Below are 72,089 nucleotides of genomic sequence, written 5' to 3'. Positions count from 1 at the left end.
TTTGGCCGACAACGGACTCAATTCTGCCGAGTAGGATCCTACTAAAGACTTTGGATGGTGTGATCCACCTCCAGTTGTCACAATTTTAGAGGTTTTGGAGGTTGCCTTTCTTGCAGTTTGACAATGAGGACCTTGTCCTAGTCCTCAGGTATTGTTTCCTTTTCCCAGATGTTTCTGAAAAGTTCTGTGAGCACCTTAGTAGAAGTGGTAAGGTCTGCTTTCAATATTTTGGATGGATGGCGTCTATGCCGGCAGCTTTCCCACCCTTCATGGCTTGTATGGCACACTACCTCTTCATTTGGGGACTGGTGTTGATGTTATGGGTGTTCTCTGCTGGTGGAGGGTTAGCAGGATCGTCTGGCTCAGGACAGTTGAGTACCTCATGAAAGTGTTGTACCCGTCTCGCGATTTGTTCTTGCTCTGTCCTGAGGATGTTACCGTCCTTGTCATTGACAGAGGTTTCCTGGCTGGTGTACTTGCCACTGAGTTTCTTGGTGATGTTGTAGACCGTACTCATCTCGCCCTTCTTAGCAGCTTGCTCTCCTTTTTCTGCCAAGTCCTCTATGAAAGCCCTTCTGTCACTTCGGGCACTCTTCTTTACCTGTCTGTCTTTATCCTTGTAGGATTTTTGAGCCCGCTCTAGGAGTCTGGGTGATTTGGCACTCAACATCTTTGCCTTAAGTTGTTTTCATTCCTCTATTTTCTGCCAGGTGCCAGTAGTTAGTCATTCCTTGTTGGTTTTCTTTCTGTAGCCAAGGACCTTGGTGGCTGCCTCTACATAGGCCGTTTTGATGTCCTCCCATTATTATACTGTATATTGTTAAAGCGGACCTAGTCCGGAAGTTCCAATAACCGCTGTTTTTAGTGTATCTGCGTCATTACCTTGTTTACGAAGCCTTGAAGGTTCAAAACAAACAGTTCATCCATTGCTGAGAACACTGTGTTTTATTGTTATCTCGGGCTCAGCGAGATCTCTGAAAAAACCTGGTCCGGTTACATGAACAGCGGTTCTCCTGAACAGCAGATCCTCCTGCTCCGGGTACTAGTCCGGGTACATCCGGTCTGTACAAATTAAACCGCAGAAGAAGAATAACGTCCGTTGTGGAGGTGTTTCACGAGCGACAGTGTCTTCTGACTCTGGGTCCGACTCTGGGTCAAAGTCATAAAAGGGACTGTGGCGGGGAGTGGTGACGAAACTATTTTTAAACACTGTTAAAACAATGTTTTGATAATGAGTAGCAGTGGATCCACCGTTCCAGAGGGGGGAATATTGCGGCTCAGCACAGTGTCAGAAAATACAGATTTCTATCCACTTGTTTACAGCAACTAGGAGGGTTTTGACCATAAACACAAGTTAATGTATGTGGGTCAATGACAAATAAAGCTTCTAAAAAGGTATTTTTAAAAAGTATTTTCAAAATAGATGTAATGCATATTTTTGAGTCCAGAACAATGTGTTTGAACATTTCTCATATATTGAATAACTATTCTACCTGTTTAAACTCATTTTTTAACAGTATTTTTAACTTCACAACAAAAAAATGTCAGGTGGTACAACCAACTATTTATAAAAATATATATACATTCCTAATATTTATTTTAAAATTAATTATTTGGCAACTATACCTTAAGGTGTCTACACTAGATGAACATTATTATTTTTATCATTGTCTTTTTTCTTACAATAATTTAAGATTTTTGCTATCTGAAGGTCAGGTTTTAAGCATCCTTAACATCCAATTTTACATTTAAAGACAGGAAAATAATCACACAAATACACACATTCATATTTTCAGTATAATAACTACACACATTACATTTATAAACCATTTGGTCACTTTGACATATCATTTATTGGTTTAAATTGGTTGCACCACCTGACCACATTAGTTATGACATGAAATATGCTGAAAAAAATTTTCATTTCAAATAGTAACGTGTTTTAGACATCAGTTAAACCTAACCCTAACCCATCAAAAACAATTCACATAACATTACATCTTTATGATGAGGTTTGAGTACGGTCGCGATGAAGTGCAAGGGATCTGGGTAGATGTTTATAAAACTGGTGGTGACAGACTCTTAAAGAGCAGAGCTCACTTTTCATTGTTTTCACTCCATGTTCTCAATCTTCGTGTAGAAGACACTTTAGCGCTGCAATTAAGGGAATAAAGGATGCATCAGATGAGCTGATCGCTTTAGTTAACTGCTCAAAGAGAGAGAATGTTCTCTGGTGTGAAGTCAATGTCGCAGGGAGTTCATAATCTGCTCTGTATGCAGCCAAGTTTCGCTTTAGTGCAAAGAGACGTTCCTGCATTTAATAGGTGCTGTTGCACAGTGTACTCGCTGTGTTTCGGCCGCCGAATTATCAGTGCATCCCTAAATATAACATCTTAATTGACAAGAACAATGTAACCATAGGAGGAGCCAACACACTGGATAAAGTCTTCACGAACATTAAGCAGGGCTACAGGGCTAAGCCACTACCACACCTGGGCCAGTCTGACCATGTATCACTCTTCCTGATCCCTGTATACACCCCACTCAGAAAAACTGCTCCCACCAGCACAAAGACAGTAAAAACCTGGCCAGAGGGAGCCTCCCAGCAGCTACAGGACTGTTTCAGAAGGACCGACTGGGGTATTTTTGAACACCCAGACCTGGAAGTGTTCAGTGACAGTGTGCTGAGCTACATTAAACACTGCACAGACACTGTTACAGTGGAGAAACACATCCGTGTCTACCCCAACCGGAAACCCTGGATGACCAGTCAAGTCCAAAAGCTGCTGAAGGAAAGAAACACTGCCTTCAGGTCCGGTGACACGACCCTCTACAGCACAACCTGTTTGCTGTTCAAGTTTGCTGACGACACCACAGTAGTGGGGCTCATCTCAGGGCAGGATGAGTCTGCCTACAGGGAGGAGGTGGAGCGACTGACAGTGTGGTGCTGCAACAACAACCTGCTCCTGAACACAACAAAGACAAAGGAGCTGGTTGTTGACTTCAGGAAAAAGAGACACAACATCCAACCACTCCACATCAATGGGGTCTGCGTGGAGAGGGTCTCAGACTTCCGCTTCCTGGGGGTCAACATCAGTGATGACCTGACCCGGGGACTGCACATTGCAGAGCTGGTGGGGAAGGCCCAGAAGAGACTCTACTTCCTGAGGGTTCTCAGGAAAAACAACATCGCTGAGGAACTTCTGATGTCCTTCTACCGCAGCACTGTAGAGAGCATCCTGAGCTACTGCCTCTGTGCATGGTTCTCCAGCTGCACAGCAGCACAGAGGAAAGAGCTCCAGAGGGTCACACGCACTGCCCAGCGGATAGTCGGTGGCAGTCTCCTCTCACTGGAAGACCTGCACAACTCCCGCTGCCTCAAGAGTGCTGACAGGATCCTCCAAGACTGATTCTGATAATAACGACATTTGATGGTGTGACTTGAGTTTCAATCAGCACATGGACAAGGGAGCACTCGCCGATTACATGGGGGCGCAGCGGCCTTGATCCCTGGTTTAGAAAAATCTGTGGTGTACAAAAAAAATAGATATAAATAAAAAATAAATAAACAACAACTCTTAGCCTGGTGGGGGGCAAGTAAACCCTGGCGGCCCACCAGGCTTATAATGCACTGGGGGAAACCCTGTAATAATAATAATAACTGTTGTAGAACTTTCCAGCAGGTGAAACTATATGTGCTAGATGTTATGACTAAGTCCATGGAGCATGCATAGTTTGTAATCAAAGCACAGTTGTCAGCTGGATCATTGTTAATACTTGCCCTGTGTCATGCTAATTTTGATAGTGATAGTGGCATCTAAAATGTACAAATTATCATGCAAAACGATTTAAATTGTGTAATATCTTTCCATTCAAAACTAATAAATGTTCTAGAAGTGTCATGGATAACCTTAGAGCCTTGAATAGCATTATATAGTGACATTCCTTGCAGTTGTGCCACCATTGCAACTAAACTCAAATTAAACAGCTTCTGTTTGGATGCAAGCATTATTTTCTACTCTTGTCATGAAGGTCACACAGAACACTTTTTTTTTAGAAATAAAGAGTTTTATGATAAAATAATTTTTTTCTAGTTTTACATTGGTTTACATTGGTTGTACCACACTGACATGGAAAGTGTACCAACCTACATATAGTTGAAAGTAGTTATTTTTTATCAGTATTTGACAGAGATCGACATACCTTTTAGCTTATTCCCAAGGGTCTCTGGGGTTCCTCTGGCTGAAGCAACATTTAGTTTACAGCTATTGTCTCTTGACTTCAAAATAAAGTCCAATATTATAATCCTGATATTTAGGAAATGTAAATTGCTGGAATTTTAGCAGCTTTAAAACTATTGATAATAGGAAAAAAACATTATTCAAAAGACTTCAAACATAAAATAATGCCCAAGTATTTTATTTTGAGTTTATCATTATTAAAATAAAAATTTTAATAGTTTTCTTAGTCTGCTCACTTGCTCGGACAGCTGCATCACCTGATAGCTTAGGGGTTTGATAAGCCAAAACATAAAATTATATAATTATTTGAATTTACTGGAAAATGCATGAACATTTTTATAGATTTTATAGAATAAAGTGATAGATGTCATGAAAAGATTAAATGTTTTTTTTAGATTAGATGGGTTTTTTTTATAATGGACTTGGACACAAAAATATGCACGTCATGTCATGACCCATGTAAGTAGACCTCCATAACTAACATATGTGCAACAGGACCACTCTATGTGAGCTTTAATATCTGGGTCTGGGTCTTCTGTATGGTCGGTAAAGGCACTGAATTGTATTCTCAGCTCTATTACAAAATCTCTGTTGGTGTTAGGGCATTTCAGCTGCTACGTCAAGGTGTTGTCTGTGTTGGCTCTTGTTTGCCACCTTCCTTAGCTTTAGCCTAACTACGGCAGTTAATAGGTAGTGGTCACTGTTGACATCGGCTCCACGACAGACTCGAACATCTTGGAGAGACCTGCGCCACTTTCCATTGATCAGGATGTGGTCTGCTTGACTGTAGAACCGTCAGGCGACTTCCATGTGAGCCTGTGGATGGATTTGTATGGGAAGATGGTACCGCCGATTACACAAGTTAGGCAGAAGTCGACAAGACACTGGCCGTTCATCACACCACACCTGTGTCTTCCCATAGCTCTCAAACAGTTAGAGTCGTCATCACCAACTTTAGCATAAATATCCCCCATGATCAGTAACATATCATGCTGAGGAACTCTGCAGACTGCCTGCTGTAACTGCTCGTACCAGTCATCTTTGTCCTTCTCCTCTGCATTGTTAGTCGGTGCATAGCACTGAATGATGGTAAGTTTGCAGTGCTTGGAGTTGAAGCGAGCTTTCATCAGCCTGTCACTGAGGGGCTCCCACTCTAGCAAGGTTTTAACCTTCTCCTTTGAGATAATGAGGGCCACGCCACGAGTGTGTTGATCGGTATGCCCAGAGTATAGGATAACTGAGCCATCGCTCTAAGGAATACTTCACTGATTAGCATGTGGCTTTGTATTGCTAGAATAGCAGTATTATTTTTAAAAAAAGTGTGCTTCCGTCCTTCAGTTTTCCACTGATTTCTAAAAAATAGTATTTGTGTTCACCTCCAAGTTGACGCAAACTTGGAGGTGACCCATTCATTTGAGATTTAAACTACAACCCTAGTTCTGCACTTTTTTGACTCACCCATAGGGGCACAAGACTTCCCAGAATGGCCGAGACTTAATTCCTAGAATGTAAACACAGTGTCCGCCATCTTTGCTAAAAGTTACCACCGGCTCTGGCTCTCTTTAATTTGGACTTGTTAACTGAGAAGACAATTACAGAATGTAGTTTTCAAACTGATATGGCTGCGAGGGAAAAGACCTGCTTTTTGGCGATGCCCGCGGCCGGAACCGGGTACCTGGAGAACTTTTTGTGGGCACTTGAATGTGCCGCCACGGGCTCTGGCTAGCGGCTCTGGCCGAGTGTAGCCAGAGCCAGGCCACAGCGGAGTGGAGCTGCACGCACTTTGGCCTGGCACTGGTTGGAACTTAGTCCGGCCGGAGTGAGCAGCAGTGTCTGGAGCCGCTGGCCCGGTGGATGAAGGAAACGGGATAAACGGCCGCCTCACTATAAAGTGAGTATTTTGTTTTTTATATTATAGTTTTATATTTATTTTTTCCACCAGCACTTTGAGCAGCTGACACTCGCCCCGAGGGATACTGGATACTTCCCACACGTCACCTAACAACCGAAGCTAAGTGCTCTTTCTAGCTTATCCATAGTAGTCTGTAGACCATTTACAGTACTCTCTCTGTGAGCCTGTTCTACAAGCTTAGCTTAGCACACTTACTAGTGATGTCTTCTCTCTCTCTCTCTCTCTCCCACTCTCCTGCTCCCCTGCTCTGTCGTGTACTCAGTGCTCGATGTTTAGTTACTCCTCAGCCTCATTTAGCAACAATGGTATGTGTATTAAATGTAGTGTGTTTTTGGACATGGAGGCGAGGATTAGCCAGCTAGAAGCGCGGCTCCACACTGTAGAATTTTGTCCTCTAGTCTCTAGCATTAGCTATCCCCCGCTAAGGAGTGCGAGCCCGGTAGCAACCGCAGCAGCAACTGCAGCAGCCACCGCTGCCTCAGAGTTAGCTACAGCCCCCTCAGTAGCTCCCGAAAAGCCAGAAAATTGGGGAGAGTGGGTGACTATCCGCGGTAGGAAGCGTAGCTTGAAGCCGAAGCCCCCGACTAGCCGACCCACGTTTCACACATTTTCCCCACTCCCCACGACTTTAGTTATCGGTGACTCTACTTCACGGAACGTGAAATTTTCGACTCCAGCGACCACAGTCCTTTGCATTCCTGGGCCCACAGCGGGTGACATCACATCTCATTTGAAGCTGCTGGCTAAGGCTAATCGTAGGTTTGATAATATCGTTATTCACGTCTGCAGCAATGACATCTGTCTTCGCCAGTCGGAGGTCACTTAAATTAATGTTGAGTCGGTGTGTAAATATGTGACCCGCCACAGACCAAGCGGGAACAAGTCGGCAAATCGCAAAACGAGAAAAAACAGGAAAAAGTTTTTTTCAAAATGAGGGATTTCCGTTTTTTTCAAAATTAAGTTTTGAAGAAGCCACTACATGCTTCAAATCATAGTATTGTGGGTCTTAAAACCATAAACTTTGTGTTTGAATTAAGGTTGTTTTATCGCTGTGAATCACTCATAGTTTGGGTGTGGCGATCTCACATTCCAGAGGCTTTGTTGCTTTTTCAGCCAATCAGCTGAGGATCACGGAGAATACACATGGCTAATTAATATGCACGTGCAGAGAGAGCGAGGGAGGGGAGGGGGAGAGATAGAGTGCCTGGGCTGCTGTATGTGTGCAGTGTGTGTGTGAGTGTGTGTGGGTGTGTGTGTGTGTGTGTGTGTGGGGGTGTGTGTGTGTGTGTGTGTGTGAGTGTGTGTGTGTGTGTGTGTGCAGTGTGAAATTAAAGCGTGATTATCATCAAAGCAGTCATCATCAAAGCTTTGTTGAACAAAGGAAGGCAAGGAGAATAGGACAATATCTGAACTGTGGCTGAACGTCTTCACAAGGACAGAGAAAGCACAGAGACTGCTGGTGTGTGGACTGTTAGCGATCATTATACTAACGTGTTAGCAGACTTCATCGTCACAAAAACAACAAACATGATTATTCAGCGGCTGAAAGAGAGCAGGACAGACAGGGTAGTTGTCTGAGATGATGACGTGACGCCAGCACCGCGCTATAGTTTTATGGGTGAGTTTTTATATACGTAATGTTAGTGTTCAGTCACATACAGGGACGTATTTTCTTGTTATTGTTTCACTTGCTCTAGCACAAACGTGCTGATGTGCATGAATCATGTGTGAATGACACAGCTTTGTGTGTGAAGTATTGACTGTGATGCTAATGATTTGAGTTGTGAGTTAGGACATTATCAGCTCATTCAGTAACAGACCACACTACACCACAGAGGCACTTCAATGTATTTCATTAGTGTCTGATTAGATATTAGAAATATGTGTCTGTCTTTGATCCTTCTCTCTTAAGTATATATAGTATATTTTGTTTTCATGTAACAACAAAAACAGATGATGGAAATACAGTGGTATGTGTGGTATGGTAGTGGCACCCCTGTAAATGTTCATGATTTTCCTTTATAAATCATACATTTTGTTTGAATAATTCTTGCACACTTTCTGTAAATCATATAAACTTTATTTTCAGTAGACCTCACTGTCAAACTTTAAAAAACTACTTAGCTTTATATCTTAAAGGGGAAGTAAGTAGTTTATAGTGACATCTAGAGGAGAGGCTGAAATTTACAACAAAGACCTCCTGCTCTGCTCACCCCCTCCCTTCCCTGAGCGCTACGGTATCCGCAGCCGGTCAAATGTCGTCCTCGTCGTCTTTCTCCGTGTCAGCAGATGAGGTGAGGGAGAGGGCGAGCTACAGCGGCCGTAGCAGACGAAGCGGAGAGAGTGGAGGCGGGACTTCCGCTACAAGTAAAGAGACGCTTGATTTGTTCTCTCGCGTTTGTCCTTACAGGCTCCGGCAGAAACATGGGGTCTCGCTGCTAACAGTGGCTATGTGACCGCGGCCCGCGACCATGTTATTTTAAAGGGACACTATGTAGTATTTATGGGTTTATATAACCCAAAATCCACTTTTTTATACATATTATGTGCTCCTGCATTGTCTAGTCGCTGTAAAATATTTTTTGTTTCATTTTCGTAGTGTTTCAAAAAGTCATGTAAAATAACATGGTCGCGGGCCGCGGTTGCATTGTAAGGACAAACGCGAGAGAACAAATCAAGCGTCACTTTACTTGTAGCGGAAGTCCCGCCTCCACTCTCTCCGCTTTGTCTGCTACGGCCGTGGTAGCTCGCCCTCTCCCTCGCCTCACGAACCTCATCTGCTGACACGGAGAAAGACGACGAGGACATTTGACCGGCTGTGGACACCGTATCGCTCAGGGAAGGGAGGGGGTGAGCAGAGGAGCAGTTCTTTGTTGTAAATTTCAGCCTCTCCTCTAGATGTCACTATAAACTACTTACTTCACCTTTAAGTGATTAAGAACTTTAAGCCGTTTAAGCTTAGAGCCAATTCCGTGCACATTCCAAGTGACAAGCCTGAGTGTATTCATGCTATTTACCTTATCTATTTATGTGGCGTTTCATTGTCGTGAATCCAGAGGTCTTTTATTTTGAAAGGGAGTTTCCGCCCGTTCGATGCGCGGCAGTTATGACATCACGCTTTACTACGGACAGTTGAGCGCATACCGCTTCCACGCTGGAGAGTTACGTGCCATTAAACGCTGTTTACTACTATACGTCATGCCTTCGGAAAGCATCGTCTGTAAGTTCCATGCCTGTGTAATGTTTGTAATGAAGACATACGTGGGTGTGTGATTATGATAATAGTGTTGTACAATGTTAGCTTGCGCTCTCTGTTAGCTAACCGGAAGTTAGCTAACCGGAAGTTAGCCCGTATCGCCGGTGCTCATTAGTCGGCTCGTTTAAGGAGGAATGTGTTTATTTTTATATACTGCTTTCCTTCTGATCTGATATACTGACCTGTGTTGTGTTTGCACTGTGTACAGTTGGATTTTGAGTTTATGGTAATATGTAATTCTCAGTATTTACATATGCTTATCTGTTTGTTTACATGCTGTCATGTGGGTCAGCTTGTGTGTGTGTGAAGTGATGACATGCAGCATTATGTGACTTAATTTATTCACAAGTTTTATATGTGAATGTTTATTTGAACAATTCTATTTTGTGTTATTTCATACAGTTTTACAAAAAAAAAGGAAAAGAAAGGAAGAGAAAAGACAAGAAAGTGTAAAGTGGGTCTTTGAACAACACTAAAGATCCTGAAACACTGAACACTGGACTCTGTCGTTCTTTGGATTGTTAGCTATCTGTCAGCTTGTCTACGTCACAACACGGACACGTGAGACAGAATAGTAAAAAGACGACTTCTCGGCGGGCACTTCAACAATAGAAACATCAAACAATGACGGACAACAACAATGAAGGCGCAGAAATTGGGAGTGATGAGACGGTCGTCAGGCAGCGAGATCATAGACTTGACGCTGCCTCCCTGTATTCCACCACATCTGGAGGATCCAGTCTCTCCTCGACCTCCAAGGCTGCAATCAAGGCCCATGCTAAGCTACACACATCGAGAAGCTCAATTAAAGGTTAAAGAGGCTCAAATAGCAGCAGAGCTCTCAACACTGGAGCACGAGAAGGATATAGCAGCAGCTTTGGCTGAAACCCAGATCCTCGAAGAAGCAGCTGAGCATGAGAGTCGGGAAGGAAGTAGGAAGAGCAGCCACAGGCTGGCTGACATCAGCATTCAACGCACACACGACTACGTTGAACGGCACTTTCCGATACAGCCTAGCTACCGGGAGCCTCCTACACTCGAACCATATACACTGCAAGCCCTTCACCTCTCAGCTAGTCATGGCGTCCACGCTATACAGCAACCTACAGATACGACGCCAGCAGCTCCAGCACATCAACCTGTGAGGTTATCGCCTGCTGCAACTCCGCTACCTACGAGGTCGACGTTCGCAGCCCCGGCTCAACAACCTGTGAGGTTAATGCCAGCCGCAGCTCAGCTACCTACGAGGTCGACGTTCGCAGCCCCGGCTCAACAACCTGTGAGGTTAACGCCAGCTGCAGCTCAGCTACCTACGAGATGGACGCTTGCACCTCCGGCACTACAGCCTGTTACCAACATCCACATGGGCTTCCCCCTCAACAGCTTCCTCATGTTCAGCCTCAACCTCCTCTCAGAGCCCCACCACAGCTCCATTCTGACGACTCAACTGGTATGAGTGACATTGCAAGGTATTTCGTGCGCAGGGAGCTCGTGACCTCCGGTCTCACCCAGTTCAACGACCGGCCAGAAAACTACTGGTCATGGAAGTCCTCGTACTGCAATGCCACCAGAGAACTTAACTTAAATGCCTGTGAGGAGCTCGACCTGTTGACAAAGTGGTTGGGAAGAGAGTCCTCAGAGCACGTCAGAAGGATCCGCTCCGTGCATGTCGCCAACCCCGCTGTGGGCCTACAACTCGTCTGGGAACGTCTGGAGGAGAGCTATGGCTCCCCGGAAGTGATTGAGAGAGCTCTCTTTGAAAGGTTGGCGAATTTTCCAAAGATCCCCAACAAAGTCCATCAAAACTAAGGGAACTGGGAGATCTGCTGATGGAGTTGAACTCTGCTAAGTGTGAGGGTTACCTGACAGGCCTCTCGTACCTTGATACTGCCAGAGGTGTGAACCCGATTGTCGAAAAGCTGCCGTACAGGCTTCAGGAAAAATGGATGGCCAAGGGTTCGCAGTACAAAGAACAATACTACGTCTCCTTCCCCCCTTTTGCCTACTTCACAGACTTCATCTGCGGCGAAGCACGTAGAAGAAACGACCCCAGCTTCTCTCTCACTCCAACCCCCTTAAAAACGTCCATTCAGTACCCTAAGTATGAGCAACCTGAAAGGGGAACGAGAAATGCTAAAAGACAAATCTCTACCCACAAAACAGATGTTGAAGCAAACAGATGGACTTCTCAAACAAACAGTCCAGGTAACAAACCTGGCGACATTGGGAAACAGTGTCCCATCCATCAAAAACCCCATCCTCTGAACAAGTGCCGGGGTTTTCGAAGAAAGCAACTTGAAGAACGCATAGCCTTTCTTAAGGAGAATGGGGTATGTTACAAGTGTTGCTCCTCTACAATCCACATGGCGAGGAATTGTAAGGCAGCTCTAAAATGCAGCAAATGTGAGAGCGAAGATCACGTAACTGCACTTCACCCTGGACCTCCGCCGTGGGGTACAGAGCACAAGGATCCCCCCTCACAGTATGGCGGGTAGGGAGAAGAGAAAGCGCCTGGGCCAGCAGTCACCTTTAAGTGTACAGAAGTCTGTGGCCAAGGGCAAAGCCTCCGGTCCTGTTCCAAGATCTGTCTGGTGAAGGTTTATCCCAAAGCACATCCAGATAGGGCCACAAACGTCTACATCCTCCTGGATGACCAGAGCAACAGATCTCTGGCGAGGTCAGAATTCTTTGACCTCTTCCAAATCAAGGGTTCAGACTCACCTTATACCCTTCGGACATGTGCAGGAATCACAGAGACATCTGGAAGAAGAGCCACGGGGTTCATTGTTGAGTCCCTGGATGGTAAAAAGAATGTGGTACTTCCAACACTCATAGGGCCTGATTTACTAAAGCTTTGCGCGTGCAAAAACGTGTGCAAACTGGATTGCACACGCAGATTAGCGTTGATGCTGATCTACTAACAGGGCGCAACGAGGAGCGCATCCCTCAGACGGGCAAAATAGCACCCGCAACCCATTTAGCGTTCTTGCCTTAATGCATATGCAATATGGGGCGTTTACACGCTATTTTGCGTGTGATGGGAGGAGAAAATGTAAATATGTTATTTTAGCACGCGCAAAGTGATTTATCAAACCTGAAACTGATTGCGGTGTTTATTTTTGCGTCTATATTTAGCACGTTTGAAAGGCAGGTCTTAACTGGCACAGCTGTGCGCGGCGCGCACATGGCTGCGGTTATTTATAGTTATATATATTTGTAAATCAGGAAATTACGCTTTCCCCAACTACGCGTTCACAGATGACGCACATTCGTTTCTTATTTGGTATATCTGAATAAATTAAACATAGATATCCAGAGGAGAAATGTATGTTTGTACTGGTATGGGCTTACCTTGGTCTGCAGTTTGTGGTTCAAGGAGGGCTCGTACCTATGTTCCCCGGTTAAGACCGGAGGAACGGGGAACCCCGCTTTACCTTAACGTGTCCATCTAACTTGGTCTACACGGCGAAGCGCAGGCGGCACAGTGCGCACACGTCACCAAAACCTCACAGGCAGGTTACCCTAACCCTAACCATCCAGTTCCAGGCACATTTAAATGCAATAAATAATCACAACAATCACTATTTCATGTAACTATCTGAATCAGCTATAGATATATCATCTATATCGATTGTCCCGTCGCCTCTGACGTCAGATCAAAGGCTGTTGGCACGCGTAATGGAAACTCAGCCTGACTGAATGAACACAGATGAAACCAGGGACGGACTGGGACTGAAAAGCCGTTGTGATGATCCGCTTTATTTATTTATTTACTTATTGATAAGAAAGTCACTCATCCATTAGATCCATAAAAACAGCAGAACTCGCTCCCTGGCAGCTGTCAGTGAGCTGCAGGTGAGTCAGGAGGAGAGCGCAGCACCTTCTTTTTTTTTTTTTACGGCAACATCCATAGTCCATAGTTTTAGGGTAGCATAGGATGTGTGCCTCGGGTCAGCCCACAAGCCAGCAACTGTGACTTCCTACCGCACCAGCGTGCTTGAAAATGGAAGACCATCTCTCCTCACTCCGTGTCCTAACCAACTTCAGGTCAGGGAAAGGTTCAGCTCCAAGGTTCAGGAGCCAACTCCTCTTCACAACGTCAGACACAACAGCCCTGTCGTCAATGACTGCAACCTGGGCAGCACAATCTTCCAGAACACAAAGGAGGACGACCAAGTGGGGCTTTCCATCGAGGATCGAATGTTCCTGGAGTTCATGGACAGAGAGATGGAAATAGATGATACCAACAGCTGGGTGGCACCACTTCCTTTCAGATCCCCTCGACGACGACTCCCAAACAATCGGGAACAAGCACTCAGTAGACTTACCTCTCTCCGTCGCACCCTCAAAAGAAAGCCGAAGATGAAGGCCGACTTCGTCGCCTTCATGCAAAACATCTTCGACCGCGACCAGGCTGAGTTGGCCCCACCGCTAAGGGAGGGAGGCGAGTGCTGGTACTTGCCTATTTTTGGTGTTTATCACCCCCAGAAGCCAGACAAGATCAGGGTTGTCTTCGACTCTAGTGCTCAACATCATGGCGTCTCCCTGAACGACGTGCTACTCACCGGCCCAGATCTAAACAACAGTTTGCTGGGAATCTTGCTGCGCTTCCGGAGAGAGACAGTCGCTGTCATAGCTGATATCGAGCAAATGTTCCACAGCTTCGTCGTTCGAGAAGACAACTGAGACTTTCTGCGCTTCTTGTGGTTCAGAGAGAACGACCCCAGACAGGAGATTATAGAGTACCGTATGAAGGTACATGTATTCGGCAACTCGCCGTCCCCAGCTGTAGCTATCTACGGGCTTCATCGAGCAGCAGAACACGGAGCAGGAGAATATGGGATGGACGCCAAACACTTTGTGGAACGCGACTTCTACGTCGATGACGGTCTCACATCACTCCTGTCAGCCACAGAGGCCATCGACCTGCTGACAAGGACACAGGAGATGTTGTCTGCTTCGAACTTAAGACTCCACAAGATTGCGTCAAACTGTTCTAATGTACTGAAAGCTTTCGCTCAAGAAGATCATGCCAAGGGATTGAAAGATTTGGACTTTGACGACAACTCTGCTCTCATCCAATGCAGTTTAGGACTCAGCTGGGAGCTCAAACATGACATCTTCACCTTCAGGGCAATGGCCACAGAGAAACCCTATACCCGCAGAGGTGTTTTAGCAGTGGTGAACAGCCTATTTGACCCCCTCGGTCTCGTCGCTCCGGTAGTCATTCAAGGGAAGCTTCTACTGCGAGAACTCACCTGCAACGAAGCCCTCGATTGGGATAGCCCTCTACCAGAGGCAAAGGAAGCTGAATGGAAGATGTGGAAAGACTCATTACGAGATCTGCAGAACATCAGGTTACCCAGAGCCTACACACCTGTTACTATGTTTACTGCCCACAGAAAAGAACTCAGACGCTTCAGTGAAGGCTATTGCTGCGGTAGGCTACCTAAAGGTGATCGATGGAAATGGAGAATGTCATGTCGGATTTTTTTCATTGCCTGGGAAACGCTAAGCTAGCGCCTTCGTCTGCTCACACCATTCCGAGATTGGAGTTGGGCGCCGCTGTGTTAGCCGTGGAAATGGTGTGAGTTGGTACAGAGAGAGCTAGACATCAACATCGACTCAATGCAGCTCTACACAGACAGCAGAGTTGTCCTGGGATACATATACAACCAGACCAGACGGTTCTATGTGTATGTCTGCAACAGGGTGCAGCAAATCAGAAGATTAACTAAACCAGATCAGTGGCGCTATATCCACACAGCTCAAAACCCAGCGGATCACGCTACTCGATCGGTTCCTGCCGCCGAACTTAAGAACACTACATGGTTTACGGGACCCGCCTTTCTGTCCCAGCCTGACGGAGTTCCTAGTCCGGAAGAGGAACATCACAAGCTTTTTGACCCAGACTCAGACAGCGAGGTACGTTCCTATGCCACGACTCTCTCCGTCCCTTCATCCACGCTGGGATCTCATCGCTTGAGCGATTCTCCTCATGGTAGGCTCTTGTGCGGGCTATCGCTTCCCTGACCAGCATGTTGGGACGTAAGAGGGCAGCAGTCACAGCCGGTGACGAGAACAGCTGTACCTCGACACCTTGCACAGCGGAACAGCTATTGAAAGCAGAGACTCTCATCATCAGCTGTGTGCAATGGGAGACTTACGGAGAAGAGGTTGACTGCTTGGGTACTGGGAAAATCATCCCCAAAGACAGTCCCATATGAAAGCTAGACCCGTATGTGGACAAAGAAGGGCTTCTGAGGATAGGAGGAAAGCTCAGGCATGGAACACTCGATGTACGAGAACAGTTTCCCATCATCATTCCAGCTCGCAACCACATTGGGACGCTCCTCGTGAGACACTTCCATGGGAAAGTCAAACACCATGGTCGCATCTTCATGGAAGGATCCATTCGCATGGCAGGATACTGGATTGTCGGCGCCAGACGCTGCATCAACAGCATCCTCCACAAGTGTGTGGTTTGCAACAAACTTCGTGGGAGTACAGCCATCCAGAAAATGGCAGATCTTCCATCTGACCGTCTGAGCACAGAGCCACCTTTTACCTTTGTGGGACTTGACGTGTTCGGCCCCTGGGTTGTCACCACCAGACGAACCCGTGGAGGTCAAGCTAACAGCAAAAGGTGGGCAGTACTTTTTACGTGTATGGCCACACATGCTGTACACATCGAACTCATAGAATCGTTGGATTCGTTGAGCTTCATTAACGCCTTACGCCGATTCTTTGCTCTGAGAGGACCTGCGAGGGAGATTCGTTCTGACTGTGGGACAAACTTCACAGGTGCCTGCAAGGAACTCCACATGCTGATCACAGATCCCAAAGAGCCCAATGTCAGAAAGTATTTGGGTGAGGAAGGGTGTACATGGATTTTCAATCCCCCCCATTCCTCTCATGTGGGAGGGGCCTGGGAACGTATGATCGGAGTCTCCAGACGAATTCTTGACTCCATGCTCCATGACATCGGTCAATCACGCCTGACGCATGAAGTGTTGTCCACTTTAATGGCTGAAGTAATGGCGATCATCAACGCCAGACCCCTCACACCCATTTCCTCAGACCCAGAGTCTCCATTCATTCTGACCCCCGCTTCGCTACTGACACAGAAGTTGAGCACCTTCCCTTCCCCTCCGGGAACCTTCGACAGCAAGGACCTTCACCGACAGCAGTGGAGGCAGGTGCAGGATCTTGCAAACATCTTCTGGCACATATGGAGGCATGAGTACCTTCATACACTCCAGAGTCGTCGCAAGTGGCAGGACGCCAGACCTAACCTCAAGGAGGGCGACTTGGTGTTGCTCAAGGACTCAAGGAATCAGTTTCATATTGGACATTCAACAGACATTCACTCTAGATCCAGCGGCACCCTCCTCCGCCTCTCCCCAGAGATAGGTGCACGATCACGGCTTGTTCAAAGTCCGACCCATCGCTCTTGACTTCCGAGGTCTCATTTAGGGACCGTCAACAAATGACTGTTTAAATGACAATATTTACATAAAAAATTGATTAAATAAAAAATATGGGAGGTGAGAATGTCATAAAAAGAGGTGTGTCTTGACTAGGCAGTCTAGTACTATGGTCCTTTACTGATTTGGAGTCTTTAGGCCCCATGCCCTGGAAGCTATTGATCTAAAATGCTAATATTTACATTAAAAAAATTATAAAAAATATGCGAAGTATTTAAATGGAATACAACAAGGTGTGTCCTGACTAGGCAGTCCAGCACTATGTTTTTACACTGATTTGGAGTCTTTAGGCCCCATGGCCTGGAAGCTATTGCACTTAAATGCTAATATTTACATAAAAAGAAATTATAAAAAATTTGGGAGGTATTAAAATGGAATAAAAAAGGTGTGTCCAGACTAGGCAGTCTAGTACTATGTGTCTGCACTGATTTGGAGTCTTTAGGTCACATGGCCTGGAAGCTATTGAGCTAAAATGCTAATATATACATTAAAAAAACTATTAAAAATCTTAGAAGTATTTACATGGAATAAAAAGAGGTGTGTCCTGACTAGGCAGTCTAGCACTATGATTATGCACTGATTTGAAGTATTTAGGTCACATGGCCTGGTAGCTATTGAGCTAAAATGCTAATATTTACATTAAAAAAATTATAAAAAATCTCGGAAGTATTTAAATGGAATGAAAAGAGGTGTGTCCTGACTAGGCAGTATAGCACTATGATTCTGCACTGATTTGAAGTCTTTAGGTCACATGGCCTGGACGCTATTGAGCTAAAATGCTAATATTTACATTAAAAAAAATATATATATAAATATGGGAGGTATTAAAATGGAATGAAAAAAGGTTTGTCCTGACTAGGCAGTCTAGCACTATGTTTCTGCACTGATTTAGAGTCTCTAGGCCCTATGGTCTGGAAGCTATTGAGCTAAAATGCTAATATTTACATAAAAACATTATAAAAAATATGGGAAGTATTTAAATGGAATAAAAAAAGGTGTGTCCTGACTAAGCAGTCTAGTACTATGTTACTGCACTCATTTGGTGTCTTTAGGTCACATGGCCTGCAAGCTACTGAGCTAAAATGCTAATATTTACATTAAAAAATTATAAAAAATCTGGGAAGTATTTAAATGGAATAAAAAGAGGTGTGTCCAGACTAGGCAGTCTAGCACTATGATTCTGCACTGATTTGAAGTCTTTAGGTCACATGGCCTGGAAGCTATTGAGCTGAAATGCTAATATTTATATTAAAAAAATAATAAAAAATATGGGAGGTATTAAAATGGAATAAAAAAAGGTGTGTCCTGACTAGGCAGTCTAGTACTATGTGTCTGCACTGATTTGGAGTCTTTAGGCCCCATGGCCTGGAAGCTCCATCCATCCATCCATTTTCCACCGCTTATCCGGGGCCGGGTCGCGGGGGCAGCAGTCTGAGAAGGGACGCCCAGACCTCCCTCTCGCAGGACACTTCCTCCAGCTCTTCCGGGGGGACCCCAAGGCGTTCCCAGGCCAGCCGGGTGACGTAGTCACTCCAGCGTGTCCTGGGTCTTCCTCTGGGTCTCCTCCCGGTGGGACATGCCCGGAACACCTCCCAAGGGAGGCGTCCAGGGGGCATCCGATTCAGATGCCCGAGTCACCTCAGCTGGCTCCTCTCGATGTGGAGGAGCAGCGGCTCTACTCCGAGCTCCTCCCGGGTGACAGAGCTCCTCACCCTATCTCTAAGTCGCTCCGCCACCCTGCGGAGAAAACTCATTTCAGCCGCTTGTATCCGGGATCTTGTTCTTTCGGTCATAACCCAAAGCTCATGACCATAGGTGAGGGTAGGAATGTAGATTGACTTGTAAATCGAGAGCTTTGCCTTTCGGCTCAGCTCCTTCTTCACCACAACGGACCGATACAACGACCGCATTACTGCGGCCGCTGCACCGATCCGCCTGTCAATCTCACCCTCCATCCTTCCCTCACTCGTGAACAAGACCCCAAGATACTTAAACTCCTCCTCAATATCTCCAGCTTCCCTCGGGATCTGGTCAAAGCTCTCTCGGAGGTCTCTCTGACAGGTGATTCCGCCAGGCGTTCCCAACAGACCCTCACAACACGCTTGGGCCTGCCAAGTCTGTCCAGCTTCCTCCCCCGCCAGCGGATCCAACTCACCACCAGGTGGTGATCGGTTGACAGCTCAGCCCCTCTCTTCACCCGAGTGTCCAAGACATGCGGTCGGAGGCCAGATGACACGACCACAAAGTCGATCATTGACCTCCGGCCTAGGGTGTCCTGGTGCCACGTGCACTGATGGACACCCTTATGCTTGAACATGGTGTTTGTTATGGACAAACCATGACTAGCACAGAAGTCCAATAACAAAACACCACTCGGGTTCAGATTGGGGAGGCCATTCCTCCCAATCACGCCCCTCCAGGTCACACTGTCATTACCCACGTGAGCATTGAAGTCTCCCAACAGAACTACGGAGTCCCCGGTTGGAGCACTTTCCAGTACGCCTTCCAGGGACTCCAAAAAGGCCGGGTACTCCGCACTGCTGTTCGGCCCGTAAGCCGAAACAACAGTGAGAGACCTACCCCCCACCCGAAGGCGGAGGGACGCGACCCTTTCGCTCTGCGGGGAGAACTCCAACACATGGCGGCTGAGCTGGGGAGCTATAAGCAAGCCCACACCAGCCCGCCACCTCTCACCTTGGGCAACTCCAGAGTAGTAGAGAGTCCAGCCTCTCTCAAGGAGTTGGGTTCCAGAGCCCAGACTGTGCGTGGAGGTGAGCCCGACTATTTCTAGTCGGTATCGCTCCACCTCCCGCACAAGTTCAGGCTCCTTCCCCCCCAGCGAGGTGACATTCCATGTCCCCATAGCTAGGATTGTTGTCCCGCGATTGGGCCGTCGGGGCCCCCGCCCACGACTGCCACCCATATCACATTGCACCGGCCCCTTATGGCCCTTCATGTGGGTGGTGGGCCCACTTGAAAGGGCGCCCACGTCGCTCTTTCGGGCTGAGCCCGGCCGGGTCTCGTGGGCAAAGACCCGGCCACCAGGCGCTCGCCTGCGAGCCCCCCTCCCGGGCCTGGCTCCAGGATGGGGCCCCGGTAACGCCAGTCCGGGCGACGTACTCGTCTTGTTGTAGCATTTTCTCATAAGGGGTTAAGTGAACTGCTCTTCGTCTGATCCGTCACCTAGGACCTGTTTGCCTTGGGAGACCCTACCAGGGGCATTAAGCCCCGGACAACGTAGCTCCTGGGATCATACGGATACTCAAACCCCTCCACCACGATAAGGTGCCAGTTCAAGGAGGGGGGCCTCCTTGAACTGGCACCCCTCCTTGAACTGGCACCCCTCCTTGAACTGGCACCCCTCCTGGAAGCTATTGATCTAAAATGCTAATATTTACATTAAAAAAATTATAAAAAATATGGGAAGTATTTAAATGGAATACAACAAGGTGTGTCCTGACTAGGCAGTCCAGCACTATGATTCTTTTTTTTTTATTTGAAGTCTTTAGGGCACATGGCCTGGAAGCTATTGAGCTAAAATGCTAATATATACATTAAAAAAATTATAAAAAATTTGGGAAGTATTTAAATGGAATGAAAAGAGGTGTGTCCTGACTAGGCAGTCTAAGCACTATGATTCTGCACTGATTTGAAGTCTTTAGGTCACATGGCCTGGAAGCTATTGAGCTAAAATGCTAATATTTACATTAAAAAAAAAAATTAATAAATATGGAAGGTATTTAAATGGAATAAAAAAAGGTGTGTCCTGACTAGGCAGACTAGTACTATGTTTCTGCACTGATTTGGAGTATTTAGGTCACATGGCCTATTGAGCTGAAATGCTAATATTACAGATTTCAGTCATATAAATATAGGCTTCTTAATGTTTGATTGTTTGTTGTTGTTGTTAAATTTGTATCCCAATTCTCCAAAATCAGTTTGTTGTCAAGAATTGTGTTTTATGAAGACAAATTAAATAAAATGTCACCAGTAGTATCAGGATTGTGTGATTTAGGTTTCCTGAAATGACCCATAGGTGGCGACATTGCTGCTGAACTTCAACTACAATCACATGTGCTACTGGAAAAGTCAGACAATAAAGAAAAAGGGAGTTCAGACATTTTAGAAAAACAGAGCAGGTGGTCACAGGAGGTTAAAACTATTGGTTTTAATCTTAAAATGGGGCGTTTCAAAAAAGGACAGAGAGAAAAATAAAAACCTCTGGGAAATAGCTGGGGGTAGGGATTTTATCATCAAGTCTTTCATTTTTCACGGTTTTAGTGATATTAATGTGTCATCTGAGCAGTGGTCTGCAGTTACAATTGCTTTATTCAAAAGAACAAAGATTATCTGAAGTGGTTGAAGGTCATCTGGAGTGAAGACAGACAAGGAGTCCAAACAGAGGTGCTTCATGCAGGTAGGCTACTGTTTAAGAGCTAAAAAGCTTAATAGGCTAACTTTTAAAAAGTAATATCATTTAGGTTTCTGATATATTTTTTAAAATGTAATTAATTAACTTTGGGATATGTTTTTGCTTAGGAAATGTCAAGGTTATTGGAAACTGTGATACTGATGAACAGAATAAAGACAAGCGTGATGAAGAAGAGCTTTCTAATCTAAGCACGGAACAGGTGAAGACAATGAGGACAGTCCACAAGACAGCGGAGACCTGTGTGTTGCACAGCCAGAGTTGGACACAGATATAGGAGAAGAGGGCAAAGGTTCTGAAAAGAAGCTCAAAGACAAAACATTGAGGCATATAAAAGGACAGGACAGTACTGATGGAGAGAGTGATATCAAGAGTAATGAAGAAGAGCTTTCTAATGTCAGCACGGAACCAACAGGTGAAGAAAATGAAGACAGTCCACAAGACAGCGGAGACCTGTGTGTTGCACAGCCAGAGTCGGACACAGATATAGGAGAAGAGGGCAAAGGTCCTGAAAAGAAGCTCAAAGACAAAACATTGAGGCACAGAAAAGGACAGGACAGTACTGATGGAGAGAGTGATATCAAGAGTGATGAAGATGGGCCAAAGTCTGTCACAGACAGTGCAGAAGAGGTCAGATATAAGAAGACTGTAGGCCAGGCAAAATTCTTCCCTAATAGCAAATGTTTTAAAGGAAAATTACAACAGTGCACTAAGACAGACTACAGAAAGTGTAAAGCAGGACCAAAAGTGTTCAAAATAGTGATAACAAAAAAACAGTGGAACAAAATTAAGCCTAAATATGGGAATGTAAAACTCTGTCCCCCATGGACTGATATATTTTATAACACATTTTTGGAAAAGAATCCATGCTGCACACTCACATTCAAATATCAGCATGTTATGAAGAGTCACAGCCGTAAACACAATTCAAATTTTATCCGTGCCTCAGCACAATGTTCATTTGATGGATGCAAAGCTGTCTACATTTTCACCAAAAAAAGAAGGCCTAAATCAGCAGATAAAAAATATGTTTCAAAGTCATGCGTATTGGGGAAGTTACACACCATAAAAATGAAAGAAGAAGTAGACCAGCGAAATACCTGCGGAGAGGAAAGATTGCCAAAGCTCTAACCAGTGGTGTGAGTAACTATTATTACAGTATGTTGAAAAAAACGCAGATCGAAGAGATCATGGCTGGAAACATAACTAGAAGCCTCACAAAAGACATTCTGAAGAAAATATCCTCTGAGGTGAAGAAGAGTGCAAGGCTCCTGAGCTGATGTTGACTCAAAAAGTCATCAAAGAGAGCAGTAGTCATGCATCATCAAAAGGCTATCTTCACTACCTCCAAATAGATCCTTTTGCTATACATTTACAGACAGACACAGGGATAAAGATTTTGGCTGAACACTTAAAGCAAGCATCACCCATCACCCTCTATCTTGATGCTACAGGTAGTGTGGTACAGACAATACCTCAACAAAATGGTTTGGTTTGAACTGTGGTTTGGTTTGGTCAAACACTCCATCCTGCAGAAGAAAAAGTACTTGAGACCAGCAGAGTTTGTTTCGAAAATGTTTTCCTCATTAGAGGGAAGATATATAGAGCACATTGACAAACATAATCTGCCAATTCAGATTCTGGACAAAAACCCTCAAACGCTCAGTTTAAGCAAGCCATATGATGACCATGAAGAACAGTGGCAGAAACGAGATAGCTCTGCTGGTCACTCCAAGTCCAGGTCAAAGTATTTTAAGTCCCCCAAAAAACATACCAAAACCCAAATGTCCGAAAAGAGTTGAGAAAATCAAAGTGGATCAGCAGCAGGAAAACAAAGATAAACAGGTAAAAAAAAATTATTGCGCTTATTTTTTATTATTATTTATGTATTCTTATTTTTTTTAAATAAGGTTTTCCTTCAAAGTAAATTGCAATTTTTTTTCTTTCAATTCCCTGAATGAAAATATTGAACAGCATGTAATAATTTCCTTACAGTTAACCACACTGTGGCAAAAGAACAACACAGAGGTTGTCATCGCCATGCTTCCTTCACAGATAAAGGGGTGCAACATCCTCATTCATCACAGTGAACTGTGCACACTGCGACCACACAAATGGTTGGTGGGGGAGGTATATGACTGTTTTTCTTACCCTTTTCTTACTTACTATCTCTAGCATTTGCAGATTTAAATCACCAAAGTTCTGATACTTACATACTCTCAGTAGCTGGAAACGTTTGAAATGTATATTAATTTACCCATCGTGTTGATTTGCCAGGTCATTGAAGGCCTGTTTCATGTTGCTGCCCATACCTTCATGGTGGACACGATCTACATCATGAACCCTATACAGCAGGTGGGATTTTGTTTGCCAACAGAACTGATCTTCCTCGTCACAGTTTACCAAAGGTAGGTGTGTGTTGTGTGTGTTGTGCGTGGTGATGGGGGTGTGGGGTGTGGTGGGATGGAGAAAAAGAGTCGGAGGTTCAAACTCATACATTAACGACATACAGTCAAAAACGGCCCAATTCTTTAACTCATTACTTCACATAACTGATTACTTTCTCCTATCTGGTTGTTTATGTATTTTCTGATCAGTAAAATCCCACCATGATTTGTTTGTTTTAAAATAAATATACTTACTCTTGTGGAAGAAGTTCCTAAGCATAACAAATAATATTTGACCTATATTATAGGTCAAATGAGCAAAAGTGTCATTGAAAGTCTGTTTTGTTTTTTGCTATTGTAGGTAAAATTTGACAACTATGGCGCTATTCTGTCATTTGTGCTTGTCAACAACAACCACTGGAAATTACTGGTTTGTAATTTACATTTCAGTATGTAGTATTCAAACTTCAAAAGTAAAGTGTTTATAATAAGGGTTTTCCTTCTTTTGTTCTGTCACAGTACACGAATGCAGCCATCAGCAGCGCGTTCATACTGGATGCAGCATCATCATCATCAGAGCTTGCTGACTCTGAACATGCTGCTAAAGGAATGCAGTAAATAAACATTCAAGTTTTTTTTGATTTTGTTCTATAAAATAAATAAATGTTTAAATTAAGTCACATCTAGTTTCATACATTCATTCACATTTCATAAACAACACTAAAAGCTGATGTACTGTAATTATGACAATTTGGGAACTGAAAAATATCAAAGTTAGTATTTATTCAGTAATACCCTTTTCCTCAGTTATAAAGTGAATACATGCAACGGTTATTTAATGGTGACACCAAATATCTGTCTCTTAATACTATCTACTCAACGTGTATTTATTCAGGAAATAATTGAGAATGAGGCGAACACGCCATGGAAAGACAGACTGGGTGGATGTGAAGTGGAGAGGGGGAGTTATGTCCCACCCAATTCAACAAGATGGAAGCAGTTACGGCATCATTGTTGTCAAGGTAAGATTTTTTTTATTTCATCATCTCATGTAATTTCTTTTTTTCTGTGTAAGGCAATTTATAAATCTGTTCAAACATTTGTGAGGCATTCAGGCAGATGTCTTCTATAATGTGTCACCCATGTTGGATTGTCTGTGTTATTACTTTACAATGAAGAGCAAACACCCTCTATAACACAACTGTTGTTTAGATGGCAGAAGCACTGATGAGGGCCTTCCCTCTGACTCCGGAAATTAATTTTAAAACAACGAGAAAAGACATGAGAAGGGAGAGGAGAGATATGGCTCTGAAAATCCTAGAGGCATCAGGTAGACACACCATAAATCACACATGCATATCTAGAATTTAATTTGTAAACAATTAAATAATGACTTTTATTTCTTGTTTAAGTCTTTGATGAGCACAACTGTTGTGCAATGTGTGCAGCATTAAAGCCTCCAGGATCCGGACCTCAAGTTACAGACTGGGTGAGTTATTTTAAAACAGTAATTACAATGAAGAATTTTGCTGTAGACATAAGAGGTTCACCTGAGTAAATCTAAAGGAAAGAATACAAGGGAATACAAAAATAATACACAATTAATAAACCAATAATTTCATTTACATTTCAACAGGTCCAGTGTGATGGCTGTGACCGATGGTTTCATAGGCTGTGTGTGGAAATGGACACAAAGACATATTCAGTGGCCAAGACAGGACATTGGGAGTGTGTCCTGTGTAAATAAACATCCATCCATCCATTATCAACCACTTAATCCTCCACCGGAGGGGCGTGGGGGCGCCAATCTCAGCTGATAAAGGGTGATAGGCGGAGTACACCCTGGACAGTTTGCCAGTCCATCGCAGGGCCATAGACAAATAACCATTCACTCTCACATTCACAACTACAGTAAATTTAGAGTGACCTAATCCCCAATGCAGAAAGGCCCTTGTTCTGACCAGGGCGAGAACCCAGGTCTTCTTGCCTGCAATATGTGCCAATAAACAGTATCTTTGAAATGTAGTCAACTGGTCTCATTCATCCATAGTAGTGAGACATGCATTGTTTAGGCTCACTAGATCACATAACTTGGAAGTTATTGATAAGTAGAAGCTTTTTTGTCGAGAAATATTCATCTAAAATACAACAACTAACTAATTTACTATAATAATATTCAATATTTAACCTCTGTTTTTCTGTACCATAACTGCATCAGTTACAAAAAAAGTGTTCTCAGAGGCGCAAACCTCCCTGGCAACTTGTCTCTGATTCTGAAGTTCTAAACTATAAAACAAAGTGATGTGCCCTATTCATCCACAGTAAAATATATTTTTTTTAAACTATAAAGTATTAAAAAAATGACTTGAAACGAGTGCAAAAACATAGTACTAGACAGCCAAGTCAGGACACACCTCTTTTTATTCCATTTAAATACCTCCCATATTTTTTATAATTTTTTAATGTAAATATTAGAATTTAAGCTCAATAGCTTCCAAGTCATGTGATCACATATATTTTATATGTGTAACGAGTGCAAAAACTTAGTACTAGACAGCCAAGTCAGGACACACCTCTTTTTATTCCATTTAAATACCTCCCATATTTTTTATAATTTTTTAATATAAATATTAGCATTTTAGCTCAATAGCTCCCAAGTCATGTGACCTAAATACTCCAAATCAGTGCAGACACATAGTACTAGACTGCCTAGTCTGGACACACCTTTTTTTTATTCCATTTAAATACCTCCTATATTTTTTAAAAATGTTTAATGTAAATATTAGCATTTTAGCTCAATAGCTTCCAGACCATGGGGCCTAAAGACTCCAAATCAGTGCAAAGACATAGTGCTGGACTGCCTAGTCAGGACACACCTTTTTTTATTCCATTTAAATACTTCCCATATTTCTTGTAATTTTTTTAATGTTAATATTAGCATTTTAGCTCAATAGCTCCCAAGTCATGTGACCTAAAGACTTCAAATCAGTGCAGAATCATAGTACTAGACTGGCTAGTCTGGACAAAACTTTTTTTATTCCATTTTAATACCTCCCATATTTTATAAAAATTTTGAATGTAAATATTAGCATTTTAGCTCAATAGCTTCCAGACCATGGGGCCTAAAGACTCCAAATCAGTGCAAAAACATAGTGCTGGACTGCCTAGTCAGGACACACCTGTTTTTGGCGCACGTTTCCCCATCTAAAATCAACAGGTATGCGCACTGCCGTCCTTCCTCCCACTTAGCGTGCCACAGGGCTTATTGGTGACACAGTTCTCCTTTCAGTCACAACAGCGCAGCAGGTTGCTGTTGCCGTGGGGCCGCGTTGTCCCGCTGGAAGCCGTCCGTTTGTGGTGTGTCTGGATTGTGGTGAAGCCCTGTTTGGCGTGGTGGATCATCTTGGCGCACGTTTCCTCTTGTAAAATCAACAGGTATGCGCATCGCGGTCCTTCCTTCCACTTAGCGTGCCACAGGGCGCATTGGTGTCGCTGTGGCGCATTGGTGTCGCTGTAGCGCGGCAGGTTGCTGATGCCTGGAGGCCGTCCGTGTATGGTTGTGGCTCCTCGTGGTAAGTCGGCGTTGTCCGCCCTCCTTATTTCCTTCTACCTGCTGCTCATCCCTCCCAGCTAATCGTTAATATTTTGTGCCACAGTTTGAATCAGGCAGAAGCCGTGCAGTAACTCTGCTACCTGGTCTGCTGTGACGCTCTGCGGGTGGTGTCCATATATGTCCATTATTGTCACGGTTCCCTGGACGACGTTACTGTTTTGTTTTGTTTTGTTTTTATTGTTTAGTCTTGGCTCACTGTGTTCTGTGGCTCTTCGGCTCTCCAGAGCCATGATGGAGCAGTGACTACGACAGGCTCGCCACAGAGCTGGTGTCAGGGCTTGTTACAGCCTCAGGAATTTGTTTGATTTATTAATTATTTGTGCTACAAAAAAAGGGATTTAATTTGTATTTTGTTTAATATTGATTTATTGTTGTTTTGATTTGTTTTCTTATTCGAAAAACATATTGTTTGTTTTGTGTTTGTGTTTTCTTGATATTAAAGTGTTACGTTTAGCTGTGAGGCCATATATTTACCTTTTTTTCTTTGTGAACAGGTGCTGTGGGCCAAAGCGGCGACTCAATCCCTGGTGGTGGTGTTTTCTTCACGAACCCCCTTTGTGTGTGTGTGTGTGTGTATGCGGTGCCACGGGTGTTTTGGTTAGTAATCCCTCCTTTGATTTGATTTAGGTCTGCCCTGCTGAGCCCCAGCCCTGTTCACCCCCACCTCTCAGCCCCAGCTTGAGTATTTGAATATGCAGCCTATGTTGATTTGATGCATTATATGTAAAATAAACTATTTTTATACTTTTCTAAAATAACGTCTCTGCCCAGTGGTGTTTCGAACCTGTAGCAAACTCTGTAATGGTAAAGGTACCTAATTATTCCTTTTGAAATATTTTAACTATCTCCTGGGGCGAAACTCCCCAGGTGGTGTTGTTGGTACAACATACCCCGCCGCCTTCATCTCGTCACATAAATATTAGCACTTAGCTCAATAGCTTCCAGGCTATGGGGCCTAAAGACTCCAAATCAGTGCAGACACAGTACTAGACTGCCTAGTCAGGACACACCTCTTTTTATTCTATTTAAATATTTCCCAGATTTTTTGTAATTTTTTAATGTAAATATTAGCATTTTAGCTCGATAGCTTCCAGGCCATGTGACCTAAAGACTTTGAATCAGTAAAGGACCATAGTACAGGACTGCCTAGTCTGGACACACCTTTTTTATTCTATTTTAATACCTCCCATATTTTTTATAATTTTTTAATGTAAATATTAGCATTTTAGCTCAATAGCTTCCAAGTTATGTGACCTAAAGACTTCAAATCAGTGCAGAATCATAGTACTAGACTGCCTAGTCTGGACACACCTTTTTTATTCCATTTTAATACCTCCCATATTTTTTTAACTTTTTTAATGTAAATATTAGCATTTTTGCTCAATAGCTTCCAGGCCATGGGGCCTAAAGACTCCAAATCAGTGCAAAAACATAGTGCTGGACTGCCTAGTCAGGACACACCTCCTTTTATTCCATTTAAATACTTCCCATATTTTTTTATAATTTTTTAAATGTAAATATTAGCATTTAGCTCAATAGCTTCCAGGCCATAGGGCCTAAAGACTCCAAATCAGTGCAGACACATAGTACTGGACTGCTTAGTCAGGACACACCTCTTTTTATTCAATTTAAATACTTCCCAGATTTTTTTATAATTTTTTTAATGTAAATATTAGCATTTCAGCTCAATAGCTTCCTGAACATGTGACCTAAAGACTTCAAATCAGTAAAGGACCATAGTACTAGACTGCCTAGTCGAGACACACCTCTTTTTATGACATTTTCACCTCCCATATTTTTATTTAATCAATTTTTAATGAAAATATTGTCATTTAAACAGTAATTTGTTGACTGTCCCTAAATGAGACCTCGGAAGTCAAGATCGATGGGTCGGACTTTGAACAAGCCGTGATCGTGCACCTATCTCCTGGGAGAGGCGGAGGAGGGTGCCCCTGGATCTGGAGCTGGAGCGAATGTCTGTTGAATATCCAATATGAAACTGTTTTCACCGCGGTGCCCCCAGACCGGCCACAGACACCGACACACACCGCCCCTAAACCCTGGAAGTCAACACTTTGTCACAGAAGTTTGGTCTTTGATGGTAGGTGACGTTTCGGTCAACGTCACACCTGACGGAAGACCCCAGGGGGTGTCTGCGTGACAATATAGATATATTAATATCTCAAAAACTAAAGCAGCACAAACGAAACTTTTAGCAGCACAAACCAGCACAAACAAAGCACAAACAAATGAGACAATTTTCAGCTCATTTGGACAAATCTGGCTGGTTCTGCTTCATCCTCCTCTTCCTCACCTACCGAGTGGTAAAGGGGCTCGCTCAGTATGGCGCGGGCACGCGCACCCCATTTTGCAATAATGTTTAATATCTCAAAAACTAAAGCAGCACAAACGAAAATGTTTGCAGCACAAACCAGCACAAACGAAGCACAAACAAACGAGACAATTTTCAGCTCATTTGGACGATATGGGGGGGCTGGATATAAACATGTTAATATCTCAAAAACTAAAAAAGCACAAACGAAAATTTTTGCGGCACAAACGAAGCACAAACGATTACAAGTATTTTTAAATGGTTTTATTGGGGGTGGGGGGCCAACTTCTCAGAGCTTCTGTAGCTAGCATAGCTATGGCCTATATGCGGGTGTACGCGTGTATGTGTGTTTACGCGCTTGGGGTATGTTTGTGTGTATGTGTGTAAGAGAAAGAGTGCATGCATTTGTGCTATTGTATACAGGGGCCTTGTCATTAATTACAGGACATAAATTGTAAACAATGACATAAAAACTTCCAAAAATACATGAACATAGAAAAACATTTAAACATATAAACATGAAAGACATGAACATGAAAAACACATAGGGAGACTAGGTGACAGACCAACCGAACCAAAACCAACAGGGTATACTTACCGTGGTGTTTATTATAGAGACGTTTTTATAACTTTAATATAGCCAGGGGGTTACCTCTTTGTCCCGGTATAACTGACCGTTGATGTAGAGCTTGTCCACTGCTATCACTGCCCGGGCTCCACCGTCGATAAACTTCCTTCTCACTGAGAACAGCCTCCTGCGTCGCTCCAGGATCTCCTTTGGGAACTGGTAATTAACGCCGAAGTCCGTTCCTCTTAGCTCCTTGCCTTGACTCTTAACCAGCTCCTTTTGTTAAAAGTGTTCGAATTTGACAACAATCGGACGCTGACCTTCCTGCCGTTTCCCTCCTAGGCGGTGTGCTCATTGAAACGGGATGTTTTTGACTGTGTCTGCCGGGAGTTTCAGTTGTTTCTCAATAAAGTTCCGTACTGTCGCTTCTGCATCCTCTTCTGTTTTTTCTGGGATCCCGGAGAAAACCAGATTGTCCCTCATGCTGCGTGCCTGTAGATCAAAAACTGTGTCCTTAATATGTCTGTTTTCCTCTTTAAGGTACCTCGTTTCCTCAGTGAGGGTTTTCATTGATCCTTTCAGCGATTTATTTTCGGCTGCGAGCAGGGACACCTGTTGCTGGCTATACTCCAGAGATTCGCGCAGGGATTGAAACTCTTTATGTAACACCTCTACCAAGGAGAGTCGAGCATCAAAGCTGTCCAGTTTAGCATTTATGGAGGTAAGGACCTCCATAAATTCGCTGTCCGGGAGTGATGTTGCCCCGGGGGAATTCCCCGGGCGGCTGGGCGGCTGCGCTTGGAGGGGGTCGTACCTATGTTCCCCGGGTCCTATGTTCCCCGTTTTTCCCAAAAAAGGTCCACTTTGTATGTGACAGGGGAACATAGGACCCTTTTTTTGAAAAAGGGTAGGGTTAGGATTAGGGTTAGAGAAAGGGTCCTATGTTCCCCGGTCACATACAAAGCGGGGAACATAGGACCCGGGGAACATAGAACCTGGGGAACATAGGTACGGTCCCGTTTGGAGGAGGGAGTAGCCGCTGTTTCTTTTGATTTCTCCGTGACAACTTGCTGAAAGTACTCGTCGATGTATTCCTCCAGATCCTCCAGTCTTCCCTCGATTGTCCTCTTCCCAGGTAGAAGGAAAATACGATTTAGAAGTGTTCTTTTCCCTTAGCTAGAGATTGGTTAGCGATGTTTAGTTGTTTGTGTTAGATGCTGTAATGACCACACGCAGGTATGAGGTCTGTTACTTATTTCTTTATTGATCGGCACACAACAGCAGCATCTCACTCACACGACTGTGCTCTCTCTATCTCTCAAATCTCGCGTGACTGCGTTGCTATTTATTATCACCTTAGAACACTACATCTTCCCTCTTTTTTAATACTGAACTTACCAATGAGGTAGATTTTAAGAAAATAATATTACTATGTAAGTGATTACATATAGATCTTGTTATATCGTTATATTGTTATATAGGTTTTTACAGAACACGGTGTCTCCTAGTTTTATTTCCTGATTTTTTGCTCCTCTTCTGTGGTTAGCGGATATATTGCGCTTCAACTTCTGAAGAGCATCCTTGTCATGGATGTCTTCCTGGACAACAGATGTATGGGTGGAACTTGGTAATCTGTCTCGGAGTTCTCGATTCATGAGCATCTTTGCAGGGGACACTCCTGTCACTGTGTGGGGAGTAGTTCGATAATGAAACAGAAAGTTCTCAATTCTGTTTTCCAGTCCTTCTTTTCAACTTTGGCAATCTTTACTGATTTCAGAACAATTCTGTTTAACCTTTCCACTTCTCCATTTGACTGAGGCCAATAAGGTATTCCTTTATCTGTGTGATGCCATGTGCAGTGAGATAATCATGGAACTCACGAGATGCAAATGGTTGTCCATTGTCACTTCTCAGGCAATTGGGAAATCCATGAATTTGGAACATCATTTCCAGGGCATTGATTACATTGGTAGCATTTGTGACTTTCATGTAAGCGACCTCGGGCCACCTGGAATAGTAGTCAATCACAACAAGCAGGTAATTACCCTCAGAGATGCTTAATAGGTCGATTGCAAGATAGGTCCACGGTTGGTCCGGTAGAGGTGTGCTCTCTAATTCTTCTGGTGGAGCGTTCTTGCCAATCACCTGACATGGATAGCATCTTTTTACTTTTCGTTCGACCATTTTGTCCATTTCAGGCCACCAGACTTTAGATCGCAGTCTGTTTTTCGTTCGCACAATCCCTTGATGTCCCTCATGTCCTAACTCCACTACATGTTCTCTCAGGATTTCAGGGATTACGATCCGGTTTCCACGCAGTCCAGAGTTCATCCTTGACTGCTTGGAATGCTGTCCCTTTGAAACAGGTCCAGTCACTGTTGAGTATGGCATGGCGAAGTTTATCAATTACCGGATCATCCTTCGAGGCCTGTTCAAGCTCACGAGGGGTTAGAGCATGAGGTACAGAACCCTTTACCAAGCTGTAGATGTATTCTTCAGATTCCTTTTCCTCAGCTTTGTCGTAATCGCCAACGGGTTGACGGCTCAGGGGGTCCACCTTGTTGGCTTTGCCTGGAATGTGGGTTATCTGGTAAGTGAACTGCTGTAAATATAACAGCCATCTTTCTACTCTTGCAGATGGAGGGATCGAGTTTGGTGACAGTACCTTCACTAATGCTTTGATCTGTGAGGATCTTAAATTCACACCCGATGAGATACAGACTAAACTTATGACAAGCCCAGAATACTCCTAGAGCTTCTCTTTCGAACTGAGAGTATCGTGTCTCAGTAGGTGTGAGCTTCCTACTGGCATAGTAGACTGGCTTCCAGATACCATCTGTCTGTTGTTGTTCTAGAATTGCTCCTAAGCCAATCGGAGAAGCATCACACGTGATCCTGGCAGGTCTTCCAACAGTGTAATACGCCATGACTGGCGCTGCTATCAGCGATTTCTTAAGCTGGTCAAATGCATGTTGTTCCTCTTTTTCCCATTTCCATTCAACATCCTGCTTTGTCAGTTCCCAGAGTGGCGCAGTTATTGTGGCGAATCGAGGGACGAACTTTGCACAGAACTGAGCCAATCCAAGGAAACTACGCAGCTGAGATGCGTCAGCTGGTGGAGGGGCGTGCACTATGGCCTGGACTTTGTCATCTGACAATTTGAGGCCTTCTTGAGACAGCACATGTCCCATGTATTTGATGGATGTCAATTTCATCTGACATTTCTTTTCATTCACCGTCAGTCCTCTTTCGGCTAACCGTTCGATCACTGTAGCTAACCTCGAGTCATGTTCGGCGTCCGTGCTTCCAACTACCACTATATCATCGGACATGTTGTATGCTCCTGGGCAGTCCTTTATCACTTGACTTATAATAAGGTACATTTTTGAAAAATATTTTCCTCCAGCCATTTCCTGGACTGTCTCCTCAATCGTAGGCACTAGATGCCGCTCTCGAACAATGGCTACATTGGCTCTGCGCATGTCAATGCAGATCCTGACATCTCCTTGTTTGTCGTCATTTTCTGATCTTTTCTCCACTGTTACTAATGGATTAACCCACTGAGCTGGCTCCGTTACTCGCTCGATGACGTCCAAGTCCACTAGCTCTTGAAGTTTCTCAATGACGCGCTGCCTCCTGTTGAACGGGATTCTGCGCACTGGTTGAATAACTGGGGTGACATTTGGATCTACCTTTAGATTCAGCTGGTAATTTTTAAGTTTTCCCAGCCCACTGTAAACTTCTGGATGCTTTGCGTGTAGACTTGACCATATATCAACTCCGGAACAGCTCAAAATGTCTGTGTTAATGCCAACCCTCAAAAGTCCCAGCTCTTTGCTGGTCCTGCTACTCAAGAGTGATGCCTGTGCTTGTGGCACCACGAAGAATGAAGCAGTGCCAGATCGCTCTGTGTTAGGGACCTGAACTCTTAGTATGCATTTTCCTAAAAGTGAGAGGGGTTGTTTACCTGCGTAGGAGTAGAGTCTCGTGGATGCAGGTTGGAGACTAATTTCGGGTCTTGCTTTCTGTAGCTTTTTGAAGTCATTAGCCGATAGAGTGTTGTGGTGTGCGCCAGAGTCGATCACTAAGGGCAGAGTGAAACCATTCAGGTGTAGCTCTATTGTGTCCTCTACACGAGATAGGTTGAATAGGTAGAGATCTTCATCAGGATTATCAGAACCGATGCTCTCCCTTCCTTCAGCTCTACACTGAGTTTTCTTGCTTCGGCCTCTATAAGCACCTTGGCTTTCCTGACCCCAGCCTTGAGCTCTACCACGTCCCTGGCGTCTAGGCATATCTGGGTGTGGTTTTGGTTTTTGGTTTTGGAAACACAAATCATCAAAATGTCCATTCTTACCACAATGTCTGCATTTGTGGTTTTTAGATCGAATGCATTCCCGGCCTATGTGACCTAGTGCGCCACATTTGTAGCAGGTTAACTGTGACATTGGTTTAGGCTTCGAGTTCGGTTTCATTTTCCCTGAGACCTGATTTGTGTTCGCTGGCAGAGAAAGAACTAGCGCCTCTTTGTGGTGGTATGATGCGATGATTTGGTTTAAACGGTCCAGTGTCAGATTATCTTCATGATACAGTCTTGCTTTTAATTCAGAGTGTTTGATGTGAAGCAAAACTTTGTCTCTTACGTGATTAACAGCTTCAGCTGCAAAGTTGCATGTCTTGACAAACACTTTTAGACGAGTGATGAAATCATTTACAGTTTCACCACCATTCGGTTCTGTTTCCCAGAATTTTGTACGGGCTTTTGGTATGTTTTGTCTCAATGTGAAAGTATCGTCAAATAGTTGAATGGCTACTTGAAATACATCTCTTGCAGGCTGGTTGACATTGCCTTGCACAGGGGCTTTTTTGCTCATCAGTGAAATTTTTCCATATTTCACGCAGTCCCTCTCCTCCCGTTAGTAACAGCACAGCTCTCTGTTGTGGTGCATTTGTTACACCCGAGGCGGTGATGTACAGTTAGGTCCATAAATATTTGGACATCGACACAGTTCTCTTTATTTTGGCTCTATACACTACTACAATGGAACTGAAATGAAACGAACAAGATGTGCTTTAACTGTACACTTTCAGCTTTAATTTGAGAGTATTTACATCCAAATCAAGTGAACGGTGTAGGAATTACAACACTTTCTATATGTGCCTTCCACTTTTTAGGGGACCAAAAGTAATTGGACAATTGACTGAAAAGCTATTTCATGGACAATTGTGGGCTATTTCCTCATTATTTCATCTTCAATGACACAGGTAAAAGATCTGGAGTTGATTCCAGGAGTGACATTTGCATTTGGAATCTGTTGCTGTTAACTTTCTATATGAGATCCAAGGAGCTGTCACTGTCAGTGAAGCAAGCCATCATTAGGCTGAAAAATCAAAAGAAACCCATCAGAGAAATAGCAAAAACATTAGGTGTGGCCAAATCAACTATTTGGAACATTCTTAAAAAGAAAAAACGCACCGGTGAGCTCAGCAACACCAAAGGACCTGGAAGACCACAGAAAACCACTGTGGTGGACGACAGAAGAATTATTTCCCTGGTGAAGAAAAAGCCCTTCCCAACTGTTGGCCAGATCAAAAACACTCTCCAGGAGGTCAGTGTTTGTGTTTCAAAGTCAACAATCAAAAGAAGACTTCACCAGAGTGAATACAGAGGGTTCACCACAAGATGCAAACCATTGGTGAGTCTCAAAAACAGGAAGACAAGATTAGAATTTGCCAAACAACACCTAAAAAAGCAGTTATAATTCTGGAAGAACATCCTCTGGACAGATGAGACCAAGATCAACTTGTACCACAGTGATGGGAAGAGAAGAGTGTGGAGGAGGAAAGGAACTGCTCATGATCCACAACATACCACCTCATCAGTGAAGCATGGTGGTGGTAGTGTCATGACATGGACATGTATGGCTGCTAATGGAACTGGTTCCCTTGTGTTTATTGATGATGTGACTGCTGACAAAAGCAGCAGGATGAATTCTGAAGTGTTTCCAACAATATTTTCTGCTCATATTCAGCCAAATGCTTCAGAACTCATTGGACGGTGCTTCACAGTGCAGATGGACAATGACCCAAAGCATACTGCAAAAGCAACCAAAGAGTTTTTTAAGGCAAATATGGAATGTTATCAGTCAATCACCTGACCTGAATCTGATTGAGCATGCATTTCACTTGCTGGAGACCAAAATGAAGGGAAAATGCCCCAAGAACAAGTAGGAACTGAAGAGCGTGTCAGTAGAGGCCTGACAGAGCATCACCAGGGATGAAACCCAGTGTCTGGTGATGTCTATGCCCTCCAGACTTCAGGCTGGAATTGACTGCAAAGGATTTGTAACCAAGTATTAAACAATGAAAGTTTGATTTATGATTGTTTAGTTTGTCCAATTACTTTTGGTCCCCTAAAAAGTGGGAGGCCCATATAGAAAGTGTTGTAATTCCTACACCGCTCACTTGATTTGGATGTAAATACTCTATTAGTACCATTAGAGCACATCTTGTTTGTTTCATTTCAAATCCATTGTTGTTGTGCATAGAGCCAAAATAAAGAGAACTGTGCCGATGTCCAAATATTTATGGGCCTTACTGTAAATGTCTAATTCTGCTTTCCAATTCTCCCATCTTTGGTGCAGAGTTTCAGGTTCACCAACTGTGTCTAATGCTTTGGGGGGTGCGAGGCCACCGAGAGCAACCGCTGCCATTTTACTTTCATTTACAACCATATGTTACTCTGACATATGCCCGCTTAATTTAGCGTATCAAACGATCTTGCACGTCACAGAAAAAACATTCACTTCCCTTAACGAGTGGTGTCGGTTTCCGATGGTGTTGCGAGTCAAGTCCATCAACTTTTCCTTAACGATCTCCGGTCGTGCGGGTGCGTCCAGCCTCAGCGTCGCTGCGTGGCCATTCTCTTGCCGAAATTCCGCTGTTTTCGGACACAACAGCAGCATCTCACTCACACAAGCGTGCTCTCTCAAATCTCGCGTGACCGCGTTGCTTTTTATTATCACCTTAGAAGACTACAGATGCTCGCCGCCATGTTTGATTTGCACACGTCTCACTCAGTCTCACGATACTACCACATGCTCCTCTGTGCACATTCTCCTGTTGTTTTTTCTTTTAAGTTATATTTAAATTTGAGTTTTGGTGGTCCAATAAATACTCAAGTTTTGAGATCAATGAATAATCGTTTATTAATCATGATTTCAAAATCAATCAAAAATAATCGTGATTATTATTTTTGCCACAATCGTCCAGCCCTATCGTCAGGTACCCCAAATAAACTGTCAGTGCAGAACGTTTTCACAAACATACATTTCGTTCATCTGAACAAGTAGCCTTCTTAGATAAACCAGTGACCCAGGAAGAGATGAGAAAAGCCATTCGATCTATGAAATCAGGGAAATCACCTGGAACTGACAAGTTCCCTGTTTAATACTATAAAGACTATGTAGATTTATTGCCCCAGTACTTACCAATGTATATGAAGAGTCTTTTGAGACTGGCTCACGACCGCCATCTCTGAATGACACTCTTATCTCACTAATTCCTAAAAAGGGAAGGTATCATACAGACCCTGCCAACTTTAGACCATTTAGCCTCATTAATGTGGACAGCAAAATATTAGCCAAGGTTTGGGCCTTAAGGCTGGAAACAGTTCTACCATACATCATACACACAGACCAAGTCGGCTTTATAAAGGGTAGATCTTCAACCGATAACCTGAGAAGGCTTGTACATTTTTATGTGGTTGAACTCTTTCAATACAGAACCTGTGGCTGCCGTCTCATTGGATGCCGAGAAGGCCTTTGACATGGTTGAGTGGGGTTTTTTTTGCACTCGGCCCTGTCAAGGTTTGGTTTTGGCTCCATTTTTAGCAAATGGATAAAGATAATGAATAACAGTCCCAGGGCCTGGGACTGTTATACATTATTAAGCATTACAGATTAATTTATACAATATAAAGCATTACAAATTAATGCTTTATGCGGACGACATTATGTATCTGACCAGAGATCCTAAGAACTCATTGCCTGCACTAATGAACACCATATGTGAAAACTCTAAGCTGTCAGGTTACCAGATTAACTGGACCAAGACTGAAGCGATGCCCATATCTAAACACTGCCATCCACAGTTACAAACACAGCATAACGTTAGATGGATCACTAAAGGCATGATCTACCTAGGTATCAAATTAACCTTGAATGTCAGATTGATGAAGATACATGGAAACAAATTGTGGCTGATAATGGTAAATACATTAAGGAAACTAGAGGTAAATTCCCTCAATATAAAATTCTGCACTGATACTACTGGACACCATGTAAGCTTTTCAAAGCAGGGCTAGTACCAACACATGCTGGAACTGCAAGACAGAGGTGGGCACAATCATACATCTTGTATGGGAATGTTCTACAGTTAAGCCATTTTGGTAGCGTGTATTGAAATTCTTAGAGGCATGTGTAGGTGTATCCTTGCCACCATCCCCACGTTTATGCCTTATGGGTGATAAAACAGAAATTCCAAAATTGACCAAAAACACTCATTCGATTTTGATGGTAGGGACAACGTCAGCTGCCAGAATTATTTTGAGACATTAAAAAGCACCCACTATACCAACATTTAATGAATGGAAAGCTCTAATGAGTGAAATAACATGTGAGATTACCTGACCGCTACCTGACCGAGTTCTACTTACTTATCCATAAAAAACTAAATCACTAAAAAAAGGCAAAGAATACTACTTAAATTATAAAATGTAATATTTACTCAGCCTTAAACATAGATACTCTCATACATGTGAGCATACTGATGAACAGCACCTCAGTTCTACGGGAAACATAAAGCCATTACTTTGAACTGCAAATTCAGGTTCCCCCACAGGACATGAATGTAATTTTAGAAGATGGAAATATTCAGTGAGCAAAATGTGATCCAGACAGATGATCTTGCTTATGTCAACTCCACCACCTGCCTCAGCTCCTCAATTAGTGGAGCCAGCTCCTTCTCCAGACTCATGATGATACCTGTGGAAACACAGAGGTAGTTGATGTTACTTCAACCAGACACTCGACAAACTAGACACTCGAAAAATACCTGCATGGGAACTGTGCTAAACAGAGGGTGTGTAGTGAGTGTATAAGCATAATTCACCATGATCTGTATGTGTAGGTTAAGGCACTGAAAGGAGGGTTGTGTTCAAGGCACGCACGGGTTTATGCTCACAGCTGTGTTGTGGATATGGTTGCTTAGTGACCATGGTCCCTTTAAATTGCTGGGTCACGTGGTAATTAGGGATGCACCGATTGCCATTTTTGGGGCAGATTCCGATTTCCGATTTTTCAAGAAGTTTGACCTGCCGATACCGATTTTAGCCGATTCCGATTTAAATTTTTTAAACCACTTTTCAGCATACTGAAATATATATATTTTTGCATCTTTTCTCTTTAATAGAACATTTTAACATAGAAATACAATCAGTTCACATCCAATATCCAACTAAAAATACAAAACGAATCACTATAAAATAGAAGTATATATAAAAATACAAAAAGAATTGTCATGATACATTTGAACATGCTACCATGGAACATAATAATAATTTTGAACTGTCCCGAAAATCTTTTTTTTACATTTTGAGTTGTTACTTACTGATAATATGATAAAAACACAATACATTATGTTGATAATAAATAATATATGTATTTCCAGACTAGATTTGTTGTGTTGTAGATGACAACCAACACGCTCAGTCACAGAACTGTGGCCTACCGGACCTTCTGCCACTACTCCCATTTAGTGACTGCATTTAGTGGGTTGTAGTCGCCATGAGAAGGGCCATGCATTGAGATTTGCATGAGGCTGTTAAGGGCTGTCAAAATTACTCAAAAATGACGTTTGAAAAAACACAAATATTCGAATATCTGTATTTGCGCATGATATCAATGACCCGCGCATTTGATGTGCGTTGCATCCGCTGCATCTGGGGGCTTTAAATCAGCCAGACTGTCAGGTGATGACAGCATGACATCAATAACAGGACGAACTAATACAACCAGACGAAACTACTTATATGGGTAGTTTATTTAAGTTTAAACATATTTCACAACATATTACCTACACAAAAATAAGTAAATGAACTGATGACCAAGAGCGCTGATCTCGCTCGCTCGCTCTCTCTCTCTCTGCCCATACTGGTTTACAGGGTTTCCCCCAGAAAACCTGCTAAGCCCGGTGGTCCCTCTCGGGTCCACCGGCGGCCCACGACGTTTTTGTGAGAAAAAAAAATTATTAAACGCAGCCAAGTTTCGCTTTTGCGCAGAGACTTTCCAGCGTTTAACAGGTGTACTCGCTCTGTTTCGACCGCCGAATTATCGGTGTATCCCTAAATATAACATCTTTATTAACAAGAATGATGTAACCGTAATAATGACGCACTTGATAGTGTGACTTGGGTTTCAATCGGCACCTGGACATGCGTGCGCTGCGCTTATTACATGGGGGAGCATGCGCTCTTGTTCCCCAGTATAGAAAAAGCAGAGGTGTATAAAAAAAATCTATTTTAAATAAATAAACAAGCAACGCTAAGCCTGGCGGGGCTTCATTCAGTGATTGAAACAAACATGTCAACATTAATGAAATGTTTACATGCAGTGCGGGCGCGCAAAGCAGACAGCAGCGCAGCGGCTCAAGCGGCGCACAGTGAGAGAGCAGCAGTGTTGGTGCTAATCACATCATCATTCGTCTGGTTCTGGTGTATATTTTCCCCTGTAGGTCTTCATTGTGCTGAATTTTTAATTTTACTCAGTAACGGATAGAATTTATAAAGCAACTAAGTACAATACTTGAGTCAATACGTACTCAAGTAAAAAACACTTAAATGTACTTAAAAAATACAAAATACAAAATACACAAAAAAAGTATTCAATACATTAACTTGAGTAAATGTATTTTGTTACTTTCCACCTCTGCCAGAGTCACATGAAGAGACGTCTTACACAAGGTTCAAGCCGAACGACGCCTAACTGTAGATCAATCCTAAAAACGTGGGTTCATTTCTAACAACTATCAGGGAAATCTAAAATCTCAATATTTAACAGAGTCTGGTGTGTTTAAGGACAGCACCGCTGTTTAGTAGACAGCACGTAAACTGTAACTGTATCAGGCTACGGAGACCCTAAAGGGACATGGAGAAAAAAAAAAACGTTTGGAGAAAAAAAAAAACATTTTGAAGATTGCTTTGTTATCTCGCAAAGTATGCGTTATCTCGCAAAGATTGCGCTATCTCGCCAAGTATGCGTTATCTCGCAAATATTGCGTTATCTCGCAAAGTGTTGCGAGATCTGTGGAATCTCGCAAGATATTTCACAAGATCTCGCGAGACGCGATCTGATTGGCGGTCTGTTTTTAGCAATTACTCGGTTTAGCTGCTCAATGATCCCCGGACCGTCAGAAGTGAAATGCAAGAGCCATGGTGGAGGACTTGGAAAAGTTTCTTCAATCGAGAGAGGTCCCACAAGAGGACATCAGGAAAATGCAAAGAGATAAGGTGGGTTGAAAATTCAGTCAATATCGCCGTAAGTAAAGCCGGGGAAAGTGGCTTCATGGAGAATTGAGCTAGGGTATTACTCCATCTACTGGCAAAAGGGAGCAACAACTCTTGTTTTCATATTATGCCTGATTGCTGGAAACAGGAGCCCAATAACTATTTGTAAACATAAAACAGCACGTATTTAATACACTGGACAGACACTGTGACAAAATGACATAGTATTAAATAAACGGTATACATATAGGGGGTGGCTGCTTTTATCGATCTTCTATTATCTTGTATAGAAAAATGTAAATGACATGATCATCAACTCAGCTCGTTTCCGTCTCCAGATTATTGTTAATGCAGGATAAATGTGCCTTCACTTGCAGAGCTGTTCATAGAAATGGATATAGTGGAGTTTTGTGTTAAGCAAGCCAGATGTCTTTTACAGTCACGCCATTAGCTGAGTTATCAAGGCTTCCCCAGGGGATGGCTACCACTTAAACACAAGTTGGATTTGTGTACGTTTTATCCATGTTAAAAATAAGCAATGCAGCTTGAAGTAATTATTTTTGATATGTTATGTTTGCAGGTTGACAAGGCAGTGCTATCCATCATGACTGATGAACAAATTGCAAAATAAATCACTTCATATGGCGACCGAGTAGCTGTCCTCTCCTTTTGTGAAACCACAGAATGCAGCACGGATAAAGAGACTGTTATACAGAGATTAAGAGACAAAATAGGATCACGAAAAATGAAATCAAAGACAAAAGGACAGCTGTATGGTGCCTTAGGTGTGTTCCAAAGACATGGTGAAGGGATGGCCAGACATGGTAATAGTGTAGCCAAAAAGACTTCCCGGAAGATTGAGATTGGATGGCTTCTTTTTGGAGCGGAGAAATACCGACAAGTAAGGACCAGAAATGGTGGAGGAACAAGACACTTGGCAGTGGACAAAACAACAACTGTTGCTCAGATTTTGGAAATGGGGAAGGGACTATTTTTCCCAGATGGACACTCAACAAAGGGGAGGGTTGAAGAATTTACCTTCAGTGTGTGTGATTTTCAAAGAAAGCAAATTCCTCTAGATTACTCTGTAGGTGGCCTTTATGAGCAAACTAAACTGAAGATCCTACGATTTTACATTTGCACGAAATAACAAGAACAAGTACCTTCAATAAATCAACCCTCATCTGTGGAAGAATGCACTGAAGACTCCTTCCTTTCATCCGACAGTGACATTAGTGAACAGGTTTGTGACATTAGCGTATATATTTGTTGTTGTTATTCAGCTTCCTCAGCTATTAAATGTTGAACTATGTATTTATCCCTGCCTTTAATTTGTATCAACTGCTGACAACATTTAAAATATGTATTTTATTTGTTGCTGAATCTGCAGATGTCAACAACATTAAAAAAACAAAGAGTAACATCTGAGATCATGACAGCAGAAAGCCCAGGACAATCACGTCATTTGCATTCAACCCCAACTCGCATTAGCCGGAACAGGACACCAACTCAAGTGAAATTGTCGATCTGACCAATGCCAATCCTTGTGACTACCCTCAAACAGAGCCTAGGCACAGCTATCATGAAGATTTTTCAGAATCAGATGAGGCAGATACAATTGAATGGAATCCAGAGAATGACCTCGGTGGAGCAGATATAGATGACACAGTCATAACAACATTCAATTATGTCAACAAGGAGGGTGCCACTCAGGTATGTTTGGGGTAAGGAGGTAGAAATACATTGACAACTGTTAAAAAAATAGAAAAACATATTATAAGAAAAACTTGAATGAACTACATTCCGTAGTTTTTTAAATATGCATTCCTATTTTTTTACTGTGGGCATTCCTTTGAAATGACCATAGTGCTATGAAACACTTCCAATAGACCTATTTACCTATGTACTCATACTAAATTCTTTTTTCATCTTTCAGAATATCGAGCTGCATGAAGCACCTGTGCAGGATTTACACCTCCCATCGTCTTCACCTGATGGCCTGCCTTCAATTCATGTACCATCAATTGAAGCAGAAGTGCAAACTGCAGTGGTAAGATGCGTCACCGCAAAATATTCCAATCAAATCTTTTAAAGCACTGTATATTTTTACATAACTGCAGCCTGTAAAAGGCATTTTTAAATTCTCGATCAGCTCTTAAAAAATAGCTGCTGTCACACAGAAAAGAAATCCTGTTAGAAAGTAGAAGTATGGAGACATGATTTTGAGTTGCATTATGGAAAACGTGGGATCCAATATTATTTGGACCTTGATTTATTCTAAACAACATAATAATAATAAGTGTCATTTGTCTTTTGTTCTCCTAGCAACCAAGAGATTTGCTGCCAGTTCAGCAAATCTAGAGAGCATACGACATGCATCAATTCACAGGATAAAGGTTGTTAAAGATCTTTTGGCTGTATTTATGGACAGTAGCATAGTTCATTCGAATCTTAAGATGGACTGTGTAAATGAAAAAGCTATAGATGATGCTGGAGTGTCAAGGGAGGTTTACACTGCATTCTGGGAGCAATTTCTTGAACATTGTGAAGGGGAAACCGAGCGAGTACCAAGACTGAGGCCAGATTTTGGCCAGGCTGAATGGCAAGCAGTTGGACGGATTTGGGTGAAGGGATTACTAGATCATGGTGTCATTCCAGTGAGGCTTTCAAAAGCATTCATTTTATCTTGCATCTATGGGATTGACTCGGATTGACTCAGTTAAAAAGAGTTAATAATTCTAAAAACATGGATTAATCTCCAGCAATTACCAGGGAACAGAGCTGTGTTAAAAAACACAGATATTCGAATATATTCTCATAGTATTTGTATCGCGCATCTGGGGTGCGTTGCATCCGCTGCATCTGGGGGCTTTCAATCAGCCAGACTGTTAGGTGATGACAGCATGACGTCAATAACAGGACGAACTAATACAACGAGACATAACTACCTGTAGATGTAGTTTATTTAAGTTTAAACATATTTCACAACATATTACCGACACAAAAAGCAGTAAATGAACCAATGACCACGAGCGCAGATCTCACTCTCTCGTACTTGCTCTCTCCGCCCCGTGCCAACAATGCCTCGCGCTCTCTGCTCACACTGGTTTAAATGACAAACAAACAAATGCTGAGTGCTGATCAAAAGTTTTGTGCAAGTGATTTAAGGTCCTGACTCTGGTCCCAAATATGACATGGCTTTGTTCAGTGATTGAAACAAATATATAAACATTAATGAACCGTTTACATGCAGAAGCGCGCCCACTCACAAAGCAGACAGCAGCGCAGCGGCTGCACGGATGTTGTGTAATCAAATACACCGGTTTGAATTTGACCGGCTTATTAAAATCGGAATATTTCTGACTGACCGGCCGGTCGCCGATTGGGGCCGATCACGTGAAAATCAGCCGGTTCCGGTCACTGGCCGAGCAGTCGGTGCATCCCTAATGCTAATGATATGAGTTGTGAGTTAGGACATCATCAGCTCATTCAGTAACAGACTGATCCATCCTCACTACACCACAGAGCCACTTCAATGCATTTAATTTGATTTGAGATTAGAAATATGTTAAAAAAAGAGGATGAAGAAAAAAGAAAGAAAGACACAGTTGTAAGTGGTGCTACTGGCGCAGATAATGATATAATCATAACATTAACAGTCACTGTCTAACCAACGGGGACACAGACAGCAGCTAACATTAGCGTCAGAATGCTAGCTGACGCTAACGCTAACTAGTAGAAGCAGTGCTTCAAAGGTGCTGATGAGGAATTTCCTGCTGTGGGTTTAGTAAGAAAACTATCTAACTTCTATTCTTTATATTTGGTTTATAATGTGAGTTATTTACATTGCAATGTATAATCAAAAATAAATAAAAAAAATAAAAAATTAAGTTATTTACAGTATTTTATTTTTTCTATATATTTATATTGTATTATAATGTGGGTTCTTTACAATATAATGTTTATTTTTTACTAAGTTTGTATAGGCTTTTACAAGTTATTTACAGTATTTTATTGTTCTTTACATTTATATTTTCACATACTTTATTTATCTCTCCGTTCCTACAACAATATATAAGGAGAAAATTTTTTCTGGCATATTTACGAATGGTAATTAATCGTGATTAATCCACAGCTACCCTGTGATTAATCTGATTAAAATTTAAATCATATAAACTTTATTTCACATCTCAATTATCACTGTGTTTGTCTCTTATATGATATATTTAACTGAAATGTCTTTTTCAAACAACCAATGATTTATAAAGGAAAATCATGAAGATTTACAGGGGTGCCCAAACTTTTGAATACCACCGTTTGACTACACAAATTATGTTCTGTGAAGTATGTTCTGTCTGTTTTGTATTATTTAAATTGTTTAATGTTCTTTATGAGAGAACTACACAAATTAAAAATATATAAAGTTTAGTGCTATCCAATAAAAATAAACAACATTTTAACCCACTCACAGAAACTACAACTACAAATACACCATGCTGCTCCAAGTGCAAGAGATGGGTGACGTGTGTGCTGTTGTCTTCATCATGCAGCAGTCCAGCCCCCCGCAAAAAACCCGCCGCTCCTCGCATGTGGCCAGCCCCAGTGAATGACTTCTCGCCCTGGTCATCCAAGCCAAGGGCTCAAAGTGTGCGAAAAAAGTAGCGGCTTAGTCCGGAAATACGGTGTATATAATTTAAAATTAGATGAAATAAAAAATGTTCCCCTAATCACCCCGCAAGCCAGATGTGACGTACAGCTGGGCCGGGTCTGGCCCCCGGAACCCTGGCATCCCTGCTCTCGGGTGCCCACAACAAGGAAATAAACTAGGAAGTCAGAAGTCAGGTGAGCAGAACCATAGGAATGAACAGAGCTAACGGGGCAGTGCTCTATCCAGAGCTTATAATATATCGATGTTTAGAAACGGCCATTGTTTGACTGGACTGATGTGAAGGTGAACAGTGACTTGTAAGAGATTTTCTTACCCGTGTTGGCGTTGCTACTAGCAATGAAACTGATGACCAGTGGTAATCGATTGAACTGCACAATCTGTTGAATAGATACACAACATAGTGAGGTTCCAAAGTAAGCAGACTTAAGTATTCTGATCACTGAATGTTTTCTTTAAAAAACACAAGATTAACAATTACAAGGCATCCACAACTCATATGATACAAGAGTTATATTCTATTCCCTAGACATCAGAACTGCCAAAGTTTTCATAAAAGTACATACTTTTACAGCTGGGAACGAGTGTGCAGTCAGGCTTTGTTTCTTGTTTTTTTTTAATGGTGCACGTATGAGACCAACTAACAAAGTTAATTCATTCATTTAAAAGACAAATCAATCATAGCCAGTTATGTATAAGAGTTGCTGTCTGACCTGGTAGGTGTTGTAGTAGCAGATAATGCTCTTGTTCTTTGACAGACCCAGCTTGCTTCCCTGATCTGTGGCCAAGGCAAAAGTGGACAAGAAGCCCGGTCTAAGAGCATGGACAGGGGCATTGTCATTGGCAACTGCAATGACATAACAATAATGTTTAATGTTCTCATTTTCAAGTAAAGGTATTACACTGATGGTAGTGTGTATATTAATTCTGTTATCAAGCTATTACTTTAACATGGCATTTTTATGTCTCTGTACTGCCAAACTATTAGTCTCATTAAAATTATTGCTTGTTAATGGACATAACATAGGACTAGCATAAATTTCAGCATGGCAAATGAATTACTATACAAATATCACATTGATGTACACCTATTTGTGTGAACTAAACAAAAATATAGATGAAAAACAAAATTTTACAGACTTAAAACGGCTTAAGCATTACCATACAAAGGTTTATTTTATAGAGATACCATATTGGAAGAACAACCAAGAATGTCAGAAATTGAAGTGATTTCCAATAGTAAAATGTCAGCAATTTTGCTTTATTTCATGGTGGAAAGTACCTCAAATAATTTGATGACCATACAAAAAGTATTTTAATTTTCAAAACTGTGGCTACATTTTGAAGTCCAGGAAAGTATTTATTACTATTATATAATACTATTAATTTAAGCTTGATGTTGCCATTTGTTTGAAGTTATTGTAAAGGTAAAGAATATCGCTAGTTTTTGTAGGCTTCTGAGATGATTTCTTACCTTTAATGACTGGGACACCGTCCCTGTCTGTCACAACTATAGCATGAAGACCTTCAACACTAGGAAAGACAGCAGATAGATTTATTTATTAAACACTACACCTTCTAGCAATTTTGGCTTTAACTGTGACATAGGTTTAAAGGAATGTGGTTGTGTAGGATAACACATAATCAGTAGCTACATCACCACGTGAGCTTCTATCTCCAGGAACCAGTGAAATATGGATGCTCGTCATGAAAATATGGGAGTCAGTGACTGTCTAACAGTATGACAAAGGGACAAATATATTTTTAGGTTTATTGTACATTTGAGCTGGCCAATTAGGAAATTATTAGAAATGCTACTTTAGTGTGGTCAATTATTGGGAAGAGCTGAAACGATACTCAGTCAGATACTGTGGTCAAAACCACTGGATCTGATATTGGACAGACAAGTAACATCTGATAGAAACCAAAAACAAAAAGATCCTATATATCACATGCCTCACTGTGCACAGAATGTAAACAAATCTGCAACAGCAGTCATGTTGTGGGCTGTTTATTTCTTCTTCATGGGAGAAGAATACTTGTATCACAGTTGAAGAATTATATCTTTGAATAGCTTCAGCAAAAATGTGTTGTTAACAGCTTCATAGATTAAAAGGTCTGCAATTACTGTATCAGACTGATATCAGTGTCAGACCCAAAAAAGTGGTATCGTGCTATCCCAAGTAAAGAATGGTGATAGCTAAAAAGCCTATTTTAAAACTAATATTTTATGTCTATAGAATCATATCAACAGTAAAAACCAAAACAAAAAGATGGTGGCTCTGTAACCGACTCATTTCTACTGGTTGGTCTTCCAATGATCAAATGCTCAAGAAGAGTCAAAGATTTTATTTAAAAAAAAAAAAATAAATAAATAAAAATAATAAGTAAAAATAAGTAAAACGTTTTACTATAGACCATTCATTAATCAAAAACAGAAACAACAGGTGTACTTTTAACACAATGCAGGTCTGAAGGTCTGAATAAGAATAAACAAATAATCAAAAGGAATTGGGACATATTAATAAGTGATATTTCTGAGAGGCTTTATCAGATGAACCAAACATCAGCTTCAGACCCTCAAATGTAGAATACATAGAACAAAAAACCTGGGGCCTCATGTACAAAGACTTGCATGGATTTCTTACTAAATCTTGGCGTACGCCAAAACCCAGAAACTGTCGTACACACAAATAAATTCAGATGTATCAAAGTGTGCGTACGCATGGATCCAAGCACGTTCCCTTTGTACATCACAAATCAACGTGGAATTGAGCGCACATGCAGAGGTGCCAAACTCCTCCCTCATTCTAGTGAATGAATGAAAACGCGCAGGAAGATTTTGTTTGGTACCCTGGGGACCCAACAGGGATAAATATGACAAAAAAAGACGTGAGTGGGAGCGTGTGCGTGAGTCTGTAAATGCCGTGGGATCCGAGCAGCACGCACGCACGCATGCGTTGAACCAGACCACCTTACACGATGTTAGCTGCATTTGCGCATCACATATGATTTGAAGATTGATGGAATGAAAATGTTTCCTATTAACGTAAACAAATTCTGTGACGGCGCTTTTATAGCAATGTGTGTGCAGTCATTAGCTCCGATTACATTAGGGAAACCGGCTCTCGCTGAAAATTGCGCTTTAATGTTGGCCTGTTTAACAGCATTGAATGGGAATTTGATGTACCTGGATGACATTCGGATGATTCCGTCCCACACAGCTGACATGGATCGGCTCAGGGTTGACTGGCACACTCCTGACTGCAATCAGCTTATGAGACAATTATCATCGTTTGCAAGTAAATCCTCGCGTTCACTAAATACTCGCTCACGTAGGATTGCACCATTTGCAAGGTGTTAATTGTTCATACGTGTGTCTCTGATGTGCACATCACTCTGATGACTACTTGTTTTCACATTATTAACAGTTTCCCAGCATCACCACTAAGTGTCACCAAAGGAACAATAGCTGTAGAAAGGGGCTTACGCCAGCCATGAAGTTGGCGTGGGCACCGCACATTTCCACGGTAATTTCACGTTTCATACATCTGAACGTGAGCGTGGAAATGGACGTACGCCACGTTTTTGTGTGCGTACGCAACCTTTGTACATGAGGCCCCTGGTGAACTGTCAGAGCAGGTAACCACAAGTATGGCAATTCTACTCTCTACAGCAATATGAATAAAACCTTTTTTATACACATGAGGCTGCAGGTATGACATTAAGTAATTTATGCATTGCAACAAAACCTTTGTGGTTTACAGACTTGCATGTCCATGGGCCCGTTTCAGAAAGAAGGTTCAACAAACTCTGAGTTAAAACCTTAACTAGGTTGACCAACTCTCAGCTGTCAAACCGAGTTTTCAGTTTCAGAACAGGGGTCCGTTTCACAAAGCAGGTTCAACAAACCCTGAGTCTAACCCTGAACTCTGAGTTGATCTACTCTGAGATAGAAAACTCTGAGTTTTCGGTTTCAGAACAGCTCATTTGAGTTAGTTTGTTCAACTCAGAGTAGTTTCACCTCGAGTTAAGCGCGTGCACCACAAGTATAAAAAGACAGCATGAATGGAGCCCCGTTTCGACGAGTCACCATGACAACGGGGAAGCAGAGGGTGACGTTCTTCACCCACTGGAGTTGGAAAATATTAATGCGTGAGTTTGAGCATGTTTTTAGAAGGAAGTGTAACACAGCAGCAAAAGAGAGGGAGAAGGCGTCGGAGAACACTGCTGCTGATGCGGAAGTTTAAATGTCGTCCTTTGCACAATCACAATAATATTACAGGGGGAAACTGCTTGAGTTGTTGACTATTCATTTATTTCATTTTGGTGTAATCCCGCGGGGGAGAAGCGCACTTGGCAGCAGTTTAAGATGAAACATAAAAACATTGTTCAAACAGGTAAAACCTCGGTATAATCTCATGGGATTACCTCATTTTGATCATGTTTTACATACAGTAAATATGAAGTGGCTGTTTGACTGTACAGTTGTTTTATCCCCAACATAATGCTGTTTTCACACACATACATGACTTCTCATTCTTTATATCACTTTCAAGTCTGACGCTCTGCATCTATGATGTTGTATAAAAGAAAAATGTAAATTTGTAAGTAAAAAAAAACACAGCGCAACACACAATATCTGCTGGGATGTGAGAGCATGACTCCGGTTGTTAATGTTGAAATGTAAGGACTGATCAGGTTGTGTATGTAAATGATGAACTGTGACGTGAAACTGTTCCGCTCAAAAAGAAAAGTGTCTGGAAATGTAAGAACATCTATGCGCGGTATGATAATAATCTCCTGACGAATATTTAATTATCTGCGCAGTAATGCTGCTCCTTCATCCACCTGATCACTGTCAAAAGGACATGGTAGTAAAAAAATAGTGGCCACCTAATAAAACTTCTAATGTAGACGCAGAACAGACGCAGAACTATACTACGCTAAAACTCTGCTGACTGAATGAATGAGGAAATCAAATACCGTGTGTGTGTCTGAAAGAGGGCGGAGACAGAGAGAAACTCAAGGTTTGCGGAGAAAAACCTGGTCCCGACCAGGTTAGTTTCAAAGAGCATGTTACCATGGTAACTGACCGAGAGGTTAAGTTACCTCTCTCTGTGAAACAGGGTAGAGTTACTCCTCTTTCTCTGGTTTTACTAACCTCCCTTTGTGAAACGGAAAACTCAGTTTCCCTCATTTCAGGGTTAACAGACTCAGAGTTTTCACTAAACCTGCTTTGTGAAACGGACCCCAGGTGATAACACTTAGTTCAATCAACTCTGAGTCAAAGTAACTGAGTGAAGCTCGTGCATGAAGATATAAAAAGCCCTCATTGATGATAACATGATTCACTATGGCAAAAAAATTATAAGACTCGATCCTCCTACTTCTCCCCAGTGAAGTTGGAGATATTAATGAATGTATGCAGAAAGTTGGCATTTATTTAATATAAAAAAATAAAATAAAAAACAATACTGTGGCAGTATAAAAAGAGTGACCGCTCGCATGGCAGAAAATTGCTGACGGAGTCAATGCGTGAGTATTAATTGGAGAAAAAAAATTATGTTTTGTCTTGATTATTCCACTTATTCATCAGTTATATTCCATATGTGTGTTTGTGCGCACAGGTGCAACTCAACAGGCACCAAACATACTTGGCAGCAACTAAAGATGAAATATAAAAATGTAGTTCAAAGAGAATTACTAAAACAGATTTTAAACATAATAGTCTCTCCAAGATCAAGTCCTCCTTTGTAAAAATGGTAAAGGAAAAGTGTTCACTTGCTTATAAAAATAGTCAAACAAAATAGTGATCCAACTTGACAACTAAAGTGCGGGAAAAAAGGTAAAAGAAAAATGCAATGTCTGCCACTACCTTCAGTCTGCAGGGCTTCAACTTAAGAGCAGGAGAAACTCAGGGTTAGTTGAAGAAAACCTGCCAGCGAGCAGGTTAGGTTCACGAAGTATGTTGCCAGGGTAACTGACTCAGAGTTAAGCTGAACAGGCTTTTTGAAACCAAAAAAACAGAGTTTTCACTAAACCTGCCATCTGAAAAGGGCCCCAGGTCTGCAAAAAGAATCATACTGGATATATACACTGAAAGTTACACAATATCCAGGTTTGAATGGGAGCTTGATTTAGATACCTCTCTCAGTATCTGAATGCATTTAAAACACTTTTATTTTTATTTTTTTCAATTGTTGACGTTCCGATGTGTTGGCATATTCATTTAAAGATTTCTGATTTTGTGCATCTGTTTTTTCCTCTTACAAGTTGTCATGTGATCTGAACTGCCTGCAGTGCTCATGTGACTGCCACTGTGTTCACATGACCACAAGGTATAAAATAGCCAATGGTCATTCATTTTGTAAGTTTGCCTTGATGAAGGCATTGATGGCTGAAACATGGCATGTTTTTTACTGTTGATATGATTCAACAGCCATTAAATATTAAAGGCTTTTATTATCACCCTTATGATTGCATCAGATTCCTCAAGTTGCCTAAGATTTATTAGGTAAGTCTTTTGCTGTCTGCCTAATCAGTTTTCCCTTGCATCTACGCCGGCAGTGGCGTTCTTTTGGGTGGGTGAGCATCTCAAGCCGTGTTTCCTGGTGCATTAGATGCACATAAAGTGAATTCTGCACAGAATACTGATCATCATAATTACCACCGCTGATAATCCTGTTTATATCTGGCATTAAAGAGATTTTATGATCAGTGGGAATAGAATATGATCAAAACTCAAAACACCTGAACTATATTTGCATTACTGTCTGTTACTTAAGTACACTCACCTCTGCAGCTGTTTGTACAAATACCTCTTCAAATCCTGCAAAGAAAAATATATTACAATTCTATACAAAATGAACCAGTTACAAGCTACACAAGTGTCACTGACACAGACTCACTCATGTGCATCAATATGTCCCATAAGGTACAAAAAAAAATTGTAACGTTAAAGTCAGATCACATGTCATTATGCCCCTGAAGCTGTGTACTGTTATACACTACATATGCAATTTATTTTTATTGTAATTATACAATTACAATATACAGTTTTATTCTGTTGTAATATATCAATAAAGTGATGTGCAAAAGTCTAGCTTTGTGGTTTGTATGTCTGTCAAACTCTATGATCATTGGTATTTGGATAAGAATAATGTGACTGAAAGTTGGTTGATGAATGTCTTGAATAAACCTTGAGTAATACATTTTTATCACAGCAAATGTCTCAACATGAAATAGTAGGACAAGCACACAGGTGTAACCAGTAACATTAGTTAAGGTTCTACTTCAGGTTTAAGAGAGCCAGGGTCATGGGAAAAAGGGAAAAGTGTGTTGTTTTAAAAACCACATATCGGGGAAAAATTGTATCATGATTTATTTTAGATTATTCATTCAATATGTATGCATATATCAAGATATAGATTAAATCAATGTTTCTGTGAGGCTAGGTTATATGGCTCACAAATAATCAATCAATCAATCAAATTGTATTTATATAGCCCACAAAACACAGTTTGTCTCACAGGACTTCAAAGGGTTGGTAACATCCCCTGCCCTTAGACCCTCGACCAGGGTAAGGATGGTCTTTGTGTAATATATGAGATATGGCAGGATAGAAAGCTGCTCACAGGTTGCTTCTCTGGAGTCATGAAACATTTTCTCTTGAGGTGAGAACGAGTGGCAATACACAATATATACTCTAAAATAAGTCTACTGTTTATGATCTCTATTACATGCTTAAAATACAGTTATTACCTTTCATTTCAGTTAGTACCTGTTTTATTTATTTTGCTTTTGAATATTAAATGAAGGATTTATGTACGTTATATAAATAATGGCATTGCCTATAAATTTGGTCACATTCTGCTATAACACAACCAATTGGGCTTAAAATTAAATTGTTCTTAAGTGACTTTATTTTAAATGTGCTTTTGTTGATTCCATGTATTTTTAACCACTACGTATAATATTTAATTTATAATATCTAGTGCATTTCACAAATGTATTAAGTATAATCATAATCATACATGATGATTATCAATGCAACAGCCTTTAAAACCAGGACAGTTAATCAGAGATACCGTATCACGATATGACTATATCCTAAATCTAACTTATCTTGTCTCATGTTTCGATATAGATGTACTATCAATATATTGCCCAACCCTAAACACAGTGCTTAACACATTTATTAGACCACCTATAATAGTAACAGGAAAACATAAATATTTTAGAATTCTTTAAAAACATTATCGTTAATCATTTGGCAAATTAAACTGAATTCACCTATATACGTACATAGGGCTGTTAGGGGGTTCTTAAATCGAAATCCGATTTATTTGTTTGGACGATGTTAAAAAAAATTAAAATCGATTTTTTCCTGTTGACGGAGCTCTCTCAGCTCCAGTCCTCTCCGCTCCATTCCGCTCTTTTCCCCTCCCCCACTACGTTCTCTGGCATCAACATACTGTAATCAGTCAAAAAAGCCTTAACAATCCTAAAAACATGGGTTACTCTGCGACAATAACCAGGAAAATGTCTAAACATCTCTGTTAAAGAGATTTTGAGTCTGTTAAATAGAATTTCGGCTAAGGAGCTTCTACATTCTGGTGTCTTACAGAAACACAGATATAATATAATTTAGATAATTACCAATGCTGTTCATTTAGGGCAGCTGTGGCATAAACCTTACATGGTGGTTGAATACATTCGCTAAGTACTGTACATGTTTCCCGGATTTTCTTGATGTTTTCAACTGAAGTGGTGAGAAAAATAATACTGTATGTTCATTAGAACATTGCTAAAATATCAAATTGCACTGTGGCTTTAGACTTTTGCGCAGAACTGCATATACTATATGCAGTTCTGCGTAATATGGCTGCGAAACACACGCAGCCATTTCTCCGTATTGGCCGAACGAACAGGAAGTAACAGCAAGTAGAGACCATACTCACCTCGGCCATGGTAGTTAATCGTGTCAAAACTGTAGTAAAGAAAACAGACGCAGTTAAACCATCGCTTCGATAGATAATCATTCTGACTTTTAGTTTTCTTATCCTAACCTTGTTGATATGAACTCAGGCATGCTAATATGCAAGTCACTGATTAGCAACTACTAGCGTGAAGTTAATTCCTATTGTCCTATAAGGACTCAACCCAACCTCACACTGCTTGAGTTAACATGTGTGTATTTAAATAAGTAATAACTTAAATGACTACAGTTGAAAAACTAAACAAAAACCGCATGAAACTTCGCCTACCTTCTCCAGCTCGTTTTGAGACTTCACTGACAACAGGCAGCTACATACTCACAAACGTATCACATGACAGACTTCTTCTTCTACTACTTTAGTTAGGCAGACCAGGCGCAACGATGGCGTATTGCTGCCCCTACTGTTTGTTAATAGGCCCTACAAGAAAAGTATCAAATCCCTTTGTATCTTCCTGTTTTGTGAAGATATTCCATCAATTGAATTGTCTTTGCCAAATAATCCAGATTTAAAAGTGTATGCATATTGAAAACAGTTTCCCCATCTGCTCCAAGTTTCCTGAAGAGAGACTGTCTTTGACTGAAGTAGAGCTGAAACAATTAATTGATGAATCGATTATTAATCGATTACTAAATTTATCACCAACTATTTTGATAATCGATAATCGGTTTGAAGCTTTTTTCATGATTAAAACCAGATTTCTGATTGTTTCAGCTTCTTAAATGTGAATGTTTTCTTGGTGTCTTTGCTCCACATAACAAAGAAATCATTAAAACTGAATCATTTTGGTTTGTGAACAAAATAAGACATTCGAGAACATCATCATTTCCAGCTTTGACAAACACAGATCAATGTTTTTTAACATCTTCTTACATTTTATGGACCAAACGATTAATCGAGAAAATAATCGACAGATTAATCGATTACGAAAACAATCATTAGTTGCAGCTCTAGACTGAAGTATATTTTGCTCTGGAGAAGTACATGTTTTACTGTCTCCACACTCACATTTACCATCAGAATGCTTACCAATCAGAGCCAGCCCACTTCTCAACCCACAGTGTCCAAGCCTCAATCTGGAGAGTACCACAGAGTCTTATCTATTAAACCTAAATGTCCCCTTGTCTTTGTTTAGACTTTCCTGCACTGAAAAGTAAGCTCTTCTCTTCCTTTCCCTTTCCCAAGATTTTTGCCACTTCTCTTTTAGACACCTTTTAATTTTCTCTGAGTACTCTGGTGCCCCATATTGCCAGTGAATTTGCAATCTTTCCTCCTTTACTGCCTTCTTTGCCATCTCATCCGCCTCCTCATTCCCTTACACACCCATATCTGCCAGAACCCAGAGAAACCCCACCTCACACCCTACCGTGTGAATTTTGTACAGAGCGTAGAATTTCTACAACTAAATCTGGTCTGGATTTGGATTTAGCTTCTTTTATTGTCATTATTATTACTGCTGAGTCACTGTATATGATTGACACCGCATGAAAAGTGGGATTTGCGGCAGTTATCGTCCTTGAGAATTGCTGTGAAACTCCCAGTCAACTGGGTGGGTCTTCTGTACACATTTGCTTCTGATTGGCTATGTTTGCGCTGTACTCTTCAAAATAAAAGTACTACCTCACGATCTCACCAGCACCTTCAGCACCTTTTTATTATTTATAGTTGTTTTGGTTTTGTTGCTGCTGCTGCTGTGTTCCTCTTCCCTCTCTCTCTCTGCAGGAGGCGTGGCTGACCTACTTTCCCTGAAGACGCTGGTGATCGTCTACACCTGCGCGGCTCCGCCTCACCTGCTGCTGATCGGCAATCAGGAAGTCTCTTAAGGGGAGCCGCCCCGCTCGCCAGCGTCAGATCGTTTTTCCACCTCAGTCGGTAAAGTCATGCTCCAGCTTTCTCTCTTTGTTATCGTTGACTGCCTGGAATCCTCACTCGCATTCTCTGCTCCAGGTCACCACATCTCCTGCACTTCTGAGAACCACTGGTTGTCGTCAGTCCTCCCTCTTCTCCTGGGAATCTCCTTTGTCGACTCCTCTACAGCCAGTGAGTTTGTTCCGTGTTGGAACGCCGCTCGTCTCCTCGCCACACTAATGCTGCGTTCCAGAGCCCATCCAAGCCAGTTGGATGTGAGACTTATCCTACATCCAACTAGAAAAGGTGCACTGGAATACCTGCCGAAGTGGGACCTCCTACTCGCGAAGTCGGGGCTGATCGACCTACCCTGACTTCACCAAAATGACGTCGGAGAATAATGGCGGCGCCCATGGAGTCACACGAATAGGCTATAAACTTTACTTTTCTGTGTATAGACTTGTTTTAAACACAGCAATTTTATCACAACTTGTTTTGCATGTTATGGCGTGAAATTATGTTGTTGTTGTTATCTGTCAGCATGAAGATATGTAGGGCTACGGTAAAAGTATACTCATGACATTACATATCGATATGTAACGCTTTTACATGGTTTGCTTGTGTATGTAAGTAGAGAGTGAATTGCTGACAGTCAAAATGCCTCTTCAAACATAAATCTAAAGCGCCGCGATCGTCCATGTTTTTTAACATTCGACTTCAATTGCTGGAACGCTTCGAAGTAGGAGCTAGTACAATTCAGGTAGGATATGTCCCACATCCCATTTGTTTGGATGGGCTCTGGAACGCAGCATTACCCAGGCACAGCTGCATCGGCGTTACTTCCCTGTTTCTCCCCCTCCACTTCCTGTTGTAGCGAAGTCGCTATAAAGGTGCATTATGTAATAAATTTAGAGCAACTGGCCATAAAATCCTCCTAATATGTCACAGAGGACCAGGAATAATGTTCATATAACATACTGAACTCACCAACAAAACTAGTAAAAAAAAAAATATTTGCATTAAAAAATATATTTTCCGCACCGGAAAGTTTGTTTATGTTATGAAATGATGTTTTGGCATGACGCGCCATCTACCGATGTCTACCAATCATAGCAGTCAGTTGAGTCTCAGCGGTTGAGTAGCAATGGGTTGCCAGTAGCTACAATTGAAATGAAACGAAAGGAAAGGAAACCTAAAAGACCTCGGTATGAATGTCAAAAACGGCAAGATAAAGTTTACGGCATAACTCGAAAAGTCGAGAACAGATTTAAATTTTCAGCAAATGTCCGCAATGGGACCAGGAACAAGTGATTACATTTTGGGCATGATCCGTACACGCGCGCGTCGGCAGGGTGTATTTTGTAGGGACTGAGCTGCCTTGTTGAGAGATGGCACACAATTATTCTATGACTGTTATGGGATTGTTCTACAGTGGCAGTCCCCCCCCCCCCCCCCGGTGTTTACATGAAACTGGTATGGCCCAGAAAGCAGGAAGTGCTGTGTTGTTTATGTCTCTGATGAGAGTTCTGAATACAGCTTCTGTGATAGACACACTCTTCGGCCGTTTCTCAATACCCAAGTATGCCAGTATGTACTTGCTTACTTGGAAAGTACATACTTGAGAAGTACGACTGAAGTACGTACTTGCCAAGTACGGGAGTACACGTGCACGATTCTTCAATTGGAACAGCAGCGTACTTCCTTGTTCTACTGTTTGAATGGCGGGTGGCGCGAAGCACTTTTAAGCCTCATTACCGCCACCTACAGTGTTGATGAATGAACATATAAAATACTTTTAATAAATACATATATATTTTCACATTTAAAATATTTTATACACTATAAAATAGTGCCCATTATATGTAAATACATATACAATGACAGTGCGACTTTAATATAAATCTAAAATTCAAAGTTACAATAAATTAAACATTAATATTATACAAACGTTCACACTGTCAGGTCACAACTTTTGCATTAAAAACAAAACAACATGTCAACAACAAATCTATCGATCACACCAAGTATGTAATGACAGAGCCGTCTGAGCCAGCGGATCATTTCATCAGGACAGGCCGAGGTGATGCTGCTCTGTGCCGGGCACTGTGAGCACAGAGCGTCCGCCGAGGCGGAGCTAATAACATCCGACAGCACCGCTGTCATACTATAAATACGTCATATCTTATTACACAAACCACATGTTTGGATTCTAAATGACTAATTTCTCGCCTAAAATGATTTCAAAACTGCGTTCCGGGACACAGAAAAATATTTATTTCAGGTTTATATTTGTATTTTATCCTGCTGTGTTCCTCCGAAATGCATTCTGGGATATATGGCTTTCCCAAGTACGCTCAAGTTACCACCCGATGTATACTTGGTAAAATGGGCGGAGCGAGAACACTTCCGGGTATGAGAACCATACTCACTGCTCGCGTTCTTGAGAAATGAAACAGAACTTGGACTGAGGCTGATGACGTTTTCACAAGTACGGGAGTACGCAAGTATGGACAAGTACGCACAAGTACGCACAAGTATGGATATTGAGAAACGGCCTGTGTCTCCGCTTGATTTATTACACACAAACATGGTGTCAGAAGTAAATTACTAGGTCAAATAGCTAAGTAACACAGAAGAAGACATCAGCAACACGATGGCGTCCGCAATACCACCACCGGTAGAGATGAAATTGACCGGCGACCTCGCAAACAACTGGGACGAATTCAGGTCAGAGTTTGAAGATTACGTGCTGGCGGTGGGTCTAAAAGAAAAAGAAAAGGACGTACAGGCGGCAACCCTACGACGGGTGATGGGCAGTGAATGTCGACACATATATAAACACAACTTGGGACTTTCAGCGGAGCAGGCGAAAGACCCCACAGCTATACTTGACGCTTTGGAGACACATTTCAAGCCAGCTAGGAATATAATATTTGAAAGATACATCTTCGGCAACTGCAAGCAAGACAAAGGAGAACCCATCGATGTATTTGTAACGCGCTTAAGAGAGAAGGCTGCATCATGTGAGTACGGAGACCTTAAAGAGGAATTAATAAGAGACAGGCTGGTGCTTGGCGTGTGTGACGAGGCTGTGCGCCGTCGCCTGCTCAGAGAAAAAAAACTCACTCGTGTCAGCCATAGAAATATGCCGGGCGGCAGAACTGACAGATATAAGTTTGAAAGCAATGACACATGACAGACCTCTGGAGACAGTGCATGCAGCAGACAGCCGTCGGCCGCGGGCTGCACCCAGGCAGACCCGCCATGACAGGTCTCAGAATCAGGCGCCAGGCACAAGCGAAGGCCCAGCATGCAGGTTTTGTGGCAACATGTACAGGCGCGGACGTGAACTATGCCCTGCATATGGCAAGAACTGTCGCTATTGTGGAACAGCAAACCACTTTGCAAAAAATGTGAGGTCAAACTGCTAGACAACTAAACGTGGCAGATACCGAACACCCAGAGGATACAAGCCCGTCTGACACAGAGACATACATTTACACTGTACAGAGCATTGGGGATGTGGTAGAAAGTGGTTTGCTAACATAAAGATGAACGGGGGATCCCAGAGATGCCAGTTAGATTCGGGGGCGACCTGTGATGTAATGAGCATAAAAGATATGAGGAGACTGGCACCCCAGGCAAAACTATTACCAAGCAAAACCAGATTGGTTTTAAATTCAGGCCAGTCAATAAGCTCCATCGGCATATTCAAAACTGAGTGTGTAGTGAGAGGAAAAGCGCATGAGTTGAGTTTTGAGATAGATAGGAGCAGTCAGAGAACCCTGCTGTCAGGTGAGACCTGCGAGCGTCTAGGTTTGATGAACTTCACCATACCTGAGGAGCTACTTATGGTAGGACACAGCAGCTCAGAGTTTCAGCAGCACCAGGGACCTGCCTGAGCTGAGCATTGGCCAGGACATTAGAATGAAGCCTTTGCCTGGGGACAGGACGGGCAGGTGGAGAAGAGGAATTTGCATGCAACTGGTGGCTCCCAGATCGTACCTGGTGGATGTGGATGGAACATACTACCGGCGAAACCAGGTGGATCTGCGACCAGCAGAGGTCGGAGGGACAGGGCACCATCCCGAGCAGCACGGAGAGCAGCGAAACAGCCCACCTGTCGAGCGACCCAGTAGTCCACCCCGAAATGCAGTGGATAAGGTTGTGGACGGTGGCACAAGTGCACAGGAAGTTAGGCCGCTAGGGCAGAGTGCACCTCACCAGCCCATGGGTGATTCCCCACCTACACCAGAGTATAGGACGGCCAGTGGCAGGCTGGTGAAGGTGCCAAACAGACTGAACCTATAGACTGGACTTGATGCTTGAATTCAACTTGCAGCACAGTTAAACAATTAAGTGCAATAAGGGCTATGTTAAGCTGTTATATAAAAAAGGGGAGATGTTATGGGATTGTTCTACAGTGGTAGTTCCCCCCCCCTTGGTGTTTACATGAAAATGGTATGGCCCAGTCGAAAGCAGGAAGTGCTGTGTTGTTTATGTCTCTGACGAGAGTTCTGAATACAGCTTCTGTGATAGACACACTCTTCGTCTCCGCTTGATTTATTACACACAAACAATGACTTGCAATGGCAACGTTTCTCATATCAGTTGAACACTCTTTCAATTAATTGGGGTAATCTGTATTGTTGTGACTGTAATTATTGATCCCGCGCGCGGCGAGCGAGAATTGTTTAGCTAAACGGCCCTAAAACAAATCCCATTCATTCTCTATGGTAGTGCTGAACCACTACGGACGTAATGCGCAGCTCGGCCACTAAGGATTGTGGCGCTGTGACGCTGAAACTCCGCCTCTCTCTCGCTAAAAAGTTACAGGCGGTTAGCGGGAGACTCCTGTCATTCATTCAGCGTCACGAGTGATTTCACCTTCGATTAAACAATTGATTTGTTCAAAACAACAAAGGTAAGAGACTTTTCTATAAAAGACTAAGGTAATATCCGTAAGAAAGCTGCGAATATGTATTTCTGCGGCACCCGTGATGCACGTTTACAGTATTTTCACATCGTTATACGTGTTTTCTCGTTTAAAATTATTTGGAAATGGAAGATGTTTAATATAAATTTAATCCCAAATGGCGTTATATCCAGTAATACTACGCCCAGTTCCGTTTATTATGTAGGTAAAGTGGTGCAATAAACAAAAACAAGTGGTGGGTAATAAGTAATTCATGTTAATTCTGCTTCAAATAAAAGGATATTATATCAACATATTCACAAGTTTGCATTTCATTAACTAGTCTGTGTGAGTGTATACTGTATATAACTGTGTGGGTGTGGGTGGGTGTGTCTGTTTGTGTGTGTGTGTGTATTTCTTGGAAAATAATCAAAGTGTAGGCTAAAAGAATGTCATTTATGGTGCTTTAACTGTTTTAAAGATGTATAACTCAACATTAATTTTAAAAAGTTCTTTGTCAAAGATAAAGGTGGTTCTCAGACAGTCAAGTGTCAGGTCTTGGTGTTTCAAAGGGTTCAATGGGCTCTCACCTCCTTACCATAATGTAAGAAGTTTTTCATTAAGGGTAAAGTGTTTCTAGTAAGTGCTGCACATGTGTAATATTTCCATTACTGTTTCTGTCCCTCCTGCTTTATATCACAGGCCAGCATGTCAGAGAAAACCTGCTTTTTTTCAAAGATACATCTGCTAGAATCCAACGGATGCAACCAAGCTCCTTAAAGACAACCCCTCTCTACAGGACAAGTCTGCACCTCTGAGGGAGGTTGCATTGAAACAAAATGCCCTGACTGTTGTCCGTCAGAGAGGAGGAGATGTCTCAGACGTCACAGAGGTGCTGGGGGAATATATCCTGCAATTTGGCAAATATAAGGGGATATCCTTCAGGTGGCTTTTGGAGAATGATGTAGGCTACACACTGTACCTTATCATGCACAGAGAGAGAGAAGAGGCTGCAGGAGTTTGCATGTCTGAGGGCCACAACAAGGACAGCTTGCTGCTCATTAGTAAGTGTTTCAGTATGCACTGAATGTGGGTTTTTTTCTGCCTGCATTTATTGGCATTAGAATACAACAAAATCATGGAAGATATGCTTATTCTATTCCAAAGTAATAGGACAATGCATACTCAATGCATACTAATTCCTTCTGTATGTATCACAGTGATGGATGATGATGAGGATCTGGAAAGAGCAAATCCAAATGATCTGTTCAGGTTCACAACAGAATCATTTGGATGTATAAGCCATAGCAGGTGAAGTAATATTTCAGTAATATGTGCTTTTACCACAATTAATTTGTTTGTGTTTCTTACTGACAAAATGTCTATTCCAGGACCATCTGCTTCCCTGTCCAGACCATGTGCTGACACTGAAAAGTGAACAGAACAAGTCACTAGAAGATGGTAATGAATCATTTGTCTCCATGAATACACTCATGTTAATAAGTTGTATGTACTGGAAATATCATTCACCATTTACTGTATGTTTTCTTGTCATCTGTCCTTATAGTTTCTACAACACCCACAGTGAAGAGAACTTTACCTCTTCCTTCTGAGCTACACTTTCTGGTCCTGAGCCAACAGTCTCTGCACCAGGTGTGTGTCACACGCACAGCTATACATATGCAGTTTTATTTTTCTCCTAAGCAGTGTCCACATTGTGCACTGGCAACAAATATAGTAAATAAAAGAATAAATGCATGGTGTAATCCTTTTTTATTAAATAGTGATGTGCCTTTTCTGTGTACAGTCTTTAATAAGAAAAATAAAAACTGTAAATATGACTCATCACTGATGGACTTCTCATTTTTCATCCTTGTTCTTCTGCTGTTGTTCCCCCACCAGTACTCGGACCAGCCCCTCAAACACCACAGCCAGCACACAGTAAGATGTTTTCATGACTACTACTACGACAAAAGATGTGGCAAAGTTTAACAGAGAGAACAACTGACAACAACTGCCACCTGCGATTGTAAATCCACCAGACACATGTCCTGTCCCCCAGCAGACGTTCCACAAAACTGCACAGGAAACATTGGTGCAGCAGCAGCAGCAGCAGCAACAACAGGAACAAAAACCCTGGCAAACAAACGCTTGCCTCTCATGTGGCAGCAGGTCCCGCATAAGTGATGGTTCTTCAGTCCAGCACTTTTACCACAGAGGTCTTCTAAACATATTCTGCAGAGGGCCTGACTAATCCGTCCACGCCCTTTGTAGTATTTGCACAAACAGATCTTTTGTCTGAAACTGGAGCTCATAAAGCAGAGAGGGGGAAAAAGCAGCGAAGAAAAAGCAGAAACTGTCAGAGAATCCACCAACTCAGGGAACTGAACTCAAGCAAGGGCCAAACAGTGTGCACATTCCAGGGGTGGCTGGAAAGTACATATACTGTCCAGTGAGAATCCCGGATTTGTATAAAAGCAAAGGCCTCACACGAGAAATGTCTTGGGGGGAATTTAAGGCCTCACCATTTCATTTAATGGAAAAGGAGAGTTGGGCAGCAGAGAGGAAGAAATAGCTGCAGAAATCTGTAGAAGGTATATGTTTAAGTGTGTTTAATAAACTTTGTTTAAGTTTAAGTAAATTTGTTATTTGTCTTGATTTCCCATGGTCAGTTTATTTTCAATATAAATAGTATGTCAAATGGATGGTTTTTCAATTGCAACTGAATGTTAACTTGATTACAAATGTGATTTTTGCAGTGTAATGTAGTTTTGTGTTATACAACACAAAACTACATTACACTGCAAAAATCACATTTGTTTACATATATAACAAGGCTATATATATACTATATATTTAAGGCCTTCCTTGATACAAATTTCTATAAAAAGAATGTGGTGCACATTTTAGACTGATAAGTTGCTTTTAACCTATCTGTTGTGAGAAATTTGAAAAGCGTTGCAGTTGTTTAATACCTTGGACAGGGATAGGTCAATTCAGAACCATGGACAGTGGCTGGACCCCACCCCCTCAATAGGTGCTGCAATTTCATTGGCTGTCAGTGCGTTACAACTATACGCGGCTGGCCCTGTTGTCCCAGTCGTGTGTAATCATGCTGATATCTGTTTGATGTTACTGACACTGTTGAATAGAGCTACTCACCTGCAGACTTTGGATGTGTGGTCCATCACTCCAGACATTGTTATAAGACATGTAGCAGTGTGTAAATACATATTCTCTAGCAAGTTAAATGTTTGAAAATTAATAAGAGCTTTATGAAAAATATTTTTGATTTCATGGAATGGCATTTTAAAGGATATTGTTAACATATCTTCAGTGATTGACTGACAGAACTAAAGGTGATGATGGCTTCTTACACCATAAGTTGACCCACAGAGAAGATGCGCTACAGTGAAGCCCATGCAGGCTCAGTTTTAGAGCGCATAACAATGTCTTAAATGGCTGCAATTACTTGATCTGGTTTTTTTTTGGTTTTTTTTAATATGACAAATGCAGAAATGAGCAATCTGAAGTCCTCTCACTGAAAGACACGGCGGAGGAACTGCTGGATGCATCCCATGGCCTGGATGAACTCACAAAGAAGATAACAGACATTGTTGCTGCCAGCCATGACGTGGCTTTACAAAATCCAGAAATCAAACAGGCATTCACCTGTTTGATCTGCAGGGGTATTTTTCCATCCTGCATCTGTTTTGAATATTGCTCCATGTAACAAAGAAAGATCAAATTATAGTATTAGATTTAATGCTGGAACAATTGTTTTGAAAAGAATTAATTTGAAAATGAATAGAGACTAAAATATTTTTACTTAAGGTATTTTTTATGGATTTTGATAGAAAATTACAAAATAAACATTTGTTTTCATGTAGTAACACTACAATCAAACCAATTAAAAAGTAAAAGTATGTATGTGTGTGTATATATATATATATATATATATACACATACATATAGAGTAAAAGCATACATTCTTAGCTTTCTTTTGAAAATATTAAGCAACCTGGCTTGCCTGATTTCTAGGTAATTTGTTCAATAGCTTTGGGTCCTAACAACAATCAAAAGACATCAAGTGAAAAGAGACATTTGTCTACCTCTTTGGTTATGATCTCAGTGCCTGATTTTTATATTATAATGGTAATATTTTGTAATTTATTTATGATGGGGACTTTGAACATCCAATGACTATCTCAGTTAGAGTGCATGCTTCAGATATACAGTCCAGAATATCGATCAGTAAATATTAACAAATTCATTTTTATGTTGTTTTTTTGTTTAAGATACAATGACTGAGCCGATGTTTTCCTCCTGTTGCCGGAGCTTGATGGGATGAAGGATTTGCGTTGAGTAGTGGAGGAACACTTCTTACCTGTGCTGCAAGTGCAGGGATGAACAGCCTGTCTACACAGAGGTGGCTGGACTGTCTGCAGCACTAGCATCTCTGAAGTCCCTCCCCTAAAATTGATTTGTATGACTATTGACATGTCCTGCTAATAGAACTTATGTGTTTGTGTTAAATTTTAACTTAGCCTCAGTGTTCTTTATGTTTTGTGATTTTCTGTAAGAAATAAATTCTAAACTGTTACTGAATGTGAATCAGTTGTATGTTGACACACAAGCAAATGTACATATATTACATTGTATTTTATACATGCCAAGATATAATTTCTTCACTGAATTTTGAGTAGAATCTGTTTATTTTTTTAATTGGACCATATCAGGAAGAATTAATCTCTAACCTGTATGCAGAATGACAGACATGAGTTTTGGCTCCACATGATCACAGCTGATGGAGGCTACAGAGCTTAATTCTGATATACTATCTGAATGTGATGTTGCAAACAGATCTACTGTGCAATAGTTGACAATTTATATGATGCTCACTGTAGTTTATTCACTGCATAGATACCTGTCTATATCTATAGATGTCTTTTTTCTGTCCAGCTCTCAGGATAGCCACATTTCTGTTTGAGAAAATGAGATTCACCAAACCTATAGATCAAGAGGTTTTCACGGGGCGACACCTGCTGGTCGTTTTTCATAATTACACAGCTACACATGAGAATGCACATATATAATCAAACTCTGTTGCATTACTTTTTAACCACACACCAGATGACAGATGATTTGAAAATCAATCAACCATTTACTATTAATGACCACACATCCAGCCCTGCGATGGACTGGTGAACTGTCCAGGGTGTACCCCGCCTATCGCCCTATGTCAGCTGAGATAGGCACAGCACCCCCTACGACCCTCCGGTGGAGAATAAAGCGGTAGATGATGGATGAATGGATGGCCCACACATCCAAAGTCTGCATTTGAGTAGGTCTATTCAACAGTGTCAGTAACCAGCATGATTACACACGACTGGGACAACAGACAATATAGATGACCTCGGATAATAATTACAGTCACAACAATACAGATTACCTCAATAATTGAAAGAGAGCATTCAACTGATATTCACAAAAACGGGCCGTTGACTCTTCCTCCTAATTATTCTTGGCGAAATTAAAAATATGTTTTGAAATTTGTTGACATTGCACTGAAGGCAAAGAGGTAGTACTTTTATTTTGAAGAGTACAGCACAAACATAGCCAATCAGAAGCAAGTGGGCACAGAAGACCCACCCACCAAAAACAAACTGAATTTCCGCTTTTGTTTTTTTGGCCAAAAACGAAAAAAACGACCCGTTTCCGGTTTCTGCCTTTGTCAAATGTACCCGAAAAACAAACGGAACAAACGTACCTTGGTCGTGGCGGTTTGTGAGTATTTAAATGTATGCCTGGTTTGCTCATAGGACTATAATTTTCCAGGTTATTGATACAGATACTGGTATTTGTGCAACCTTTTAGGCTTGTATACACCATATGTTTTATCTATATTATATATTTTTTTCATTTCAGCACCACCCATACCTCCATGACGGGATGAGGATGTGTAGCAATAAATAAAGGACTGTTAAAAAAGTAGAGGCATTTGGTCTTCTTAACAAACACCCTTTAGTAGCTCTGGCTTCACTTACCATACTGTCAAAGTTCAAAAACGAGCACCACCAGTGCTCGTTTTTGAACTTCATCACTGTATCATAATCATAATCATCATCATCATCATCATCATCATCATCATCATCATCCACCCTCAACTCAGACTTAAACCTGCATGTTCTTCTGGCCTAACTCTGCTGTCATGTGCAAGCATCTTTGACAGCTCAGACTGGTATATCTAATGTAACCTAAGCTATTCAGTCAAACAAATCACACTGTGCTATGTACTGAGTGAACACTGTTTTAGGAGAGAACTATGGCATTTTATCAGCCTGAAACGTGGAGCGCTCAGCTACTCACAATATATTTCTCTATCCTTTACACTCCAATGTATTATAAGACAAAACAAAACATGAGCTGTTATACAATGTGCATACGTTTTGTAGTGTTAACATAATCATAGCCTCGCACAAATGAAATCAACATAAACATAAATGAAGCTATGGCTGCAGAACACTGACTTTGAAGGAAAAGGGAAGGCCACTTTCCAAGGCCTAAAATAATGTAAAACAGGCTTCAAATGCTGAAAATATCTAGCAATGTCAATCATGCCTTTGACCTCACATGTGTGATATGTTATGTTGCATAGGGTGCAATAGCATTCTTACATCTGAGCACTGCAAAGTAAAAACAATGGAAGTGAAAACCAAGTCTCCAAATAAATCGGGGGCTGAGTGAGCAATCACACTGTATAGTGACTACAGTGAATCATATTTACATTTCAGTTGTTGTACGTTGTCATGAGGCGTTTAACATAACGCAACGAGACAAGACACAGAGGGTTTTTTTAAGCAGGGCTGATTAAGAGACAAGTGCATGCAAACTCAAACCTTTAAAAAAAAGCAAGGCCGTACATTGTTGTTTGTAGTATTCATCCCCCCTACTCAGAAACTTTGTATAATTTAACCACTCGTGTGTATTCAGCGTATGGTTCATTACCGCTATTAACCTCTGTCAATTAGACTTGATATGAAATCTTAGTTTTATCACTGACTGACTGAATAGTTTTTTAATCTTCAAAACTAAAGACGTGTCTATTTACACCCAGGAGTGAGCACTTACAAGGAGTCATGGTGTGTGATTGAGTTTAGTACTAGTCTCATAACTCATGGGTTCAAGACTTGTAGTTTTAATCAAAATGTGCTTATAACCTGCTGAGTATGTTCCCTATTTTTATTCTTTGTCTGTTTCCTATTTCTTGACAGCTGGTCAGCTGCTAACTATGCCTTTATGGATCATATGTATTTGCAAATTTGGCAAGAAAATGCATAATTTTGCTCCCTTCACTCTATGGACAGCATAAATAGACATCAGAGACATGACAGAATCTGACCAGCAGGTGTCACACTGTATCTGAACTTAAATATCTACAGGTCTGAAATGGTCAGCTAATCAAATTAAATAACACATGATGTGTGGTTGCACATCCAGCATTTACCAAAGCATATTAAAGAAGAGACCATGCATGTGTGGGAAGCCGCCATCATTTACTGTAACACATCAACAACAAAACGAATATAAACATTGGAAAATTAACATTTTAACATTTCAAGAATACAAACAATACTATATTAAAACTACACTCTGAATTAAACAAGAACAAGAACAACAGTGTCATTGTGAGTGTGGAGCCAGACCTGAAGACATTGTGGCTGGCTCATGAAATAAAAAAAAAAACAGGGCTGTCAACACTGACAATGTCTCCTTGTCACATCAATCAGTGCCAGAAGTCCATATTTAAAATGGTACGGCTCATTATTGACAGCACTGTCGAGTAATATGCTGATATCTGGGCACTGCAGAGCAAATTCCTTTTCAGCATCCTCCTGGTCCTGCACACTCTGGAAGGGGTTGGTGCCAAAGTGTGACATTCTGGTCAGGGAGCCCGCCTCACTTTCATACCAGTCTGCAGCCACTGAGGCTTCAGGCAATAGGTCTGTGGACACTTGTTTTGGTCATCCCTCTCTTGCCAAGTGACTGTGGATCCCCTTTCCTAAAATGAGATAGGAGGGATTATGTTAATAGTTCAATGGTGCCTAATGGTTTAGGAACTCACCTACAGCTTATTCCCTTGCGTGTATATAACCTGCATTGTATGGAACCAGGTTAAGGTTCCTTGCTCCCTTAAAGACAAACAAAAAAACCCATCAGGTTTTATCATGACATGATAAACCATACATGATGGTTGTGGTAGGGGCCACAAAAATGTAGTATTTTTACTGAATATTTATGCATTGAAATTATGTATCTGAATGTTTTGACTCTGAATTTAACTCTTTTTCAATGTTCATTAATTCAATCTTTAAAAAAATCAACAGGCCAAATTCATCTGGAAAAAATCAATGTATACATGTACTTCCATTATTGAACTATTATTGAATGATTGTTATTATTATTATTTTTATTTAACCAGGAAAATAGTCAATGAGGTTAAAAAATCTTTTACATGAGTATCCTGGCCAAGACACAAGGTGGACACAAACATTCAAATCACTTATCATTCAAAACAGCAAACATTTTAAGACAGATGTTTCTGCCTCCAGGTCATCCAATTTCCTTTTAAAAGAGTTCAGTGCGACCAACTCATTTTGTTTCAAAGTTAATAAATGTAAATCAATGTGTTAAACATACAGATAACACATTTTGCGTAGTTTTATGCACATCATATCTTGCACTTGGCACCCTCTTCAACACACCAGAATGTGTTACATTATTGGCCAATCAGATTGTGTATCTACTGTCAGCATTTTACACAGCTTCCATCTTGGCAGAGAGACGACTTCTGGGATTAACCGGCAAGTGCCAGAACTGGGGTCCGTTTCACAAAGCAGGTTCAACAAACTCTGAGTCTAACCCTGAACTCTGAGTTGATCTACTCTGAGATAGAAAACGCTGAATTTTCGGTTTCAGAACAGCTCATTTGAGTTAGTTTGTTCAACTCGGAGTAGTTTCACATCGAGTTAAGCGCGTGCACCACAAGTATAAAAAGACAGCATGAATGGAGCCCCGTTTCAACAAGTCACAATGACAACGGGGAAGCAGAGGGTGACGTTCTTCATTACACTGGAGTTGGAAATATTAATGCGTGAGTTTGAGCTTGTTTTTAGAAGGAAGTGTAACAGCAGCAAAAGAGAGAGAGACGGCGTCTGAGAACACTGCTGCTGATGAGGAAGTTTAAATGTCGTCCTTTGCACAATCACAATAATATTACAGAGGAAACTGCTTGAGTGGTAGAATATTAATTAATTTATTTAGGTGTAATCCCGCGGGGGAGAAGCGCACTTGGCAGCAGTTTAAGATGAAACATAAAAACATTGTTCAAACAGGTAAGACCTCGGTATAATCTCATGGGATTACCTCATTTTGATCATGTTTTACATACAGTAAATATGAAGTGGCTGTTTGACTGTACAGTTGTTTTATCACCAACATAATGCTGTTTTCACACATAAATGACTTCTCATTCTTTATATCACGTTCAAGTGCTCTGCATCTCTGACGTTGTATAAAAGAAAAATTTGTAAATTTGTAAGTAAGTAAGTGTGAGAGCGTGACTCCGGTTGTTAATGTTGAAATGTAAGGACGGATTAGGTTGTGTATGTAAATGATGAACTGTGACGTGAAACAGTTCCGCTCAAAAAGAAAAGTGTCTGGAAATGTAACAACATCTATGAGGTCTGATAATCATCTCCTGATTCAAAGAGCATGTTACCATGGTAACTGACCGAGAGGTTAAGTTACCTCTCTCTGTGAAACAGGCTAGAGTTACTCCTCTTTCTCTGGTTTGACTTACCTTCCTTTGTG

At 41.7% G+C, this 72,089-nt stretch overlaps 1 protein-coding gene across 1 annotated transcript; it reads right to left on the bottom strand.

Annotated features, from left to right (window-relative positions):
- Positions 1–37,489: 37,489 nt before the first annotated feature.
- On the bottom strand, positions 37,490–55,801 carry lamtor3 (late endosomal/lysosomal adaptor, MAPK and MTOR activator 3). Its single transcript, XM_083907507.1, has 7 exons — positions 55,724–55,801; positions 55,418–55,446; positions 53,252–53,286; positions 47,929–47,987; positions 47,168–47,301; positions 46,771–46,834; positions 37,490–39,269 (listed from the first exon to the last, which is right to left on the bottom strand). Exons 2-7 carry the CDS (start codon positions 55,424–55,426, stop codon positions 39,196–39,198), a joined length of 375 nt encoding a protein of 124 aa, XP_083763633.1. The 5' UTR covers positions 55,427–55,446; positions 55,724–55,801; the 3' UTR covers positions 37,490–39,195.
- Positions 55,802–72,089: the final 16,288 nt, after the last annotated feature.

This window comes from Microchirus variegatus (assembly GCF_963457635.1).
Source record: "Microchirus variegatus genome assembly, chromosome: 21".
Taxonomy (NCBI): domain Eukaryota; kingdom Metazoa; phylum Chordata; class Actinopteri; order Pleuronectiformes; family Soleidae; genus Microchirus; species Microchirus variegatus.
Note: the sequence above shows the minus strand (reverse complement) of the source record. Positions and strands in the feature narration are given on the sequence as shown.

Bases quoted from the DNA above. Each gene is read 5' to 3' on its own strand.
- lamtor3 (XM_083907507.1), bottom strand. The intron at 47,302-47,928 runs GTAAGAAATCAT...ATGTCATTGCAG, and splicing joins CGGTGTCCCAGTCATTAAAG to TTGCCAATGACAATGCCCCT. The intron at 46,835-47,167 runs GTCAGACAGCAA...TCTATTCAACAG, and splicing joins GCTACTACAACACCTACCAG to ATTGTGCAGTTCAATCGATT.